This window comes from Microtus oregoni, unplaced genomic scaffold (assembly GCF_018167655.1).
Source record: "Microtus oregoni isolate MIOR12 unplaced genomic scaffold, Mior012 000006F_ref0000085, whole genome shotgun sequence".
NCBI lineage: Eukaryota > Metazoa > Chordata > Mammalia > Rodentia > Cricetidae > Microtus > Microtus oregoni.
In genome coordinates this window covers 20,385,480-20,441,236 of record NW_024543065.1, presented here as the reverse complement: position 1 = coordinate 20,441,236, position 55,757 = coordinate 20,385,480, and the positions used below count along the sequence as shown (strand labels likewise).

General features: G+C 38.6%; 1 protein-coding gene across 3 annotated transcripts; it reads right to left on the bottom strand.

The window, feature by feature from the left end:
* Nucleotides 1-9,008: 9,008 nt before the first annotated feature.
* On the bottom strand, nt 9,009-25,886 carry Gprc6a (G protein-coupled receptor class C group 6 member A). Of its 3 annotated transcripts, none has more exons than XM_041655019.1 (6): nt 25,693-25,886; nt 22,268-22,571; nt 21,059-21,895; nt 13,986-14,198; nt 11,043-11,166; nt 9,009-10,235 (listed from the first exon to the last, which is right to left on the bottom strand). In XM_041655019.1, the coding sequence occupies exons 1-6, from the start codon at nt 25,884-25,886 to the stop codon at nt 9,124-9,126; spliced, it is 2,784 nt and encodes a 927-aa protein (XP_041510953.1). In that variant the 3' UTR covers nt 9,009-9,123. The 3 variants fall into 3 exon arrangements, with proteins under 3 accessions (XP_041510953.1, XP_041510955.1, XP_041510954.1); XM_041655021.1 differs by having other exon boundaries at nt 21,584-21,895; XM_041655020.1 differs by lacking the exon at nt 13,986-14,198.
* Nucleotides 25,887-55,757: the final 29,871 nt, after the last annotated feature.

The following is a 55,757-nucleotide window of genomic DNA, read 5'->3' as shown; positions in this document are numbered from 1 at the left end:
ATCTATGTGAACAAGTACTTATATATCATATAAAAGGATTTATTTTGGTTTTATGGATGCTCATAGTCTCATCAACATCACATGCCCTCATCCCTGCTGCCGTGTCTGGAAAGATCAACTGTTCCTGAAACATCCCCAGCTTTCACCATTATTCTTATTTTAGAATATTCCATAGTGTTTGTTTTATTGTTGTTATTATTATTATTATTTAAGCATTTCTTTGATTTTCATTGTAACAAAAATGTAAAGAATAATAAAACATAGCAAGTGAAAATCTACATATATGAGATGTTTAGAGGGAAAATGTTATTATTAGATTGCGTTTTTATCTATCATCTATCTACCAATTATAGAAGAAATTCTAGTCAACAACTTACTCTTTCTTTATTTAATGCTTGGCGGGGAATTCATGTAAAATTGTCTCAGCTTTAAAAAGCTTTTTAAAACAGTCTTTCATTGAGAAATTGTACCATAATTTATTTAATTACAGATATTTAAATTCTTTAATTTTCAAAGCTTTCTTTTATCTTGAGGACTATTGTAAAGAAAATCTTATAAATGTATCTCTGTGTAGTGAAGAACTTGTTTGGGAGGTCCGGATTTGTAACTGTGGGTTTTCTAAATCAGAAGCTGCCTCCCACCAGGCTCAGTAAAAGGAATTGTTCCAGTGTGTCCTACCCTGGTATTCCTATGTCCATGCTTACACTGATCATGCTGAGCACACCCGTCTTGTTGTTCATGTGTGGGAGCAATGCAATGTGTTCTCTCCTCCTCGTCATGCCTTGCTTTGTCTTACTGGAGAAACAGGTTTGTCATGAGAACTGAACATATTCACTTGGCTGTGTGTAAGATGACTTATTATCTCTCTCTCTCCCTTCTTTCTCTTCAAGTTTAAATAGTGTATGCCGAGCATGTGTGTGTGTGTGTGGGGGGAATGCTCTAGTAAAATTCCAGAAATTTCGCTCAGTTTCCCTGTGTGTGAACTGGTATTCTAGCAGCTGGTCAATGTGTGTAAATTCGTTTCAACTCATGTGAGCCTAAGTGGGGCACTTAACACTGCTGTTCCTTAACTTCCTCCTCAGAGTGTCACCACGATTGCTGTGGAAACAAAGGCTAGTGTGGTGACAGTAATAATATTTTGAGGAGTGTCGTGCAGCTTCCAAAGTACTTGAATGTGCACTATCTTTTGAATTTTTAGGCTTATTTTTAATTTTATGTACACGCATGGTTTAGTTTCATGTATATATGTGCACTGTGTGCTTATCTGGTGTCCATGGAGGTCAGAAGAGGACACCAGACTTTCTAGAACTGGAGTTAGGGGCAATTGAGAGCCTATGCTGGGATGCTGAGACTGAAACCAGACCCTCTGGAAGAACAACAAGAGCTCGTAACCACTGAGCGTCTCTCTAGCCCTGTGCATTATGTTTTTATCTTTATAATCACCTTATATGATAGGCCAGATACCAATGCTTTAGTTTATAAAATTTCATTTATTTATCTTGGAGTGTGTTTGTGCACTCCAAGGTATGCATATATGTGGGTGTCATAGGACAATTAAAGGAGTCACCTCTGTCTTTCCACCATGTGGGGCTCAGGGATCAAACTCAGGTCACTGGTTTGGCTGCAAGCTCCTTTAATAGTGGAGCCATGAGATAGGTAGCCATTGTCAGTCTCTCTCTCTCCTTTCCTTTCCTTTCTTTCCTTTCCTTTCATTTCCTTTCCTTTCCTTCCTTCCTTCCTTCCTTCCTTTTTTTCTTTCTTTTTTTTTTTAAAGCTAATAAAAGTGTTATTGAAATTGGGTAGGAAAATCAAGAAGGATTTCTTCGAGATGTTGAAGGAGCAGCTTAAATATAATGCCAAGGAAAAGGAGTTCAAATGTTTTCCTGGCAAAGAACTGCCATGGACACATTGTTCCTTCTGACATGTCTAGGAAACTGACTGTGAGACAAAAGCAGGCCTGTGACCGAACCTTCTCCATCACGTTTCTCACCCAAGTTCCGTATATCTAATTTCAGAGAACAATTTAGCCATGAGGAAGTAGAAGAGTCTGTGTGACTTCTTGGTGTATATCTTGCATAGATCGTTAATCTATAGCAATTCAACTTACTCAGACCTGCTGAGAAGAGGACAGACTTTCCTCTCCCTCCTCTACCCAGCTCTTTATTGTAAACACAGAATTGGGACCTCACGGGAACCCACTCTGGGTGACTCAGACACTGGCATATTCATAATACCTCCAAACACAGCTCATTGCATTTTATAGGAAAACAAGAAAAGAGTATTCCACTGTCTCAGAACAGTCTTTTTACTTTCTCAACATCCTTGAGTGGTAAATGACAAGTGGGGTATCTGTAAATGTCAGTGAGTATGTGAGCATGTGTTTGTTTGAATGTGTGTTTAAGTGTTTTTTGTGTGTGACTTTGTATGTCTGTGTGTGAGTGTCTATGTTTTATGTGTGTTTAAGTATATATGAATGTGTGAGTGAGTTTGTGTGTGTGTTTAAGTATATGTGAGCGTGTATGTTTGTGTGTGTGTGTGTGTGTTTTGATTTTGGAAACTTGCTTGAAGAAAAAAAAAGTCCTAGCTTTCTAGGACTAAGTTCTAAAACTTAGGTTTCTTTTAGCTAATGACTTAAGTAGGGGAAGCTTTTGCATCATCTCCATTGTTTTAAAGTCTTGATACCTTTAAAATATATATGTTGACTTAGCTTAGCACCCTGTACAATGAAAGTCTCTCTGTACTTAGCTCATTCACAGTCAAAACATTCAATGAAAACACAGTACTATACATGATCCAGATGCTTTGTGTATATTCCATCTTTACATGTCTTACTTTCTTGCTCTATTACTTTTTCTACAAGTTTAATATTTATTTTATTATCTTTACTCCTTTAATCTGTGACTGTCTGTACTCTGTCTCTTTAAAGACTTTTATTTTTATTTTTTTAAAAAATCATTAACTTCTTTTCATAGATGTCTATAGTTTTTCTTCTTTCTCTCAAGCCTACATTTATTTATTTAACACTGTGACCCATTTAGAGGTTTTTTCCATCTGAATCTGTCTTTATTGTGTATCTGCAATCTTTTTCTGTCCAAAAATGCTTTTCTTTTTCTTTTCTTTTTTTAAATGCTAAGGGGGCATGGCTAGGACCAACTTCAGGGTCCTGCTTGTTGGCTCCACCCAGTCCAACATAGTGGAGTCATGTTTGCTGCCTCTGAGAGCTATGCACACTGTCCCAGCTCCAGGGTCACAGTGGGTCTGTGTCACCATAATGCAATTTGTAGCATGATACTCACAGATCCTACTTAAGTGCTTGGCCTCCTGAAAGAGCCAGAGCTGCTCGTGCAACTAGCATGAACCAGGAAGCCTTCTTAAAGGAGTTTGTCCTGCTTTTGCTGCTATCGCCTTCTCTTAGAGGAGCCAGTCTCTGTTCGTTGCTAGCAAATAGAGCCTATCTGAAAAAAAAATTGTGGCTACCAAGAAACTGTGCTTGAGTCCTGTTTTGTGGGTTTAGAAGTCCTCTTTTTTTTAAGGCTTTATGTGGATGTGCATTGTCTTATACTGGGTGTTATTTTGTTGGTGGAGACTGCTTGTTCGTTTCCCAGCCACCCAGACCTGAAATAACCACACAGAAACTGTATCAATTAAAACACTGCTTGGCCTATTAGCTTATGCATATTTCTAGCTAACTCTTATATCTTAAATTAACATTTCTCTATTAATCTGTGTATCGCCACATGGTTGTGGCCTACTGGTAAGATACTGTCCAGAGTCCAGCATCTGTCTCCTGTATTGGCAACATGGCTTCTGTTTGACTCTGCCTACTCTCTCCTACACTGCAATAGGACAAATCAGCTTCTTTATTAACCAATGGTATTCACAGCATACAGCAGGGAATTCCACATCAGTTTCTGCTTCAGGTCCTGCTTTAAGATGCCTGCCCCACAACTCACTTGTTAACAAACTGTGACCTGGAAATGTAAAGTGAAATAAGTTTTCTTTTCATAAAAGGGGGGGGGGTAGAGAGAATTGTAAAATAAATAGTTTGTGATGTCATGATAGAAGCTTCGTGTTTTAAAACTTCTTTACCTCTTTAGTCTCTATTTTATTTTTATTGGTAGTTTGAGCACTGTGCAAACAACTGCTTTATGCTCTAGCTGTTTGGAATTCTTATGAGGACACTGTAGCATGAGAAGATAAGTTTGGGAAGATGTCACTGAGTTACTGGGCAGATCAAAATTTTAAGACTGTATATGAGAATCTGGATGGCTCATTCAACATTTATTGAGCTCCAATCTGGGGATGGCTTGTACAAAATGTAAGACACGCTAGGGATAATTACACTGGACTTTGCTCTTCAGAGATTTATAAAACCTGAGCTGACTGACTTCTGATTTCCTAACAATAAAAACTGTGTATACAATGTGGATTATGCCCCACCCTATGTTAATAATAAAATATTTTACTGTGTATATCCCTGCGAACAGGATAAGAGGATAATTATGTGAGTTTTTCTGACTTTAGATTCTAAGTGCACTGAGTTATAAATCAGTTGGCTTTGACTAATGATAAAATATCTGTTTTAGTAATGATTTGGACTTTATGGTATGATCTGTAAAAAGCTGGCTGAATTCTGGCTGGTTGGAGATGTGGGCACTTTCTTGTGTGTTTTTCTTGCTTTTATTTTTGTATTAAAAAACACTTTGGTATTCCCTTTATAATTTAGAGGGAATAAACCCTTTATTTCAAAAGGAGATTTAAAAGCTTATTCATCTTACACTCACTTGAATCTAAGAGCTTCAACAGCTAAAAGAAAATTTTACAACACAGTAACCCTGTCTGACTTGCATGTTTCACATGGTGACAAGGGCATAGTTTCAGCTTCAAATAATTCAGAGCTTGGCTTCCTTCTCCACTGGAATAAAGAACTGTAACTAGAGTAAACCTCACACCTTATATGGAACAATGTTTCTTTTGTCTGTTCTGTTGGTGACCCACAGCTGGGACTTTTTATTTTGTGTGACCAACCCAGGAAATCTGGACCCAGACCTGCTGTTTTGGTCCCCTATCAACAGGAGAAACTATTTTCATGTCAACAGAGGTGAGGTATGAGCCAGTGAAACCACAAACAGGATAGTCATTTCTTAACATTTTTATGCCCATCAGCATACTTTATCTCTTTAACGCTATTTTAAGATGGCATCACCGTATTGGTTGCTAAGAAAATCTTATTTTATATGTCTATGGGTACTTTGCCTGCATGTATGTTTGTGCCCTACTTGCATGCCTGGTGTCTGAGGAGACCAGAAGTGGTATCGGACCCTCTAGAACTAGAGTTAGAGACCATTGTGAGCCACTATGTGGGTGCTAGGAACTTTACCCCAACTTTTGGAAGAATAGCCAGTGCTCTTTATTTATTTTTTTTTTTTCGAGACAGGGTTTCTCTGTGGCTTTGGAGCCTGTCCTGGAACCAGCTCTGTAGACCAGGCTGGTCTCGAACTCACAGAGATCCGCCTGCCTCTGCCTCCCGAGTGCTGGGATTAAAGGCATGCGCCACCATCGCCCGGCCTAGCCAGTGCTCTTAACCACTGAGCTATCTCTCCAGCCCAGGACTGCCACATTGTATATGAATATATTCAGGCTGAGCAATAAGCCACCACCCCCTACCACCATCTATTCTTCTAAAAGTGTCTATTATTTGGCAAGTAGGTGAAATTTAATTGTGATTGCAATCAGAGATTATTAAATATTCATGAATAGGAAAGTGCTACCATTGGAACTACTTGAGAAAGACTGATCTGTGATGGTGAATTCTAGGTACTATGAGAAAATCCTGAGCAGGGTCTCCCAGCAGCAGACTTGACATTATAAGAGGTCACTCTAGGGTCTTAGAGTTAGTGATGCTGGTCATGGCAGTGAAGGGACATACACAGAGGCTAGAACTTTTCTTCACTATGAAATGAGGCAAATGCTGGAATGTAAACGACCTGATAACATAGAACTTGCCAGTCATGTACTGCTTTTTATATTTCTTATCTTTAGATTGTGCTTGGCATTCTATAGGTGCTTAGAAGCCATTAGTTGAATAAGTTAAGACAAGCCAAGGGAGTGCAATGATGTGTACTAAATGCTATGACAAAGGCAGATATCAGTTTTATTAGAAGAGGAAACAGTTTCATTATGTCTTGTGGATTCAGCTGTTCCTCAGATAGTTACAGGTAAAGAAGACACCATGCAGAGACAAGCCCAGCCTCTGAGACATGAGGCCGCACGATGTGGAGCTATCTCCAACACTTTGCCTTTCTTAGGTTACTGCACCTTCAAGAACAGAGCCTAAGTTGGTACTGACCTTGGAGAACCTAGAGATCTGGATAAGTCCTTTGACTTCTTACAAGCTTTGGAATATATGAGTAACATGAAAAGCTCCTTGCACCCCTCTTCCTGTGGAAATGGAGCTAGTGCAAATAAACACAAGTACAGGAAGAGATCATCTTTGTTGACAGTAAAATGTTTGAGATCAGAGTCAAATCAGTAGCTTTTGCAACAGTTTATGAAAGAGGTGATGAAGGACATGATTAAGGAAGTGATGACAGTAGGGATGGGTTGTACAGCAGGTTGGTTTTGTGTGTGTGGGTGTGTGTGGTTGAGACTGGGTCACACTGTATAGCCCTAGCTGGCCTGTAATTTACTATGTAGACCCATCTAGCCTCAAATTCACATATATCCTCCTGCCTCCCTACTAAGTGCTGGAGTTAAAGTCTTGTAACACAATGTCTGGCAGGCAATAGCAAAGTGCTAAAAAAAAAAATTAGGAATAAGAAAATAAAAACTACAAGATGAGGTGTAAGAGGGTTAAATGGTCAATGTGGTCAAAGAATGAAACCCAGGTTTCCATTTAGTTCAGCAGTGGTGAAGCATGCTGAGAAAAGGAAACTAAGAAAGGGGAATAAAGGGAAGTCAGAAATAAATTTCATTGTGGGTATACTGACTTTAAGTCTAGAGTAATGAGTGGGTAGGTTAGCTAGGGACGGATCCTGTGCAGGGATGTGGTTTGGAGAGTTATCTAGGTCAAAGTACAGACTTGGAGATGATATTATGGGAGAGAGCGTGTTGAGGGTGCATAGGCTGCATAAAGGCAGAACTGCTCAGATGCAGCAGCCACAATAGGAAAGACACACCCACAAAAAAAGGCCAACACTGCTCAGGGCAGCACAACAAACAGAAAAGGCTCATGTCAGACTGTGGAGTCCTAAAGCCACCAGAGGATCTAGGAAGGGGGCATTGCAAAGACAGGAAAGTATAAATTAAATTTAAAAGATAAAGTGTTACTGTAACTTTTCTGTGAATTATTTCAACAAAGTGGCCTAACTAGCTGGCAGTTCAACTAATATGTCACCAATAAGTAACCAACATGACAACATTGACATTACCCCTTTGATTGTAAAGAGAGGGAAAAAGTCAATGGCAGCTAAAAAGAAAATCAGACCAGGGACAGTATTGTGTGTGTGGAAGACTTATTTTATGTATGTATATGTGTGTTTTATTGCCTCTGTGGGGGCAGAATAGATTGGATCCTGTAGGAATTGTAGGCGGTTATAAGCTGCCCAGTGTGGTTGCTGGGCATTGAACTCTGGTCCTTTGCAAGAGCAACAAGCTCTTAACTACTGAGCCATCTCTCCAGCCCTGGTTTTGTTTTGTTTGACACAAGGTCTCATATTTGTTCATCTGGGTATACATTTTTTTTGATTTATTTATTTTACGGCTTTTTTATGTGTCATGGTGTTTTGCCTGTATGTAGGTATGTGTGTCATGCCTAGTGTCCTCAGAGGCCAGAAGAGGGTATCAGATCCTCTGGAGCTAGAGTAAGAGCTGGTTCTGAGCTACCATATGGGTGCTGGAAATCAAACCCAGGTACTTTGAAAAAGCAACACACTCTTAACCTCAGAGCCAACACTCCAGCCCTGTTTAATAAACTCTTTAAAAGAAGAAATAATATGAATCTGGCATCTGAGTTCTTGCTGTCAGTCTTGATCGAGGTCTACCAAATTCAAAGTCTCTGTGAGAATGTTTGATACATCTTTAGACGGGTTTTACCATTTCAAGCTCAACATTTCCCTTCCCTTCTTCCTCTTGCATCCCATATCACCATCTGACCTTATAGAACCTTATAACTCATCTTTCACCAGTGGTTTCAAATAAATTGCTACTTCTTTCCCAGCTTGAGAACACATAGTGGCCTTCTTTCTAATTCCTGTTACAGATACTGGCTGCTCTTAACAAGATTACCTGCCATCTTGTATCAAAATTGTCTTTCTAATGAAGGATTTTGAGCGCGATTTTTACCCAGCCAGACACTGTGAGAGCCATCAAGCAGGATAAAGACTCAACTCTTTAGCAAGGAGTCACATACTGGGGCATTGACTCATTTCTGACCTGACTCCCCATGCTGGAGAAGATTCCTGTGCAGTGACGGAATGGATGTAGTCTGTGCATTCTTTGATTACCTAACTGACATTCATTTATATTTTAGGGTATTATATAATACCATATCCCTTACTTAGCCTTCTAAACCCTGCCTTCATCTAGGTGGGTGTTAATAAGTACTCTATATTGTCACAGTTCTCTGTAAACAATACAAAGGAAGAATCTTTATAGTGATTGGAGGTATCTGTCTTTCCATGGAATTTGAGAACCTGGAGACTAGAAATGATCCATTGAAACTTCTTGTGCCTTTGTATTTAGTGTATTTCTGGAAATATACTCACTACCCAAAGGCTTGTTGTACTTCAGTAGACTAAAAGTATCACAATGCTTGAAAAAGAGGCTTGAGAATAGTAGGGAATGGAAAAAGGCTGTTGTCTTATCCACTGGCTTCAAATTGCCTAAGAGGAAGACTGGTCAAGATAAAGGCTGAAGGGAGTAATAGAAAACAAAGGGAGATTAATACCAACAGCTTTATTTATTTATTATTTATTATGTTATAGGTAGTTATGCAGGGAGAGTATTCAAGGAAATGGTAGCAAAACTATACACGATATATTTGCTTGGAAAGTTAACACACAACTTACAGCAAAGACTAGAAACTTCTCCTTGGGGATCATGGCATACCCTAAGAACTCTCATTCATATACTTGAACTTCTTTTCTGACGCAAAGTTTTAGGCACATTCATAGCATTTTCTCTGCCTATGCCAAACACTTGTGCCAGACAATGGTTGCTGTTGGGACAGGCTGCAGCTTTGTCATTATGGCTTAGATTAGTTACTGCAGTATCATGGTTAGTGGTGTTCAGAGATACATGACTCAAGGCAAGATTGTTGGCACTGTGAGATGAATAATTGTAAACCATCTGGAGGAAGGCTGATTTGGTGTTAGTCTTTTGCTTGTAAAGAATAACGTAGCACTTGGGGAAGAACGTACAGCAGAGAATCCCATAGTTGGATATCAGAATAACTATAATCTCCACAGCAGGCAAATACTTGCCAAATGTGGTAGCATAGACAGGGATGAATATGATCCAAGCTATGAAGTAAATCAGCATGCCAAAAGTCAGGAACTTAGCTTCATTGTAATTCTCAGGAAGTTTCCTCCCTTTGAATGCAAACACGAAGCAAAGGAAGGCCAGGACTGCGATGTAGCCCAGCATGGTGCCAAAGGCCAGGACAGAGCCCTCCTCACATTCCAGGATAATGACTCTAGGCAAGGAGATGTTCTCCTCTACAACAGGAGCTGCCAAGACTAGCCAGAGAGTGCAAATGACCACTTGAATGCCTGTGCAGGTGAGGACAATGGGGACTGGCCTATAGAGGCACTTCAGGAAGGTCTTCAGCTTGGGATCAAAGCTGAACGCTAGCAAAATTTTCAGGGACTTCATCAAAATGCAGGAGACACAGAGAGTAAAACTCACACCAAACAGTGTCTGCCTGGTCTTACAGGCAAAATCTTGGGGTTCTCCAATAAAAAAGCCTGTGCTGGCAAAGTTCAGAGTATGGCAGGTGAGCATCACGTAGCAGACCGCTAATCCCCCAGATGATTTCACAACTGGTGTGTTCAGGTGTCTTGTAAATATTATGCCAATCGCCAGAACAAAGGCGATTCCTAGTAGGGAGAGGGCGATGAGGAGGAGAGCCAAGGAGTCATTCCAGTCCAGATACTCCACTTCCTTCTTGAAGCACACAGTGCTCCTTACTGGGGCCCAGTGGGTTTCATTGTTGCATAAAAGGCAATGATCCATATCTAGCAGGGAGAGGAGAACAATTACATCGCAAACATTTAAACTAGGTGGTTGTCTACACTACTATATATATATATATATACACATATATATATATGTATATATATGTGTATATATATATATCACAGGAGAGGTCAAATTGGTTCCTTATTCAAATAAAACCTACACAGAACCCAAAAAATAGAGGAAGGTAAATGGAAGCAAAGAGGAAGATGGGAAAGTAATAGAGAAGTCAAAAGGCCAACTGGGCTGTGCTTCTTCAGGAAATCTATATACTCCAGAGAGATGCGAATCTCTCATGAACTTGCTATTATTAGTGGCAGTTTAGAGACCTTGTTAAGAACGTGATTTAGGGATTAGACATAGTTCAAGCCACTTCCTCCCTCTACACCTGTGATTCTCATAATCCTGTCCAAGCTAACTGAATTGTGTAAGACTATTTTTCGAATCTTTCTGTCTCAAGGATAAGAATAGAAATAAAATAAATAAAAATAGAGGCTGGAGGTGTAGCTCAGTCATAGAGCATAGGCCTAAAGAGAGGTTAGGGATGTAGCTCAGAGGTGGAGCATGGGCCTAGAGAGAGGTTGGGGGTGTAGCTCAGAGGTGGAGCATGGACCTAGAGAGAGGTTGGGGGTGTAGCTCAGTGGTAGAGCGTGGGCCTAGAATACACAAAGCCCAATGTTTGATACCCAGAATGGAAAAGAAAGAACTGTAAAACAAAAGATAAAGCTAGGGCTGATATACAGAAAAGTCAGCCCAAGAGAACCAATTCAGAGGCGTCACTGTCAGTGGGAAGTGGCTGTGGTCACCTGTCTGGTTGCTATAGTGATTCTCAGGGCAGCTCACACAGTCATAGCAACACATGTGTTGGCTTCCTGTGGCTTTCTTCATTTGACCAGGGCTGCATTCCTTGGAGCATTTAGATAGAATTTGCTACAGTACAAGAAAGAAAGAAAAAAATCTAAATAATTAAAAAAAAATTACCCTAGCTATTCCTCATTTAAACATTTGCTAAGTAGCATTTTTGGTCTTTTTCATAGCATTCCCATCTTAAGGAACAGGAACAAACTTAAAATATTATAGGACATTTTGGATGAAAAAACTATGGATGTTTCATAATTTTTTTTTTGGAACAGGATCCCTGGCTGGGACAGAACTCACTCTGTAGAACAGGTTGGCTTTGAACTCAGAGAGATACCTCCAGAGTCCTGGGATTAGAAGCATGCACCCCCATGCCTATTGACATTTGTGGCTTCTATAAGAAAACCTTTCAAAGAACTCCCAGCAAAGGAAAAAGCACATATTTGTAAAGCTGAAAAATGAAATGAAGCTCAGGGAATTTCTGATTCTATGCTGAAGGAAGAATTCTGCAAGAAAAATAAGACTTCTGTCCTTTTTCAAAAAGATTTTGAAGTTTTATGTGCATGACTCTCCCCTCCCCCAATTTGTGTGTGTGTGTGTGTGTGTGTGTGTGTGTGTGTGTGAGAGAGAGAGAGAGAGAGAGAGAGAGAGAGAGAGAGAGAGAGAGATCTCCCTCATAGTTACAGGCAGTTGTAAGTCACTGATGTGGGTTTTAGAATGACAGCAAACAAGATAAAAAAAAAATAAGCAAAATAGAGAAAATGAGAGATGGTGACAACTGGGGAGAAAATAAAACAAAAACAGGGAAGTGAAGGGAGACAGAGCGCTGACAATGTTTCCACTCTCCTGACCACTCTCCCTCTTTTTTAAAATCTACTCCCCTCTTTTTTCTTAATCCTTCCTTTCTTTCTTCTTTCTTTTGTGGATTCAACACAGTGTTAAACACGTTCTTTTCATCTGTACTAGTTTATAAGCTTAGATGTGCTTTTTTCACTGTGAACCCAGGCTCATGATTCCCCTGTCTCTGCTTCTCAAGTGGTGGGATGATAGGCACTCCCCATCATGACTGATTCAGGTGTGACAATGTAATGTAGACTGGAGCTGGTGCACAGTCCTTCCATCAAGAAAAGGGAAGGCATATATAAGAGAGAAAGAGAACTGTGGAGTGGCAGGGGAATGGAAATTAAGGGGGAGATAGAAAGAGAGAAGGTATTGAGAAGAGCAAAATGCTAGATAAAGGAAGGAGAGGGAGCACTTAAAGACACCCACCAGCCTTTACCTGGAAGGAAATACAATGCTGTGGGAGAGCTCTGAGCAGACCACTGCATTTTCCAGGATGGTGCCTTAAGAACAGACTGAAGGGGTGTGAGTGTAGGTGGAGCAGTTACAAAGCTTGCACTCTGACCTCGGTGAGCAGTGGCTGTACCTTGCAGTGCAGTGGTACGACCAGGGGGTTAAAACAGTCATCACACTCATTTTGGAAGTTAGACTTTGAGTGGGTCTGCAGTATGACAAGTGTGTGATGTGGCAGACCAGGGACAAGCATCCCATCAAGGCGTCTCATGAGCAACAGACAAAGGAGGGTTGTCATTCTCTGAGATGTAGGAAAGAATAGCAAGAATTCTGTTTTGGAGACAGTCAGTGAAAAAAAAACAACTGTCAGATAGATATCCTTGTAGAAATTCCAGTTAGGCAGTCATGACTTATTTGACCTAAAAGATAAAAATCAAGAACCCACTAGAATCCTACAAAATGACATTGTTTAAAGACAGGAGCCTGATAAGGTCACTAAACAGACAACAAAGAGCAGGGTTGAGCCTGTGCACCCCAGTGCTTAGGGGTATTAGAAAGATAAGGGCATAACAAAGGAGACAGAAACAGTGGTTAGAGACACAGGGGGAAATCAAGGGAGTGTGGAGTCTAGGAAGCAAATAAGGCCAATGGTATGGAGAAAAGAATATTTGACTATTAAATAAATTATAATATTCAGATTTAGTATAAGTGAGCTAGACAAACAATTTTGGTAGCATTATAGGCAGCTTAAAAGAGAATGGAAGGAATTGGGGCTGCTGAAATAGTGATAATAGGTTCTGCTTCAAAGAGAAGTAGAGGCTTGGGCAACAAATGAAGGAAGATGTGGAAAATTGACACAGCTGCTGCCTTTTGAATACAGGAGAAATAAAACATTTATATCACCATGTGGACAGTGCAGAAGAGAGAATCGTAGAGGATGCAGGAGAATGTGCAGTTGGCAGAGCAAGTCCTTAGACAGGTGAAGAGACTGGGGTGCACAAGTCAAGTGGAGGTGCTGCCTTTGGGCACAGGCACAGCGGTCCATTCACGGGACCATATGGAATTTAGAAGCACAGGTACCAATGTGCTATGGGACCCAATGCAGTTCTTTTTTCCTAGTGTTTGGGTAGAACAGAAAGAAAGCACGATCAACTGAAAGTGACGGGGTAAAGTCAGAGAAGAGTACAAAGTGGCCAGCTAGCAAGAGGCAACGTCACCGGGAAATAGTCGGACTGATTGCCCAGCAGCGCAAGGTCAACTGGACACTGGGGCTCCTAAATTTAATGCGAATTCAATGAACAAGGTTTGTCTTCCCACCTCTCCCTCCCCAAGATCATTTACTTAGGGGATGCGTATATAGTTGACTACATATGGAGTTGAATTTGGACACTATTGAGAAATGGGAACACTGAAGAGAGAGGTGTGAGGAAACCGAGGACATGGGTAAGAGTGTTATGCTGGCTGGACATGGAATTTAGGGGTGGAAAGTGTTCCGTGAGCAGTGGGACAATCACTGGTAGCCCTGCTGGAGACCAGGACTTCTCCAGGTGATATGCTAGTTGACTTAAATTTGGCAAAGCACCCTACGACAAAATCACCTTAAGTTTCCTGAATTCGCGTTTTGCTTCTTGACTTGTGATGATGAAGACGTCGTGCTGCAGGTCATATTCTGCCATCTTCGTGATGGTCATGAGGCCACCTATCTCCTTCCAGAGAACCACGTCATAACCAGTATTTAAATCCCCATGGGCATCAAAATGAAACGAGTTCCTTCCGTCAGAGAATGTCACATTTTTCAACACATCAAGTAGCTGTGGAAGGTAAAAATGAATGAACATTGAACAGGTTTTTGGTACACCCTTTATCCCAGTGATGACATTGCATGCATCCTCAGGAATATTATTTAAACTGAGAAGAAAGGAAAGAAAAATTTCAACCACCGTTTAGGCATGCTTAACAAAGAATTTTCGTGTCATCACCGGGAGTTCTAGATTTGATCTCTGCAGAAGTTTTTCTTATGTGAAATTATAAAAGCAGGCTAGCTTTTTAAGAGCTGGTGACTTTTCTAGCCTATGAAACTGAAATCTGAGTACCTGCATGTGGCCATGTGGCAGACTTTCAGGATGGGTTCTTTGTAGCAGGTGGGGGCTTTTGACTCCTTCTGTGATTGCTAGTACAATGTTGATGGCAAAATACACCTTCTCATCTTGCCTCTGATGGTTCTTAAGTATACTTCAATGATCAGCACTCAACCAAGTGACCTCTAAATTCTATTTCCAACTTAAGTTACAAAGTGATTTCTTTTCATGCTGGAAGAAAGAAATGTAACTAAAAAATGACCTGCCTTGCTATCCAATTTGTGTGGTGAGAACAGTGAAACGCAAGAAGTATTTTGCTGACAATGGCAGCGACATTGAGCTTGTGCGGTACAGAAAGAGCATTGGAATTAGAACTAGGAGGGTGTAGTTTACTGTTTACTTGATGAGTAATCACAGTTTTCATTCCTCTTTCAATGGCCCACTGGTTGACTGAGTCCATGATTCTATGTGACTATGATGGGTTAAAAATATATGGGATGAGGCAGAAAGTTTTCTACCTGAAGAGAATTATTCTTCTCTGTTTTTTTTTTGTTAAGTTTAAATGTTTTAATTTTTTGCCAATAGACTAAAGAAATTAACTTTCATGTTAGGTAATATATTATCTATAATAGTCATGCAATGACCAAATATATTACCTTGGCAACATTTCAAAGTATGCACCAATGTTACTTGTCCCCATAGGTTTATCACGTCTTTTAGTGAAGGTAAATTAACTGCTTTAAAGAAGCAGAATACATCAGAGCTATCACAGTGGAATTAACAACAAAAATGCCAGCTTATTCTTGGGGCTATGGGCGTGATTCAGAGGGTAGAGGGCTTTCATAGCACGTGTAATGTCCTGGGCTCAATTCTCAACACCACACATACTGAGCACGGTGGTACACAGCTGTCCTCCCAAAGACGGGGTGTGTAGGTAGGGGTGGGGAGGGTGGGAGTTCAAGGCCAACCTTGGCGGCGTGAGACCTGGTGGCTACATTTTCTTAGAAGCATCTCATTATGATTGGTCCTGTCTTTCTAGTTTGCAAATAAAAAGCTTTTGTGGTGATAAACTAAAAAAAAAAAAAAAAAACATTTTTTAAAAAAATTTAACATTAACCAGAATTTTTTTTAAATGGAGGGAATGAAACTAAATGAATAAATAAGAGTGTCAATGATAAAGAGCTTCATTTGAATAATCAAAACAGCTTCAATGTACTCACTGCCGCCTGTGCACTGCTTTAAAGTGTGCTCCTTTCTTAAGCAGTGCTTCCGGGTCAGCCTCAGCCACTGGTTTAGGAAGCATATCCCTTTTTAGTCTTGTATTTAAATTGTTATTTCCACCTGCTCCCCCTCCTTGTATCTAATTTTATGCAAATATCTGATACAGGTATGTTCTATAAATAACAATAGCATTGCATAATAGCCATGCACAACTTATGCTTTCTCTAGCAGGAAAGAAGACAGAGGAAAGTAATGGTGCAACCCTTACTTAAGAAATATGGTAGAGCATTGACTTTGGGTTAAGGTAAATTTCGAACCTGAACCCTCAGTATTTAAATTATAAAGTGCTATTTTGCATCAGTTACTTTTTCCCCAATGGAGACTTAACTTGGAGTTCATACCACAAAATTTAGAGACTGAGAATTGCATTTCTGTACTAGGATTCACCCCTGTATGCTGAGATTCTCTTTTGAAGACCACAGGCCGGGGCCCACACTAGTTATCATTATGTAGTTCTCTTTAGCTTCATTTCCCTAAGTACCCTGATGCCTGTTCTGTCTCTCTCCATAAGTTTGTTTGTGGAAAGAGATATCCATGTGGCCAACCTAGAGTACAATAGAAAAAGTAGCCTCACATCTTTGTCCTAGAGCCCAAACCATACCTTTTTCTTTAGTCATATTTTCTGTGGCATAACAAAAACACACAGCCCACCAAGATAGACAGTTTAACTACCAGCCCTATGAGTAGCCATGGTGGATCCCTTAATTCCGAGTTCTCCTTCCCTGACCTCTACAACTTGGCTCCAAGTATACCCCCTCTTCCACTCCCTTAGGATAGAGCATACAACATAAGCTCTGTGGATCTCCTCAGATACTGTAAAGATAAAAAGAACTCCATCTCCAGCTTCAACTCTCAGAAGCACAGACTTGAGATCAGTAGCTACTATTAGCTGAAGGTCACTCTCATACTCTCCCAACTTTCAGACTATATGAAGCCACCATTGCATACTTCCATGTCTCCTAAGTTCTTGAAATACAGCATCTCCAAAATAGAAGGTTGATATTTTCCCCCACCAGAGCTCCGTATTTCTCCATGTTTCCATTTTTAACACACAGCATTAACTACCCTGATTGGGAATCGTTGGTAACATCTTTGTTGTGTTTTCTTTCTTTCTTTCTTTTTTAAACATCTGATCTATTCTAAATGCTCTCCAACCATTTTCTCTAATATTCATATCAGTCAAAATGCTATTTCTACAGCGGAAAATAGATCATCATGCTGCCACCTAAGAAGTATTTAATTGGCCCCCCTTTTGATATCTACAGTCCAAACTCTAGACATTCTTTGCCGATTCCCTGTATCAGCAGCTGGAGGGTCACCTGGTATGTTGCTAACAAGACAAGTTTTCCAGTTCCAAAGCAATTCAATTGCACGTCACATTTTTGAGATATCCTTTCCGGCAAAGTTTCTTGGTAAGTACCCCACATGAATCCCTTGTCTCATTTGTTCCCAGCTTCCCTTTGAGACTACAGTCCTGTGATGTTGTTCCTGCTCCCCAAAGAAGCCAGGCTTCGGAGAATGTTCTTGAAGTTGCTAACGCTGAAGTTGCTCTCAATTGTGTGCTGTGGTGCCATCTCATGTGTGTATGAGATATTGCGGTGTGTACTCCTGAGTAATGTTCAACTCCATAATCATCTGAGTGTATACCACACAGACTGCCATAGGAGAGGATTCTGTTTTTTTCCCCAGGGTGCCTTCAGCATTTAGCACAACGCCTGGAGCACGGAAGCAGCTAACAAATACTTCCTAAGCACATGTGAGGTGTAGCTGGTAGACATTTTCTCATCTCAGATGTACTACGCATTACTTTACATAGGATCAAATGGGAAAAACAGTCAAAACCAAACCATTAGCTTCAACTTGAAGAAGCTTTGCTCACATCCACCTGAAGAACATTAAAAATCCACTAAAGTAAAATAAAGGTGACTGTGTGCTGTCCCTGGACACTGCTCTCACCAAACACAGACCCAAAGCAGCGTCCTAACTGCATTGTAATCTAAGTTTAGTTGGATCTAAAACCACTCATGAGTATTAGGGCGTTTTGCTAGGGGGTGAAGAAATTAGGAATGGATCCTTGATTAAGGATCCTAAATGTTAATGTTTTGTTTTAAAATTTAATGTCTCTTTAAAGATTTTCTGCATAAAAAGGCCATTGATCGGAGGACTTGCTGTCCAAACCTGGCACTGATGATCATGTGACTTCCTTGCATCTCACCTTGTCTCCTCTTTTCCAGTCTGTTTCTCGATTAACAGGTTTTCAGGGGCGTGAAATACATACCACATGGTGACCTGGCTCAAGGGCTGAGAATGCCTCACGATGAGTGGCCTCAGACCCCTAGTGTTTAAATAAACTACAATGATTCTATTTACTTAAGTCGTCTCTTCGAAATGTGTGAGACATATTTCTAATTTAAAATACATTCCCAGATCTTTGACAGAAAAATAAATAGCTCTCTCAGTGTTAGTTTCTTTCCTCTTCCAAGCTCCTTTCTCATCTTCCTCTTGTATCCAATAGGTTCAGCTGCTCATCCCCATGCTCTCTTCCAGTCTCTCACTCCTAAAATTCAGCTCGGTCATGTCAGTATAACATTCTACTTCTTACAACAAAAAAGTGCATTTCCATAGTACACTAGGTGAAAGCATTGGAATGTTTAGAGAATGCCATATGGAATGTCATATTGGGAAGGAGAGTGATCTAAACAAAGACAAAGTTTGCTTTTCCCCAGTATTTTATGAGAGTTTTATAGTAGTAAGGAAGTACTTCAAGGAGATGTTCAAAAATTATTGGAAATATATTATTTAGAAGAATTTTAATGAAGACCCTTATCACTAATCATTTGCATCTTTATTAGAGATTTGGCTTTCTATTTATAAAGCAAAAAGTCCCTGAAAATGATCAATACCTGCCTCACAACATGTATAATGATTGATTATGCATATATTAAAAATAAATATAAATACAATTTAAAAAAGAGCAATTTCAACTATATAGTGCAAGGGTTGAGAAAGCAGTTCTGGGGTTCAGAACACTCACTGAACCCCACAGCAAAACAAAACAAAACTGACAACAACAAAGTAAGAACAAACAAGCAAAACACATGGAAATTACTCATCTAAACGAGGAAGCAGGTTACTTCAGTCTTTGGTGCTTATGTTGTAGGTGATTAAGACATAAGCAATAGTGACTGGGAGGGAGCTCCTGGCAGCACATGCTTAGCTTGCACAAGGCCACTGTTTGAATTCTAAGCAATAACAATAAAAGTTATGACAAAAATACAAATAACAGTCTATAAGGTGCTTACAACAACCCAACTGTCTTATTCTACTCTGCCTTCTGTTCACTTATAACTCTGAATGACATATATGTTGTATTATGGTACTGTATCTATACCTGTTCGAAGTCTAGCTTTGAATTCATATGATTGAGAGGTTTGATTCTCACAAGTTAATATTATTATTAAAAGAAGCATTGTACTTACATACTTTGCACAAGGTCATTAAAAAAACAACAATATGATTTGTCACTAACTACAGTCATAATAAACTTTAAGTCTTTCCAAAGTAATCCAAGAAAAGAAAGGAAAAAATTGCTGTATGCACACTTGGTGTCCCATTTAAACATAGATTTTCATATCTTAAATCTAACAACATTTCCATGTAGAAGACTCAGAAGACTGAAGAGATGGCTCAGTGGTTAAGAGCACTCTTTTAGATGACTTGGGTTCTTTTTTTTTTTTATTGAGAAAAAAAATTTCCGCCTCCTCCCAGCCTCCCACTCCTCCCCCCTCCCCCCACTCCTCTCCCCATCCCCCCACTCCTCTCCCCCCCCCACTCCTCTCCCCCTCCCTCTCAAGTCTGAAGAGCAGTCAGGGTTCCCTGCCCTGTGGAAAGTTCAAAGTCCTCCCCCCTCCATCCAGGTCTAGGAAGGTGAACATCCATACTGCCTAGGCTCCCACAAAGCCAGAACATGAAGTAGGATCAAAACCCCATGCCAGTGTCCTTGGATTCTCATCGGCCCTCATTGTCCGCTATGTTCAGAGAGTCTGGTTTTATCCCATGATTTTTCAGTCACAATCCAGCTGGCCTTGGTGAGCTCCCAATAGATCAGCCCCACTGTCTCCGTGGATGACTTGGGTTCTATTCTCAGCACCCTAATGGTGGCTCACAACTGTCTATAGCTCCAATTCCAGGGATTCAACTCTCTCTTATGACTTCAGCAGGCATGGCTTGCACACAGTGCACATATACACATACATGCAGGCAAAACACTCATACAAATAAAACAAAAATACAATTCTTAACACACACACACACACACAAAGCCCTACAGACAGCATACTTCTTATGATAGTAAGAGCATTTACTAGAGAGTGATTCTCAACTTTCCAAATGCTGCAGCCATTTAATACAGTTCCTCATGTTGTGGTGATCCACAACCATAAAATTATTTTTGTTACTTCTTTATAACTATAATTTTGCTACTATTATAAATCATATTGCAAATAACTGTGTTTTTTGATTGTCTTAGGCAACCCCTGTGAAAGAGTCATTGGACCCTACCCCCAGTAGATCACCACACACAGGTTGAGAACTGCTGAACTAGAGGATAGGATTATAAAGTACCTGCTGCACAATTAGGGGGATGTCATGTTTATTTATGATGCTTTTTGACTATAGTTTCCTCATGTACATAATGAGCATCCCTAATCCAAAATGCTGCAAATCTGAGTTTTTGGGCACCAACTTGATAGTATAAGTGAAAAATTCTACACTCGACTTCACTGGCACAATATAGCTATGCTAAAAATATTGTATAAGACCACCTTCAAGTTATATGAACAAGGCAAATATAGGCAAAGATTAATTTTATGTAAAGACTTTGTCCTATACCTAAGCTATTGAATCTCAACATGTATATTACTGAGCATAAAAGATGAGGGAAACACTATTATATTTAACAATAGCCAAATAATCTGCTAGTTCATGTAGTCTAATACTTATGGGCAAAAATAAGTAACATAATACATATGAAGTATTGAAAAAAATCATATATCTGAGGAGGAAGATAGTACTACTAACAGAATCTCTGCAGAAAATTAAACAGAACTTTGGGGCTTAGGGAAAGAAGTGACAATAAAATATAACTATCATCAAGAACAAAAAATTATATTAGCAATACACATTATAAAATGACAGTTTTTACTTTCAGAAGTTATAAGTTAAGAGGTTACTGTGGATCTTTGTAAAATAAATCAAGAGGGGAAACGGGGAAATGACAGTAGGCCAGTAGGCTAGGATTTGTGAATTAGTACCTCCCATGGTTGAAAGGCGTTGGGTTTCTGGCAGTCTCTAGCTTGGCACAGATCCCGGACGGCATGGCCAAGGGCAAACACTGCAAGCTCAATGCTGTGAATGAGTCCTGGCTCAGTATAACGCCACAGGAAGTCGTTTCTCATGAAGAACTGGTTTTCAAGGGTCTTGGTAGTGTCATGGGTCAAAGCAGTTTGAGAATAGTTGGAAATGCATTGACTCAAGTCACCATCTTTGACATGCTTACAGGCAGAAAAAAGCATGGCAAATTCATGTAGGGGTTTGTTATTGTCATTGGGATACCTATGCAGAGTCTGAAGAAAAGAATGGAAAGAAGACATATTGCCTCTTCTGAATGTAAACCCCACCACTTTACCAAGCTTCTTGATATTAGGAATGGTGATAATCTTGGTAGCGGTTGACCAGTTATCGCTAGCAATCCAGATCTTATTTATTTTCCTTTCAATGGCTTTAGTGAAGAGATTAAAAACATGGAATTTCCTCAGAAACACCACAATGACATTAACCCGGGCTTCTGCAATGATTTTCTCCAGCGTCTGATTGATCCTGACTTCAATGGTACTGTCTGAGAGGAAGGCCGGCAGCACCTCCTTGAAGGCAATGCACACGTTGTTTGCAGCAGCCTGAATTGCAAAAGTGTTCAGAGCTAGTCTTCCATAGTCATCATCTGTTGTGATGAGGCCAATCCAGTTCCATCCAGATTGCTGAATCAGGTGGGCCATTGCTTTAGTTTGGTAGAAGTCACTGGGTACTGTCCGTAAAAATGAAGGAAAGCGGATTTTGTCACTCAGAATTTCGGCAGTGGATTCATAACTCACCTGGAAGTGCACAGAATCTTTGAGTTATGGTGGTGGAGCACAGGAGCTGGTGGTAGTAAGCTCATTGCCCTTTGATTTCTATTATTCTTCCTAAATCCTCTCTCTATAAGAAGATCAACTTATGTCAGCACCCAAGGATATTTAGTTATATTGCTTTATTTGAACCTGGCTGAGGTTACTATGGAAACAGAGCAGGTGAAGCCCTCAGAGATAGGTGTCTTTTCTAAATCAACTTTTAAAAAAGTTGTCAGAAATTAGTTTTTGACTATTGCAAAAGTGACTCCCTAGCTAGTTCCTAGGTTTCCACGATCTTTTTATGGGAACAAATGTAATCAAAGCCAACATATGGAAGGAAGGAGAACAAAGATGTACCTGTGGCATGAGCTGTAAGTTCAGCATCCTTGAGACAGCCATGGATATTTCCGAATAGCCAGCACCTATGACAGCTTTCACCCTTGGCATGTAACTGGAATAGTCACACTGGAAGGTCACTGTTTCTCTAGAGCAGTTGAATTTAGAGAGGAACCTCAGAGTTGCTGCCACTGCTGCTGTGACTTCGGTACATGTGTCATAGATTTCATAGCCTAGTTTGACTCCGGATAACAGTGTCGAGTTATTGATCACCTCAATGCTGTGTATCATAGCCAGAGCTTGAAGAAACGCTGATATTTCAAAGCTGTGAAGAAACAAGCAGTTTCTGAAACAAACCATAACTATTCTATTGATATGGGGATAGCGTCCCTCATCCACACCTCTGTCCTCTGATGGATAGATTTTGGATGAATCCAACTGATTTCATGAAAAATGTGAACTTTATTTGAATCCAAATTTTCCCTTCCCCTCCCTTTTGATAATAATTTTAATAGAATGTCTTCTATTTATTTGTTAACAATTTTATAAATGTAATCAATGAATCTTTCAAAGATACATTTACCTTTTTTTATTGAGTTTTGTTGAGCTTTGCATTTTTCTCTGCTCCCCTCGCTGTCTCTCCTCTCCCCTTCAACCCTCTCCCAAGGTCCCGATGCTCCTAATTTACTCAGGAGATCTTGTCTTTTTCTACTACCCATGTAGATTAGATCTATGTATGTCTCTCTTAGGGTCCTCATTGTTGTCTAGGTTCTATGGGATTTTTAATTAAAATATAACGGCATCATTTCCTCCCTCCAATACCTACTAGCTACCTTCACTCAACCTATTTCCTCCCAATTCTAGCTGGCAGTCTCTTTTTCTTTGATTATTATCGTTACGTGCATACATGTGTATGCACACACACAAATATACATATAAAAGACATGATGAATTCATTTTTGTTGTGTGTATATGGTTTCAAAGCTGATCACTCTGTATTGGATAACCAATAAGGAGACTCATTCCTGGGAGAGGGTATTTCTCCTTCTCCCAGCAGCGGTTAGTTGCCTGTAGTGCTTTGAGTAATGCACCTCGATCATAGATAGCCACTTCCAACTCCTTCCTCCAACTCCCCCGATGAAAATAATTTCAAAGGAAACCTTTAAAAGGGACAATGTCAGAAACATAAGTTTTGTAAGTAGAGTCTACAACACAGTCTTTAGTATTTTCTTGATAAATATGATTGTGTTGAACATTTTAATATGCTGTGATATCTGGTGTGTTGTGTCTTGTTCCTGTTGGCAGTTACATGTCAGCATGTTATTGCTGTCAATGCATATGCTTCTTAGACTTAAATCCTATCTTTTAATGTTCTGGTTTTAATCTGTGGATAATGGAAATCAGATAAACAGACTTTTATGAATTTAAATTTTTCTTTTTAAAAATATTTCTTTTCTTGAGATTATAATATAATTATATAATTTCATCCTTCTCTTTCTTTTATCCAAACCCTCCCATATATGATATCTCCTTGTTCTCTTTCAAATATGTGACCTTCTATTCATTAATTGCTGTTGCATTCACATATATTTTTAAATACATGAATCAGACTTTTAAGAATTACTGGTGTCTGTCAAGAGACACATCTGTTTCAGAGAACATTTCTTGCACTCATGTTGCTTTGGGATTATTTCAGAGATCTCAGTAATTTAGTCCTGATTCACTGCTATCTCATTCCCTACTGTACACAAACACTGTAATTATAACCTCATATAAAATGAAAGGTTAATGGATGGTTTCTAAGTGGATGAAGGGAAACTTCCGGGTTTTGATTCCAAATTTTGCTTACAATTCATTAACTTATAATTACTTGAAAATTATCATTGTCACTGTAGGATAAAATATAGAAAATCATTGTTAAAATTTTTATTAAAAATGAGAGAAAGGATTAATATATTACTTCATAATTAAACCATACTGTATTTTCATAGTCCCTTACATGTAAACTCAATGACCTTTGTGTCCCCGGTGCTCAGAAAAGGGACCAGATAACACTAACCCCTGGCTCAGCATTGAGTAAGATGCATTTCCCTTGAGGAATGACAAGAAAGTCAAACACTAATTTATTTGTGGATTTTTTTTCTTCCAGAAGAAGTTTGTTAGATCAAATGTTTTATCTTTATCATTGGTTATTGACTTAAAACTTTGGACTTCAACTCGTTGGGTACCAATTCTGTGCACTGAACATCTTCACTTTTTATTTTGTACTGTTTCAGCTAATCACTGGTTAGAGTAATGGTAACTCAAACGGGGATGAAAGACCAAAGGGATCTTGGTATGATACAGGAAACACGTGTGATCCAAAAGCATGTTATAGGGTTTATAAATCATTATTTGATAAGGAAAAAAATTGGAGATTATATATGATGATACATTTTTCAAGGCACAACACTCTGGAAGTCAAGGCAAAAAGGATCAAGAGTTGAGGCTGGCCTAAGATATACAATGAGCTCTTGTCTCAAGGCAAAACAAAACAAAACAGAAAAGAAAAACAGAAGAGGAATTTAAGCTTACCTCAAATTGTGATCAGAATTTTCAGAGGCACAGGCAAGCTTCAGGGTCACAACGTCACACCATTTGAAGCTGATGCTGTCTGTGTCCTTAAAGGTGTCTGGCCTCACTTTTTCCAGACAGGAATTGCAAGTCAGTTTCTCAAAAACTGTGTTCTAAAACTGAAATTTAGCTAAAACATATTGTCTTCCTTCAAACAAAATCCATCTGTAAAATCCCCCCCCCCCTCCAGTTTTAGTTTCTTGTAGGACACCGTGCCAAGAATTAACACTGCATGTAGCAATGTGTTCAGTAAAAAGGAAAAAAAGCATTCTGATCCCAGGATGGTCATAACTTATTAGCAAAGGATTAGATTATCCTATTTTTGCTTGTGAGCCTAGCTTTTAACGGTGGAGCCATCTTGCCAGCCTAGGATTAGATTATTCTAGAGTGAAATGAATACAGCGCTGATGAAATGTGAGCATGAAAACCTGAAATGTGAACTTTGAAAAAAGACATAAAACCGTAAGCCTATGCTTATAATTCTGAAATACCTGCTGTGGGTGACAGACACATGAGCATGGTGTGCTTGCTGTAGTGCATGACAGATTACAACATCCTTACAAGTGGCTTCCGAGGTTTTTCAAAAGGCATAGTTAAAAAAAATACATTACTGTAAAGCATTCTCAACCCCCGTGTTTGGAAGTTGGTTACACAAACAGGGGTGGTGAATATATTTTAAGGACCACAAAACTAACCAGATGCAAATTCAAAAGAAACTCATGCTCTATTTAAAAAAAAAAGTTATCACAAGTAAACCATCTGCATGTCTTAGTCTTACAGCACAATCTTGAAATCTAACTCTTTAATTTTTTTTTTATTTAAGTTTTACTCACCCAACACATTTCTGGATTTGTGGTCGCCTGGGATGGTCATCTGAGGACAGCATTTTTTCATGAATGGCAAATAAACCCCCAATCATGATATGTCCAGGAGAAGTGATAGCCACAAAGTCATCCGGAGTGTGGCAAGACTGGGAGGTATCGAGAATAATCACGAAGCAGGTAATTACTATAATTAATAATGTCATTCTTTTGTCTCATTTGCTCAGCTCATGAGAATTATTAGGAACCATTCAGTTCACAGATAACAACGACAAGATTCTCATTTCCCCTAAATGCTTTGGAAGCATAGGACATCAAGGGCCAGAAATGCTCAGTATTCAGATTCTTGATGTTAGTGAAAACAGTTCACTCACTGACAAGAACACGTCAGACTCTAAGAGTCTCTGGTGTTGAGCCAAGTGACAGTGCACAGGTAAGAGCTAGGGACAGCTGATAGAATTATAAACACAGGGACATGCTAACAGAATTGCAAAAACAGATCTTTGGGGCATTGTATCCTTTTACTCCTAAGGGATGTCAAAGGCTTTGCATCCTGTAGGCCTTTCTTTTGAAACAGGTTGTAGAACCTTTTGGAAGAAGCAGAATAGGGACAATTCTGTTTATAAAATGTGCAGTTCTATATATATGTTCCAAACATGCTGCTTTTAATAAAAATAAATAAAAAGTGTAGTTGATTAGCTATTTAGAAAAAAAAAATCCAGCTTTTATTTCTCCTAGAAACCTCAACTTAAAAAAGGAAATTCAGTTGATTTGGGCTTTTATTACTTCTGTTTTACATGTAGTCGTAGGCATAAATGGATTTTGTTCTGCTGGGCAAAACTAAAAACAAGAGGGAACCCATCAGAAAGAAAGGAAAGATCTGTCACTGATAACTGTCATTTACCTCACTGTTAACTTATTATTTATAAGAACTTTTTTTTTTTTTTTTTTTTTTTTTTTGAGACAGGGTTTCTCTGTGGAACAGCCCTGACTGTCCTGGAACTAGCTCTGTAGACCAAACTTGCCTCAAACTCACAGAGATTTGCGTGCCTCTGCCTTGTAAGTGCTGGGATTAAAGGCATGTGCCACCACCGCCTGGTCAACATGTTTTTAAGTTCTTATACATCAGGAATAGCATAATGTTACAGATATTCTTTTTTAAATTTAATTTGCTTGCCTGTTCTGAGTCAGGGTCTCTCTACTTCACTCTGGATGACCTGGCTCACTATGTAGATCAGGCTGGCCTGAAACTCACAGAGGTCCACCTGGCTCTGTCTTCTGAGTGCTGGGATTAAAGGTGGGCACCACACCTGGCAATACATATCCTTTAAAAAAAAGAGAGAGAGAGATTTACTTTTATGCAATGCTTTGTCTACATGTATGTATGTGCACTAGGTGCATACCTGGTGCTGCAGAGGCTTGATGAGAGAGGAGGCCAAAGGAGACTGTTGAATCACCCGGAACTGTAGTTACAAATGATTGCAGGTGCCATGTGGATGCAGGGGACAGAACCTACATCCTCTGCAAGAGCAGAAAATGCTCTTAAATGTTGAGCCATGCTCTTGGAAGTTAAGTGGGTCCGGAAACTCCAGTAACTTCGGCACCATTGAGGATGACTTTAAAGTTTATTTTTCAAAGCCAATCTAAAAATTGCTTGGTCATATTTGTTTTGTTTTGGGATTTTTATCTATTGTTTATATTGATTTTCAATGTTTTGATTTTTTTGTTTTTATTTGAAAGAGAGAGAGAATAAAAATGATGTTGGGTGGCTAAAGAGGTGAGGAGAATCTGGGAGGAATTAGATAAGGAGAAATATGAATCTGACCAAGATATATTGCATGGAAAAATATTTTTAATTAAAAAATATTTGCAATAGGGCTGTCAAGATGGAGCAGCAGGTTAAAGCACTTGATGCACGAAACTGATGGGCTGAGTTTGGTTTCTGCGACCCCTGGTGAAAGGAGAGAACCTCCACCCATGCAGTGGCATGCATGCACACGCATTGGTACACATCATATACACCAACACGAAGAAATAAAGCCACATCCACTGTAAAAGGTGTGTCATGCGAAAGCAGTCCTCGGTCTAACATTTCTCTGCTGTTTGGAGGGCGGTAGATAAACCTCTAGAAGAATTTCCAAAGCACAAGAGAACAGTAGCAACTGTAGCATTTGCAGTGATCCAGATTAGTTATAGATTCATAGAAGCATGAAGTTAGGCAGAGTAGCGGAGTTACAGTTCATCACATGGTGTCAAGCGTTTACTTATTAAGTTAGTGTATATAATTGCATAAATACTGTTGTCATTATGACATGTTTACATATGTAAATCATTCACATTGATCATAATCACTCCCTCTATCCAAATGTTTTCTAAAATTTTCTACTTTCTAGTGACAACATTTCCTAATAGAATGCAAGGCAGTGATTTCAATTGTCAACAAACCTTAATAAATACACACAAGTTTGCAAACCTTTCAATTAATTAATAACTGCATTTACTCAACTCTCTTGTTATTTGCATATATTGTGTATGTGGAATTGAATGGCTTTATGACCTTATGAATGCAGTTGTTTTGCTCAGGTAATGTCAAGGTTCTCATAAAATTGTCAGTTTAAAGATGATTTTTGGTGAAACTATACTAAAAATAGAAAGCTCGTAATTTCTTGGCAAAGCAATTTTGATGGTTAGATTTGGTCAACTCGATACAAACTGGAATCATTCTTTCTGGGCAGAAGTATTCTCAGTCATAGACTGATAGAGTATGCTCTGTGGACATTTCCTTGATTGCAAATTTATGTAGGAGGTCTCAGCCCATTGTGAGTAATACCATCTCTAGGCAGGTAGACCTGAGCTGTATAAAAAAAGTAGCTGAACAAGTCAGAGAAAGCAAGCCAACAAACAGCATTCCTCCAGATCCTCAGCTTCTCAGCTTCGAGCTTCTGTCGTGGGTCCCCTCCATGATGGGACTAAGAAGCCCTTCCCTCCCCATACTGATTTAATCAGCATGATATATCATGGCTGCAGAGAACAGAAGGACGCTAACCACAATGGCATCTAAAATGCTTGGACTGATTCTGAAGATGAGTTGTTCAGATCACACATTCAAAAAACTTTCCTGATAAAGCTTGTACTAACAGCATCTCTTGACATGCAATCTCATCACTGTTTAGCATTCTTATAACCTGAAACAACATAAATGTTCATTTTGATAAATGACATATAGATTTGCCTCCAAAGTTAGGAAAACAAAAGCATTGAAAGACATTGTGCCCTGATATACACAGTGGGAAGGCCTCCAACCTTGAAAGCTGAGAGACGGAAGCAGATTTTCCCACCAGCCAGCTATGCAACAGGGAATGAGTTATGTTAACTCTCTAAGCACAAATTTTCTCATCTCTGAATATTAGGATGCTAAGAGATACGCAATGAGATAAGCTAATAGAGTTATAATGTTCCTTCATCATTATAGTAAACAATAATTATGTCCTTTCTTTTCCTTTAAAGCCAAAGTAAAAAAAATTAATTCCAAAGTTTGAATCCATAACTAGATAAGCAATTGTTCGGAAAAATTCCTCAAATGTGTTAAATTTATTCTCAGAGATTTTTTTGTTTTGTTTCTGGCAATAGGACACTATTTAGCTATTGTCTTCCCAGAATGAAAATTCATTATTGGGTTAAGTTTAAAGGGAGATTGAGATATATTAATTGTTCAGAAATTCATTGAGCTTGTTATTCTTATTTTTCTTTTTTTGGTGCTGGAAATTGAACCCAGTGCTTTTGCATGCTAAGCATACATACACTCTACCACTGAGCTATAACCCAGTCCTGTACACACTATCTTGAATTCCATAGTTTCCTTAATAAGATAGATCACTCTCAGATTAGAGTAAAAAATATTAGCCATTATTTAGATTCTATTATTACTACATAGAGGTTTTATTCGGTTCAAGAACACAGATGATAGAAATAACTCTTCCTTTTCCTAAAGATTGTGAGTTTTACCATAAGCAACTGTTTCTTGTGGATAAAAACTCTTCAAGGGAATTATGAAGTAGGTGTTAATAGTGACAGTAGCATGGAAATTCCTTTAATCTGAAGATGCTGTATTTCTGTAATAATTTTTTTTTGTGAAGAGACGACCTATTGATATTACTAAAAGAGAGCCGTATAGAAGGGACACATGGTATAATACATCCTTAAGGTACATATTTAAAGCTATAATATTTCCGTTATCTTCAAGAGTGGTTGGGAGAGGTAAGCATGGGAGGACTCAGGAGGAGCATTGGATTTGTTGACAGGGACCCATCTGCTCTACTACACATGGAGCCAGCCTGGCAGAACAGACTGCCACCTTAGAATGAAGGAAGTCAGTACCAGTGTCACTAATGTAGATGCCAGGATCTACAGCCTAAGGGAAGAATAAGCAGAACTAACGAGTAAGTTCTGACTCATTGTTTCACACTGTCAATCTACTTTACTCCCTCCTCTGCTTAGGGCTGTGCACACACAAAATATTTAGCCTAACCAAGTAGGTATTCAAAGCATAATATTACAACTACATTTTTTATTTGACCAACAATAAATGTGAACGCATGTTTTTTCTGCCGGCGATAGGCTTTCCTTCCATGATAATCCCTATAAAGAGAAAGCTGTTTCCTCCTAAGAACATAACCTTTAGTGGTAATCAATGAATGCTACAATTAGGCTCTATCAAACTGGATTTCTTGTGAAAATATGTTAAAATATAATTTTATTATATTATGTTTTAAATTTTTCATGTGTTCATTGTCTTTTTAAGTAAACAGAATATTTTGAAGGCAGAGGTTATTTTGTATATTTCACACTTCATTACATCTAAAAATAAAATTGTAAGTTTAGTGGTGAATTTTAGTATGTCAGAATAATATGTCTCAGTTTCTCATCGTATCAAATCATAAATAAACTATATATTTAGACAGAATAATCCTTGCAAGCTAACCCAAACTAAGGTTTTTTTTTTACTAGACATGGTTGCCTCCTGTTACTCTTACTGCTGTGATCACTCATAAAAATAAAATTCTCAGTTCATAACACATAATATTAGGCCTTGCAATGAAATCACTGCATCATAAATCACAAAGTTCAGGGCTGTCTCTACTGGAGATAAAATGACAAGGCAAAGACTTGAATACCTAGTGGATTCAGTTATGCATATAGTTTAATTTATTGCATTGTGTTAGATATCAAATATGCAAAAGATCAATAATAGTCCTTAACAAATTCATGAAATAATCCAGTCAGACTTCAGTCTTCTTGAATTGTTTCCTGATGAGTTTTATGTTTCACTGGCTTGGAGACCACTTAGTTCAATATCGCATCTCTGGACTGCACCACACTAGATCAACATATTTTTTGCTTACTTATGGCACTGTAGTAGGTCTCTGAGTGGCATTCATCAAAGTCAGTGAATTTCTTGCAATTATAAAATAGAAACATTCTGAGTAAACGAGCCCATGTGGAGAGCAGTCAGTGGTTTTGTCAGATTAGCCAAAGGGGTCTGCTAATCCACATGGAAAGGAACCCTGTCAGCTACAACAGGTTTGACAGCTCCATCCTTGTAAAGCAAAACATCCTCACTCATCTCCCACCAATGACTTCATGGTATGCTTGATAGAAGGAGCCATGTAGCATTAGTCAAAAGATTGTTAGCAAAGGTTTATAACCCACAAATTATTTCTCATCCCACTTAGAGTAAATGACAGTCAAAGCTCCCTATATTATCACCAAAGAAAAGAGTGTATAATGGTAACTTTTTGCTAAAGTTAATCAGTTGCAACAGTCTATAGTGTTTATTAGTTCTGAACAGTCCATATGCGTATTTTTCCAAGAAATTTCCATCATTTTTATTAATTTCTACCAGGAATACAAAATGTTAACTGTTATTGGCTGTAACTTGCATGCATATTGTGTAACACACATGAACACACATGCATATGCACATACTGTACACACATATACATATGATCACACATGGATGCATGCATACATGCACACACACCATAAATGTAGAGCTTTAGTATTCTTGATATTCATTTAACCCTATGCTTGACCTCACTTATCTTTTTTTTCTTTAACATGATTACAGCTTTAATCATAAAAATTATTTCACCAACTGGGCACTACTATAAAATAGAAAGTGGAACAAAAGTCTCAAAGCATCTAGCCATTTTCTATCTCAGCATCCAGTCTTTGTCTCACATTCTTTTTGATACTAAGTTTTCTTATATTGCAAAGTGTATTTTCAGTGGACTCAGTATCAAAGTAAAACTTTAGTTTTCGCATATAACCAATTGGGTAAGTTTGTAAGCTTTTTTTTTTTACCGAATTATTATTTTTTATGTGTGTGCCTCATGCATTCCATGTAGAGTCCAGAAGATGGCATTGGATCCCCTGGTGCTGGAGTTACAAACAGCTGTGAGGTGCCATATGGGTGTTGAATTATCTGGAACAATAGCAAGGGTTCTTAATCATTGAACCATCTCTCCAGTCCCTGGAAATGTCTTTTGATATTAAGCTAATTTATAAAGTGAATAAAAAACAAAACTATAAATAATTTCTTCACTGTTTGAAGAAAAGACTGAGTAAATGCTGCATTTTCCCATCAGTGTTTGATGTGTATATGTATAGTGCAAGCCCACTTCAATCTTTTTCAATATGATAAATAGTGTAGAATTCATAAAATAGAGTTACTTCAGGAGTCTCAACTTGTTCTATCTCTGTGTCTTCATGTTCCATTATAGAACATTCTGCACAAGGTACAGATGGGGAGAAACTTATTCCTTCTTACCCAGATATCTGTGTTAGGCCTAAAGTTGAAAAAGCGCCAAGTATTCTTTTTACCTGAAGATACTAATATTTGATTATTGTCAGCCATTCTAAAAAATTTTGGTTCAATCATGACTTCCTCAGTAAACTTGCTCATTTTTTTACGGCATTTATCAGAATACCCACTCTTCGGTGTCACTTATTGTCCCTCTCCCAATTTTGTGGTAAAGCTCTGTAAGGACAGAAGTCATGTTCATACATTTACTACAAGATGTTCAATGTCTCATGAACGGCATATGTATAGTGGATATTTACCAACTAGTACTGGGTGAGAGTAACATATGTGTAAGAAAAGTATAGAAGCTGGTGAATATAGTTCACAGGTGACCCTTCCTGGATGGGTGGAGAGACAGCATTAGGAAACCACAAAACCTGAAAAAACTGTGAAGGATGAGTAATAAGGAAGACAACTCACAAGCCCAAAGCAGAAATTCCAGGTTTGCATCGGCTACTTCCTGTTTGTGATGTCAGGACAGGGATTTGTTTGGGGAGCATCAGTAACACCTGCCTCCCTTTCTATTTGTTCTCTGTGTCCCTCTAAGAGGAAAGAAAGAAAGCCCACACCTGGCTGATGGATGCTGATGTGTTCCAAGTGTGCCATCTTTGTGTTTTAGGTATAAATAATCTTTTATATGTGCTGCATAAGCAGCTCTTTGTTCAGGTCAGTAGCAAAGAGTGGCCACATCTGATAACAAGTAACTAGACAGCAAATACAGAGACTGTTCTAGGAGAAGGCTGTAAGAATTTGTTCAGGTGCTGGGGATGTATCCCAGTTTTTAGAGGCTCTGCCTCCTGTGGTGTATGAAGCCCTAAGACTGATCTTCTCAACAAAAACACAGGGGAAGGCTGTGCCTGCCTGCAGTCCCAGCATTTAGGGGAAAGGGCAGGCAGGGGCTTCATAAGATTAAGACCCTCATTGACTACTCAGTATTTTTAAAGCTAGCCTGTCTCTGTCAATTTTTTTTTCAGAAATAAAGATCCTTATGTTCCTATATTAACACAAATCAAATAAGATCTTAGAGATTTTGAGTTGCGAGATAGTGTGTAGGAGAGAAAAAGCAGACTTTATCTTTGAGATTCTATACAATCATCAGCTTTACTCCTTTAAACAGCAGCAAACCATTATAGTTAAACAGACTGGTAAATTTGTGTAGCCCTGGCTGCTTTGGTTGGCAAGTCATCATTGAAAGTTTTCTTTTAAAACTCCCTAGGCCTGGATGTAGCGGGGAGGGCCTTGGACTTCCCACAGGGCAGGGTTCTCTGCCCTCTCTCAAGCAGGGAAGGAGAGGGAGGAGGGGTTGTGGGGAGAGAAGGGGGGGATTGGGAGGAGGGAAGGAAGTGTAAATATTTGAATGGAAAAATAAAATTAAAAAAAAAAAACGTAAAAGAAATATCTTCTCTTTAGGGGAAGTGGCACATTTAGTCACTGAGCCTGATGTCCCGAGTTCAGTCCCTAGAACCCACATGGAGGAGGAGAGAACTGATTCCCATGTTGTTACTGACCTCCATACAGGTGCACACACACACACACACACACACACACACACACACACACACAGAAAGTCAAAGTATATTTTTAATTTTCCTGTAGAGTCAATGGAGCAGTTGCTATTTGATTTGCTCTGTGTTGTGTAAAAATAAAATCCATAGTACAACAGATAATTAATTAGGGGGATAAATTTCCCTAGGATGTAGAGGTCTAATTGCCTAGATTCTTCAAGAGGTGAGTAGTGTAACTCATGAAATCCATCAGTTTGTCTTTACATTGTGTGTGTGTTCCTTTAAGCATACAACGTAAAACACTGAAATTAGGAACTGAGTGAGCTGGAGTTGTAACTATTCTCCTACTAAAGACTGTTGCCAAATTTATTGAGGCATTGAGAGAAGCTAATGATCATGCAGAGATTCAGTTCTCTGAGGAAGAGCAGAGAGGATTTAGGCCATTTATGCTGCTGACATCTGAAAATTGCTTCCTTCATTTAGTAGCAGTGGATAATTACCTGGTGATTAGTGCAACTACTCATTTTCCTGTAAATGTTTTCTTTAATTGCTGATGAGATATTACAAGCCATGCTTACAGCATATTCATTTGCTGAGCAAATACTTAGAGGTTTCTGTGTATCAGACCTTATCCTAGACACCAGAGAAACAGACAGAATACAACAGGGAAAAATATTCATTGTAACATTTGTATTTTAATGAGCAATTGCTATACATCTATACACACATCACATGCATACTATAATGTTTTAGAAGGTTTGAAGAAGAATAAATCAGTTAAAAAGAAAAGAAGTTCCCAGAGTCCCTTGACTTTTATTCTGGCAATTTAGACACTCTTTCCAGCAAGGTGACTTGTGAGCAAAGACTAAAGGAAGTGATGGTTATTCTTGGTTGTCAACTTGACTACATCTGAAATTAACTAAAACCCAAAAGGGCTGGCCACACCTGTGAGGGATTGATTGATTGATTGATTTTGCTTAGTTGGATCTTTTAAAGATTCACTTCTAATCTAGATCTTTGAAGAAGGAAGACATGCCTCTAACCTGACCCACACCTTCTGATGGAAACCTATATGATGTGGGAGTCCCCTCTGTGTGCTGTGATTACCATTAATGAATAAAGAAATAGCTTTGGCAAGGCAGAACTTAGGTAGGCAGGGAAAGCTAGGCTGAATGCTGGGAGAAAGAAAAGCAGAGTCAGAGAGAAGCCATGAAGCCGCCTGAGACAGACACTGGGAACTTTACCCAGTAAGCCACAGCCAAGTGGTGATAGAAAGATTAATAGAAATGAGTTAAATTAATATAAGAGTTAGCCAATAAGAAGCTAAAGCCAATGGGCTAAGCAGTGATTTAAAAAAAAAACAGTTTCTGTGTGATTATTTCAGGGCTGAGAAGCTGGGAACTAAAAAAGTGGCCTCCCTCCTTACAACACCTATACATATATAGGACATGGAAGAGGGAAGTACCTCTTGTTTACCTGCTTCCTTCTGTCTTCTAGTCCATTCCTTCATTAGCAATAAACCCATTTGTTTGGGATTCTGCCTTATTCTGAAGACAACCTGAGACATCCAACTTCACGAGCTGAACAACTACTGGATTCTTAGATCTTCTGTACACAGGTCGTCATTGTTGAATTAGCTGGACCACAGCCTGTAAGCCAATCTAATAAATCACACCACACTCATCACACATGCACACAGGCATGCACATGTGCACACATACAGAGACAAAGACAAAAAGAAAGATTGATTCTGTTAAATTTTGCTATTCTAGAGAACCCTGACTAAGGCAAAAATCACATGGACATGAGAGGGATGAGCGATTCAGGTAAGGACAAAGGTAAAGGCTTGAAAGAAAGAACACAAAAGAGCAGCAAGGAGGCAGGAAACTTGGAGAAAAGTGAACAAGGGATAGTGGTGAGAGATGATTAAGAAGAGGCATGAGTCTGGTGAGAAGCCTTTCAAGCCACTGTATAGACTTGGTTCTTTACGAAGTGGGGTACAACTGGATGTTTTGAGTAGTAGAAAGATATAGTCTAATATACATTTTGAAGGATAATTTTGTCTCTATGCTGAGGATAGTCAAAAACAGTTTGTTAACTCTCATAGTCACCCAGGCAAGATGATGTTGTCTCCTTGGAGACTGGTAGTAGCAAAGAAAGTGACAGGCAATAATTCTGAATTTATGAATATTTTAGAGTTGGTATATTTTGATGATATAGTGAATCTGAGGTAAAGGAAAAAGAGAAGATTCAAAGATGACTACAAATTTTTATTTTGGGCAACTAGTAGCTTCAGCTGGTCATTTACTTGAGATGAACAATAAGGCAGGAGAAACAGGATTGGAGTAAGAAATACCAGGATTTCAACTTCTTATTTTTCAGATTGAAATATTTGTGGTTTCATACTTAAATGAAGATATTAAGTAAGCAACAGTTATTTAAACATGAGATTTGGAAGTTATGCTCAAACTAGAAATATAAATACAAAAATCATCATTAAAGTTACAATATTAGAAGTGTTAAAGTTAATGAATTAGAAGAAATATCTTCATTAAATATAAATGCAGATGTTAAAGAGATGAGGTCTGAGGGCTGACACCAAAGACATCTAATGTCAGAGGATGAAGAATTTATAAGAGTAAGAAAAAGCAACTAATGAGTTAGAGGAGACTCTGGAGATGAAGAAATGCTTGTAGGGATGGTCAATCTGGTCAAATTCTGCTTAGGTGAAATAAGAGCAGGACTAAGAATTGACCACTGTCTTTAGCAAAGTTCAGGACATCAATAACCCTGACAAGGGTATGTTATTGGATAGGTGAGGAGTCAACTAGATGTTTGTTAGTCATAAAAATGGTTACCTCTGGAATTATGACTGGCCCACTAAATGTTCACCAGGTTAGTATAACATTCAAAAAATTAGAACATTCCAACGGTTAGCCTATTGATCCAGGTATCTAGGCAGGGGGATGGGTGAGTCCACATACAGTGGTTTGCTGTGCATCTGGGGATGAAAATGGGGATTGGATTTTATATGAAGACTCCAGAAATACATACTGCAAAATATATAACATTCCAATAATACTGGCCAAACTGAATGGCTGCATGCAGGGAAATCAAACTAGAACTGTATTTATTATCCTGAACAACACTCAACTCCAAATAAATCAAAGACCTCAATATAAAACCAGAGACACTAAACCTGATATAAGAAAAGTAAGAAATAGCTTTGAATTCATTGGCACAGGAAAAGACTTTCTGAACACAGTACCTTTAGTACAGGCACTATGATCTACAATTAAAAAATGGAGCCTCATGAGACAAAGACGCTCCTGTAAGCAAAGGGTACTGTCATCCAGACAAAAGGGCAGCTTACAGAATGGGAAAAGATTTTTATCAACTACATAACTAATATATAGCTAATAAGCAAAATATATAAAGAAATCTTGTTGAGAATATTGTTTTAAGATGTGTTACATTTGCTGATGGAACATTTGTTTTTAGTTATGCAAAGATGTGTTGTATTCTTTAATGTTGAATTTGTTTAACTCTATGAAGGTGTGATTCTTTGCCTGTCTAATACAATTAATGGTGTAATAAAGAGCTAAATGGTCAATATTGAGGCAGGAGAAAAGATAGGCAGGGCTGTCAGAAAGAGAGAATAATCACGAGGAGAAATCTGGGAAGAAGAAGGGGAAGACTTGAAAGGCCAGTCACATAGCTACACAGCAAGACACGGAATAAGAAGTAAAGAAAGGTATACAGAGATAGAGACAGCTAAAAGCCCAGAGGCAAAAGATAGATGGGATAATTTAAGTTAAGGAAAGCTTGCTAGAAAGAAACCAAGATAAGGCCAGGCATTTAAAAGTAATAATAGTTCTGTCTTTGTGTATGATTTATTTGGGAGCTGGGTTGTAAGCACTCCAAAAGGCCGAAGAGCAAAAGAGTAAAGAACAACCAATAACATTTTGGCATACCAACATGGGACTGAATTTCCATGTTGGGCCTAAGAAAGCTGGAAGAAGAAAGGAAGGAAGGAAGGAAGGAAGGAAGGAAGGAAGGAAGGAAGGAAGGACACAGCTCCTTTAAGAGGCACTGCTGTTCGGCCAGCAGTTATAAGTAAAAACTAGAAATGGTAGACCAAGTAAAAACTGTGGCAATTCAGGTACCAGCTTCCATGGCTAGAAAGGTTTAATGCAGTTCTCAATCAAGTGGGCAGAGCCAGGTACCAAAGCTGCTAGGAGGATCCAGGTGTGGCTGAGCAGTCTAACATTTGCTCACACAGTCAAAAAAGGCTAAAAAAAAAAATGCAGTAAAAGAAGTCCAGGTTTCTGTATGTTTAACAATGTGTGTAGAATTAAGAAAGAAAAGAAAATGGGTTATCGGTAGTCACAGGAAAAAAAGAGTTAAAAAATAGAGTCTTTAAAGAGTAATATAAAAGAATATAAAAAATAAAAAGCCATGTAAGATGGGAAATTCACAGGGGGTCTGGATCCTCCATATTATTGTGTTGATTTTTGACTTTGTTGTTTGTTGATAAGCAAATGACAGCTGCTAAGAGACATGGGATTGAAAGAAGGGCTGGAATAAACCAGCCTAGATATTGTAAGAATGGAAGTCAAAACATGTATTTGTCAAATAGAAGTTAAAAATGCTTTGGAGAAGAGGTTTTGCCTTTGTTTCCACAAGAAACAAGAGACTGTGGATTTGTTCCAGGTTAATAATCCTGGTTTGATCAGGGGAGACCTCCTGAAACTTGATCTATCAACAAAGGTTATAGCTGGTCTTCCCAGGACTTGGCATTATATCAAATTTTCTTAGGGACCCTAAAGATGCCTTCATCCATATTCAGCAGGAAACAATATAAAGAACACAACATCCATATTCCCAAGAAAAATTTAAGACTAGACATCAAGAAATCAGAAAACCCAACTAAAAATGGGGTACAGATCGGAGAAATCTCAACAGAGGAAACTCAAATGGTTGAGAAAAACTTAAAGAAATGTTCATAATCCTTATCTCTCAGAGAAATGCAAGTCAAAACAATACCAAGATTTCTTCTTACACCTGTCAAATGGTTAAGATCAATAGAACAGGTGACAGCTCATGCTGGAGAGGATGTGGAGTAAACAGAACACTCATCCATGATTGGTGAGAGTGGATACTGGTACAGCCACTTTGGAAGTCAGTGTGGCAGTTTCTCAGAAAACTGGGAATCAGTCTACCATAAGACTCATCTATTCCGCTCTTGGACATACCTAAAGGAAGTTTCACCCTACTACAGAGATACTTGCTTAGTCATGTTCATTGCTACTATATTCATAATGGCCAGAAATTGGAAACAATCTAGATATTCCTCAGCAGAAGAATGGATAAAGAAAATACAGTACATTTACATAATATTTACATAATAGAGAATTACTCAGCCATTTAAAAATTACATTATGAAATTTGTAGGCAAATGGATGGAGCTGGAAAAAAAAAACAACATGAATTAGGTATCCCAGAGTCAGAAAAGACAAATATGATATATATTTATTTACATGTTAGTACTAGTTAAGTCAGTGACAACCAAGCTAGAATCTGTAGCACCAAGGGTTATGTATAGAGTAAAGAACTAGAGGGTAGAAATAGTTCTTGTTAGTAAAGGGAAATATACTAGATAGTTAAAGACGGATAGTGATGGGGCTGGAACAGGAGGATCAAATGGGGAAGGGATAAGGGTTAGGGAGGAAAGATGGAGAGAGACAGCTACAATTCAGGATGATTTGAGGAGCAGTATAAAAACCTAATACAAAAAAAGCTCCCTAATATGTATACACATATGAAGGTGATAAAAATGAAATGGCTAAATAATGGAGAAGACAGAATCCCAATTGTCCGTCTCTTCTCATCAAATAAAGCTTTCAGCACTGGGGTTGCGTTACAACCAATTGAGTTGTTCGCCTAAGGGGTCCTATAGGAATCACCAAAGAGCTCACTTACTGTCAAACTTCTTTGGTAAAGGAAGGTACTCTGCAAACTACCAAAAGTAAAATGTAAACACCTAGCCAGCCACAAATATTTGGTGTCCTGGCTGCAAAATATGCTAGGCCATATGGTAACATAAAGCTTGTGGAAATAACCGATCTATCAATATCCGATTTGACTTAAGTCCCACTCAATGAGATGGAACCCATTTTTGACACTGCTTGGCTGACAACGTACCAGAGACTACATAGTCAGGCAGGGACATGGGGTAGAACAAAATACTACTGTTCTAAAAACAGTAATAATGAGCCGGGCGATGGTGGCGCACGCCTTTAATCCCAGCACTCGGGAGGCAGAGGCAGGCGGATCTCTGTGAGTTCGAGACCAGCCTGGTCTACAGAGCTAGTTCCAGGACAGGCTCCAAAGCCACAGAGAAACCCTGTCTCGAAAAACAAAACAAAACAAAACAAAAAAAAAAAAAACAGTAATAATGAAATCATTCCTAGTGACGTTCTGCCGTACTCATAGATCAGTGCCTTGCTCAACCATTATCAGGGAAGCTTCCTCCTGCAGCAGATGAGAACAAAGCAGAGATGCACACACATTATGCAGAGTGAGAGACCTTGGAACACTCAGCCCTAAAAGGGATGTCTTCAATAAGTCCCTCCCCTCAGGGCTCAGAGAACCCCAAGGAAGAAGAAAAGGAAAGAGAATAAGGGCCAGACGTTATGGACGACACCAAGAAAACAGGACCCTCTAAATCAACATGATCACAGCTCATATAAACTCATAGAGTTTATATACAGCATGCACAGGCTCTATACGGATCTACACAAGGTCCTCGGCATATATAGTATGGCTTTCAGCTTCGTGCTTTTATGGGATATCTGAGTGTGTGATCAAGTGGGTCTCTGATTCCTGTGTCTTCTCTTGGTCTCTTTTCCTTCTGCTTGTTTGTCTTGTCCAACTCGGCTGTAATAGTTTTTGTTTTATCTTACTATTTTTATTTGGTTATATATTTTTATTATCTCTTAAAAGCCTGTTTGTTTTCTAATGAGAAACAGAAAGATAGTGGAACTGGAAAGCAGGGGAGTAGTGGAGGGAATGGGAGGAGTTGAGTGAGAGAAAACTGTAATCAGGATATATTATGTGAGAGGAAAAAACTGTCTTCGATAAAAGGAAAACAAACAAGTGAAAAGAATGTCCTATAATTCCCCATTTTATTTCTGCTGGAGATAAATTCCCTGTATTTTCATTCAACTATCCACATCTTGATTTTCTTTTCCTTCCTTGTAAATATTTTCATTGATAATTGTATTCTGTTTTATAGTTGGTTCCTTTCAGCACTTGAAAAATACTGTGTTACATCTATTTCTGTTTAAGTATTTGTTTCTAATATTGTAACAATTTCCTGTCTGTATTTTTTCACACATCTCCATCCTTGAAGTTTGTATTCAAGAACAGCTCCCATATGTCAGATTCGCTGGGCAACACTTGGTGTGCTATACACACTTGCAGAACAGATTCTTTCTGAACATATAATGTTCTGATGCTTAAAGCCCTTTTCCAGAGAATTTCAAGTCAGATCCCTAGAAATAACTACTTTCATTTCTAAATAACTATTTCTAGTAATAAAACAAATTCCATGAGATAAATAGAATTTGCAATTTACCAAGGGATAGGAGGGGCAAATTTTTAGTTGTGGTTTATATAGGTTAAGTGTCCATCTGTTCAAAATTACTAGAAAAAAAATGCCATCTCTAAAATTCAAACATTTTCCCTTATAAATTTTTGCCATAAAGTCACTGAAGATTCCAAGACAAATTGAGGTTCTCAGACTACGTGGCTGCGTGGTTTGTAATTGGCAGTAGATAAACTATCAAGAAAGCTACATCATGCGATATATCTCAGTATTTAGTACTGTTTTATCTATCTTAAGATATTCAGAAATGTGGGGTAAAAGATAAAATGTGAGCTATTTGTCTTCTACTAAGTATATAAATATTTTAATGAGGTGTGGCTGAGGCATTTGATTTGAGTTTTATGGTTCTGTCCTTCTGTTTACCGAAATCTAACAGTGCACATATTTCTTGGAAAACACAGAAGATCAAAAGTTCCTCCCAATTTTCTTCAAAGCCAGTGATGAGAAAGACAGGAACATCATAATAATTAATGTTTTCCAATATTAAACCCATTACTGTCTCCTACTTAGTATTTTTTTATATCTTATTTTCGTGATTAGTTTAAAGCTACCATAATTTTCCTCAGTAAATAAGAGATGATAAAAGCATTTTCTCAGGACCACAAAATAAATAAAAACACTTAGCTCCATCACAAAAATAAGATCTCTTCCAGGGGATAGAAGATAAACAAAACATGAAGAAGAGAAGAAGATATGATTTGGGTGAATGATAGAATGCTAGCCATAGAGGTGTTTGATAATTTGTTAGATTGGACGCCAGGAAGATCTGGTAACATTTCATGTGAGCTTCTGGAGACATAGGAAAATAATTCAAATTTTTAGATTAGTATTTTCTGAACTATTTCTTAAGATGATAATAGTTTACCTTAATAAAAAGGATTTTTGTGTGTAAATAAAAGAAAAAGCATTCATTTGAAGTAATTAGTGAATTAGTCAGGATATTATTATGCGTGCCAAGTCTCTCACCTCTGAAATTTCTGGAGGTCAGATGGTTTGGAGGCTTGAGTGGCAAACATAAGTAATCAAACAGAAGCTCGTTCCCCAGTTGGTGGAATTGTTTGAGAAACATTTAGAGGTGTAGCCTTTTTGGAAGAAGTGTGTCACTGGGAGCAGACTTTGAGGTTTCAAAATGCTGGAGACATTCTCAGTTAGCTTTCTTGGCCTTGCGCTTGTGGACGAAGACTTGACTTCTGAGCAGCTGCTGGGGCGCTCTGCCTGCTTGCTGTTATACCCCCCTCTTTGAGGGTCCTGTATTTTAGCTGCCGGCCATAGTGCCTGCCTGCTTGCTTTTATACTTCCTGCTGTGAGGGTCATGGATTCTGACCCTTTGAAACTGGAATTCCATTTTCCTATGACTTTAAACTCTTTCTTTTGTAAGTTATCTTGGTCATGATGTCTTTTCACAAAAATAGAAAAGTAGCTTAGACAGACGGATATAGCCAGTGTTTCTGTACCTTCAAGCTGTATCAGTAGGTATGCATATGTGTGCTATTAGGATTATTCATATATGTGTGTAGCTCTATTTTTGATGGATTTTTCATTTTATCCTTTTAAATATATTTTCTCTTACCCAGGGATGGTACCATACTAGACTGTGCCCTTCTCTGTCAATCCCTGATCAAGAACACCCCACCCCCACCCGGCATCCTTCCCTACAGGTGTCTGATGGAGGCATTTTCTCATTTGAGGCTTTTCTTCCTTGGTGATTGCAGCTTTTGTCAAGTTAATTACAACAACAACAACAACAACAACAAGGACAACTAACCCAGATAAGTAGGGAGGAGTCAGGGAGGGTAGAGAGTGTAGTGGAAATGATATAAATACAGTACTTATGTGTGGAATTTTCAAAATAAAATCAAATAAACATTGAAAAACAATTTCCAAGTTTTCTATCTTTAACCAGTACATCAATTCATTTGCATACAGGGCGCTATTTATTGTAATTTGAAATTATTTCAGTATCCTGACTTGCTGTCTATTCAGCTCACTATTCTCTCTATTTTTTCCCTACCACTCCAGCATGCCACATATTAAAATAACCCCATCTCTTCTCTTCTCTTCCCTTCTCTTCTCTTCTCTTCTCCTCTCCTCTCCTCTCCTCTCCTCTCTTCTCTCCTCCCCTCCCCTCTCCTTCCCTCTCCTCTCCTCTTGTCTCTCCTCTCCTCCCCTCCCCTCTCCTCCCCTCCCCTCTCCTCCCCTCCCTTCTCCTTCCCTCTCCTCTCCTCTCCTCTCCTCTCCTCTCCTCTCCTCTCCTTTAGTAGAGTGTTCTACTAAAGTTTTCTATTCTCTATTCCTGGCATTTCTCCCTGCTCTTCCTTTCATATTTCCCTTTCTTATTTTCTGTTTTTCCTATATTATACCAAGTCAAACATTTTTATTAACAGTTTTATTGAAATATATAAGAGCACAAATTTAAAGATGTTAAGTTTTAAAAATTCAATGTATAATTACATTTATAGCAAATTAGAATACATTGATAACAGCCTAGGAACTGCCTTTCTACCTCTCAAGAGCTGTTATCTGCCTGGGCAACATCTGCTCTTCTGATCTTTATCCCATACAGCTTTGTCTAGTTTCTAACTTTTATACAAATGGTACTTGCAGAATGTCTGCTGTTTTTATTTTGAGTTGTAACTGTGGGATTGATCCATTTTTTTTGTAAAAACTATAGTTAGTTTTTCAGTACTGTATGGAATTACACTGTAAAATTGCAATTTAGTTTCCATTGGGATGTTTATTGACATTGGGTATTTTCTAATTGAAACCATCAAAATAATTTTGTGAATGTTCTTTCAATGTGTTTAGTGAACATTTGTGTACACTAGTTTGGATCTATTCCCGAGACAGGAACTGATGCATTGTAAGCTTCAATAGGGTGTGCTAATTGAAATGGTGAAAATAAATGATTTTTACTGTACCTGTGTAGATCTAAACACCCTCCATCAATGCATAAGGGTTCCAACAGTTTTTAATCCCTTCTCAGTGATGTAAACAGTGATATCATAAAACTAGGTTCATTTTCCAGTGAATAAGTTATATGGCAACTTTTAGTAATACCTGTTTTGATTTCTTATTTAAAGCGGAAGTTCAACCAGAAATAATGAAGCTTGCCTTTAATCCCAAATAATTGGAAGGCAGATCTGTGAGTTCAAGTCTAGCCTAAACTACGTAGTGAGTTCTAGGTCAGCAAGACTACCTAGAGAGACTTTGTTAAACAAAATATACACACAAGAAGACGGACTTTGGACTGGAGTAATAGCTCAGTAGTTGAAAGCACTTGCCATTCTTGTAGAGGAACTTGGGTTCAGCTCCAACCCCTCTCTGTCATTTCCCAACAGTTTGTAACTCCAGTTTTAAGGGATCCCACACATTCTTCTGATCACAGCCTCTTGTGGGCAATAGGAACACACACTGCTTACATATATGTACATGCAGAAAAAACATTCACACATCTAAAAATAAATGAATTAATTAAAAAGAACAGAGTTTATCTATTTTTTGTTGATTTGGGTTGGCTTTCCTTGGACCATCACCTTCTCCCAACCCCACTCCCTCTCTTTGGGACTCCTCAGATGCCAGCCTGCTCTTCACATTCCACAGATGACCTGAAAACTTAGAACCTTGTTAGCTTCCATACAGTTGCCCTATCTGGTCTTAAGACCCAGCACCACACTGTCAGAGCAAAGTTGATTCAGGCCTCTTGATTTAGTCCCTGAAGGCAAACAAGCAGAAGACCAGGGATAATGATACCAGAGGAAATTGAAATTCCAACTCTGCTATGAACTAGCCCCCTCCTCAACATTTTAAATACCTCTGGTAAAAGAAGAAAGGTGACATGAACAAAAAAGAAAAACTCCATCAACAAATTAACTCCACATGAGCAAATAAAAACAAGATGAAAAGCCAAAATAATATTTCTTCTCCCCCAAATACAAACCCTGTAGTAATGGCCCCTAATGAACAATGACATGGATGAACTTACGAAGAATTCAATAGAATGTTTATAATTATGGCCAAATAATTCAAATAAGATAAGGAGACAGTCAAGCAAGACATGGAAATGGAGCTTGAATTGTTGTATAAAACCCAAACTGAAATGATGCTGGAAGTCAAAAACTTACACAGATAAAAGTGCCAGTGAGAGCATCACTGATGTCTTCATGTTGAAGACAGACTTGGGCATGAAAACCTAAGGAGAGGAACTGCATCACTCATTAAAGGTCAGTGAGATGAAAAACATGAATATAACATGGGAGAGCTTTGGCACAGTATGAAAAGACCTAACCTCCAAATTATGGTCCTAGAAAAAAAGGAATGCTTTAGTAAAGGAAGGGGTGATATTTTTATTAAAACTATGAAGAGAGCTTCTCAAACTTTGAGAAAGAGATACCTATCCAGGCAAAAGAGACCTACCAAACACCAAATAGAAAAACCAGAAAAGAAATTCTCAAAGATATATTATAGTTGCAACATTACAAACACAGAATAAATAAAGGGTGTTGAAAATGTAGGAGAGAAAAGTCGAGTCATGTATGAAAAAAGGCCTTTTATAAAAACAGCTGATTATTCAGCAGAAACCTTGAAAGTCAGAAGGGCCTGGAAAGATGTAATCCAAAGCCTGAAAGATCACAACACTCAACCTAGATCATCATACACAGCAGAAATAGCTTTTAAAACTGAGAGAAAAATGAAAACTTTCTAGGATAAAAACAGAGTAAAGAATTTATGACTAGAAAACCAGCTCTACAGAGGAAATTGGAAAGAATACTTTATCTTGAAGAGAAGGATAAACACACCTGAGAGGTCAAAGGGAACAAACCAACAAATAAATACAAGGATAGGTAATCAAAAGAGTTCTGAGAAAATATCACAAAATGGCAGGAGTTAGCACACACCTTTCAGTACTTCTGATATTAATGACCTAAACTGTCCCCCACCCCCCAAAAAAGATACAGACTAACAGATTGGATTCCTTTTTCCTGTCTCCAAAAAACATACTTTACCATCAATGGTAAATACCATCTCAGAATAAAGGATGGAAAAGTGTTTCAAGAAAAGGCAGCTAAGATGATGTGGAATTTCCCTCTGTATGCTATGATTACCATTGATAAATAAAGGAACTGCTTTTGGCCTATAGCAGAGCTATAGGGGAACAGAGCTAGGTGGGGAAAACTAAACTGAATGCTGGGAGAAAGAAGTGCAGAGTCAAGGAGAACCATGTATCCCTGCTGGACACTGATGCCGGAACTTTACCCGGTTAGCCACAGCCTTGTAGCAATACACAGATTACTAAAAATGAGTTAAATTAAGATATAAGAGTTAGCCAATAAGAAGCTGGAGCTAATGAGACAAACAGTGATTTAAATAATATTGTTTTTGTGTGATTATTTTGGGTACGAGCTACTGAGCTGCCAGGAACCAACAAGCGGCCTCCCTCCAACACTAAGAAACAAACAAGCATAGCTAATCAAAGATCTGACAAAACAGACTTCAAATCAACATTAGTCAGAAGAGATAGGAGGGACTCTTTATACTAATTAAATAAAAAAATTTTCAACAGGATATTACTATCCTAAACATATATCTACCAAACACAATGGCACCCGATTTCATAAAAGAAATACCATTAGAACTAAAACCACAGACTGACCCCAACACAGTGGTAGTGGGTGACTTCAATACCCTCCAGTCACCAATATACAGGTCATCTAGAAAAAAAAATATTGAAGAGAGGAACTCTGTAGTTAAATGACATGATAAAACAAATTGATCTAGCATGTATCTACATAACATTCCATCTAAACACTAAGGAATATTTATTTTTCCCAGCAGCCCAAATCTCAACATATAGAGTAAGATTAAAATAACATTCTGACTTTTATCTGAGCACAATAAAATAAAGTTGGTTATCAACCATAAAAATAATGGAAAGAACACAAACTCATGAAAGCTAGATGGTACAATAGAACCATAATTGGTTTAAGGAAGAAATAAAGAAAGAAATTTTAAAAATTCTTAGAACTGAATGAAAATGAAAACTCAACACACAAAAATCTATGGGGGTACAAAAAGACAATCCTAAGAGAAGAATTTATAGAACTAAGTGCCTGCATAAACTTTGTTAGAAATTTGAAGGACGTTTTTAAAATATAAAATTTAGATCCAAGTATTTTGTTGAATGTAGGTACAAAAAACATTTCCTGATAGCCTGTACCTAATCATCTCAGACTATCATCTCTGTTTTCTTCCAAAGCTCCGGGAAAATTGTTTTCCTTTTAAGATTTAGATGGCTTTTTGCAAAGAGAACTTCCTAGGCAAGTCAGCAAAGCACTGCCCTTGTGTCGTTATACAGGCAACTTCCACATGTGTTAAGACAGCTCCACAGTGAGCCTGATGCAGCAGGGCAAGATGGGTAAGTGCTGTAGGCGTGTTACTGAAGGAGAAGTTATTAACATCCATGTGCTCTGGAGTAACTCTAACTGCAAAATACACTCTGGCTATCACTTATTTTAAATTGTGTTAGGACAAGCGAACATCCTATTATCTTTATTAATCACACATGAATGGAATTCCATGTGCCTTTTTAAACACAAGCATACATTGTGCACCTGGGCACTGATAAAACCCACCTCCCTTTATCTACTAATCATCCCTCCATCTTCAGGTCAACTTTTGTTAGCTTCCACATGTGTGGCAAATAGATAGCCTCTGTCTCTCTGTATCTCTATTTAATTTCTCACAATGTCCTTTTGTTGAAAATGATAAACTTTCCTTCTTCTTTGTGGCTAATGAGATTAGCTAAGGTGGCTAACAAGAGTCAATGATGTAAGCACACCACATTTTCTGTATATTGGTAAGTATTTCTTATAAGGCACTAAGGCTGATTCCTTGGCTTAGCTGTTGTGTTCAGTGCCTTGATGTAAATATGGGTTATTATATATTTAACTTAGGAGTTTCTCTTTGAAAATTCAGCAAACATTTGGGATACTTATTAGGCAAATGAAAAACAAAGCATGACATTATGATGTGGGATTCCCTTCTGTATGCTGTGATTACCATCGATTAATAAAGAAACTGTTTTGGGCTTATAGCAGGACAGAACAGAGGTAGGTGGGGAAATCTACGCTGAATGCTGGGAGAAAGGAAGCGGAGTCGGAAGAGGTCATGTAGCCCAGCCAGAGACAGACTCTGGGTTCTGGTAAGCCACAACCATGTGACGATACACGGATTAATAGAAATGGGTTAAATTAAGAGGTAAGCACTAGCCAATAAAAAGTTAGAGCTAATAGGTCAAGCAGTGATTTAAATAATATAGTTTCAGGAGTCTGTGCTGCCGGGAAACTAACAAGCAACCTCCTACTACAATATCAGTCAATGGTGGGCTCAAATTCTGATTCCATCATTTACAAGTTGGGTGAACTGAGCTAAGCAATACAGTTTTCAGCTCCCTTAACTGTAGACTCCATCTAATAATACTGGCCTTCTGGAACCTTTATTAAGATAACAAGAGTGGAAATCACCTAAGTGACCTTGTGCCCTAAGCAGCAGTTGCTCCGTAACTATTATTAAGAAGAAGAAGAACTGCTAAGGTTTTATATCACTACATTTTGACACACGGGCACTTTACTAGCAATGCACTTTGCCGTAAGTGAGGAGGAGACACTGCTTTAGAGTGCACCATGAAGCCAAAAGGCAAAGGCCAAATTAGTAACCGTGTACACTGAGAGCACCAGAGTTCACATTCTAGGCTGAATCAATCATTATGCATACTTTTAAAAACTCTAGAAAGCTATATATATATATATTTTTTTTAAATTCCCTATTATTATGAGGTACAATAATAGGGCACATGTGTTTTCACAAACTTGCTTTCTAGAAAGGCTTTTGATAATCTTGAAAATATTGGTCAACACCTCCACCTACTGGTTACTCCACACCAGCATTTTTCAATTCAATTCATTCTTCAATTCAAAGAGCAGCAGACACCAATTAATGTTAGTATTTTATAATAATGTTTTTTATTCATAAATTTCTGGTAATATTGACAATAATTTATGCTTGTTAAACTCTATTTTGGGTTGGAGACCTTTTCAATGGATGTATGCTACAGAAAGATATCACAAAATAACAGAATCACAAAAAAATCACAAAATTTATAGACTCACAAATTATATTTTGACTGAGTCTATATAACCTAGTGACAAAATAGTTTCCAGCATTATTCTCAGGAGGAATTCATTCATGAACAAACAGCAGAATCTTGAATGTGCAATATCTTATGTCTAGAAGATGACAGCATTCTCTGATGAGGCCTTTCTGCCTTCATTTTCTCCCAATAGTATTCATTCTTTTTTTTTTTAACAATCCTGAGAACACATTTTCTTAACCCAATCTAATCATCATCATCATTAATGATTGTGCATGGTCTCATAATATAAATGCAGTCATTAAACTTGCATGCTCTCTCTCAACTGTTTGATTTGGTTTCTGTTCCCTGTTTGCGCAGAGGACAGTGATCTTTGAGTGTGGGATTATGTTGGGGTGAGCTGCTTTTTTGTCCCAGCTGCCCAGAACCAAAATAATCACACAGAAACTGTATCAATTAAAACACTTCTTGGCCCCTTAGCTCTAGCTTTTTATTGGCTAACTCTTACATATTAATTTAAGCTATTTTTATTAATCTATATATTGCCACGTGGCTGTGGCTTACTGGGCAGAGTTCCCCGTGTCTGTCTCCAGTGGCTCCATGGTGTCACTCTCTGCCTTCTTCCAGCATTTTGTTTAGTTTTTCCCGCCTAGCTCTGTCCCCTATAGCTCTGCTGTAGGTCCAAAGCATTAACCAATTAGAGCAACACATAGACAGAAGGATCGCCCATACCAGGATTACTTTATAGCATCCATTTTCAACCACCTGCTTCCTGAGCATCTTTAGGGACACATGAAAATCAGTCTGCCAGAATGATGTATAAACTGTCTTTTGCTAATTGCAGCCTCCAGTGAAATGGTAGGGTTGATAATGCTATTTGATGTAGACAGAAGGCACTTACTTGTTAAATCTCATGATAGTCTCTTTTGATACAAGCAATAAAATCCTCTTGTATTAATGACAATATCCTGCTCTAGAAATAAGAACAGACCAATCCTCTTTCCTGCTGCTCTTCTGGAGATGCAGGCTGGTCCTGGCCTCTTTTTCCCCTTCCTCTTCTTCTTTATATTTCTCTTTCTCTCTTCCTTCCACTTTACTCTTCTCTCAATAAACTCACTTAAGCTCTGTCTGCTTCAAGTATTTGTCTCCCACCAACTATGAGGCCTCTGGTGCTCACCCACCAAGGTTCCCCTAGCACTGTTTTACAATATTTGATACAGTGAAAGTCGGCAAGCTCTCCTGGCAGTTCCTCCTGCTGGCCAGGAGTTTAAGGCCCATAAGTACCCAGTAACTTTCAACCTGGCCACTTTTCACAAGTAAGGATCACTGGAATTCTACACCCAACACCGGCAGAATCGGCAGTAATGGTGGGCCCCTTCCCTTTCCATGACTGAGAATTTTTCTCAGCCATGTTTTCTCACATTATGGCATCACTCGGAAGAATTTGAAAGACCTAGTACTGAGCACCCACAGTCTTGGGCTCAGAGCTCTGGCCTCTGTCTTTGTGCTCGATGGACCACAAAGGTAGTCTGTGCCAATCATATCTGTTCTTCCCTTAGTCTCTGGACTCTGGAGGATACAGGTTCGGGATCTTCCCTACCTCACTTGTGGAAACTGTCTGCCAGTCATCCAGTAGTTGGTAGTGCTGCCTCTGCTCTTTCTGTTTCTTTGCTTACCTGTCTGCCACCTCTTGTTCCCAGTGTGCTAAATCTCTCTCTCCCACCTGCCACAGCAGTCTCCCACTGCCTCCCACCGTGGCTAAGTCCGTCTGGGTTGGGGTCTTCCCTCCACCTGAAAATGTTCCATTTTGCTACGTATCTCCTGCTCCTCTTCAAAACATCTTGTTCTTCCATTTATCCTGTCTCTGCCACTGCTGATGCACCATCAAGCCAAGGGTGATGGGTTCTTATTTCTTACCCAGTTGTGCTGCTGCTCTGTTCCCATCCTTTCTGCAGCAACCAGGAGTGGTGGGACCCTCCTTCCTGCCTGGTTGTGGGCTGATAGCATATGCTAGGATGTATGTGTAAATATCATGGCCACATGTACATGATTATGAATTCCTGTATCCTTTATGTGTGTCTTACTAAGGGTATGGTTTAAAAATCAATACAATGTCTTACAAGACGTGGACAGGCACCATCTTTGCTAAGGGTGACCATAAACCACCACCATTTTTTTAAGGTTAAAGGAGATACTTCACTGCCATCTTGGCACCATCTTTGCTAAGGGTGACCATAAACCACCACCATTTTGTTTAAGATTAAAGGAGATGCTTCACTGCCATCTTGACTAAAGGCAAGAAGGGCAGGTCAAGTGTTCTAGTCACCAATTTTGCTAAGGGTATATAGGAGGAGGGCCTGCTTGTTTGTCCTGGCCACCCAACTTGTTTAGCCAGGAAATAATCATACAGAAAATGTATTAATGAAATCACTGCTTGGCCCATTAGCTCTAACTTCTTATTGACTAACTCTTACATCTTAGTTTAACCCATTCCTAGTGATCTGTCTATCACCACGAAGTCAGGGCCTACCAGCAAAGTCTCAGCATATCTATATCAGGCGGTGGCTCCATAGCTTCTCCCTGACTTGGCCCTTCTTCCTCCCAGCATTTAGTTCTGTCTTCCCTGCCTACCTAAGTTCTGTCCTATCATCAGGCCAAGGTAGTTTCTTTATTCATTAACCAATAAAAGCAACACATAGAAAAAAGGACCTCCCACACCAATTCCCCTTTTCTGTTTAAACAAAAAGGAAGGCTTTAGCTTTAACATAGTAAGGATACATTTAACAAAACAGGTATCAAGCAAGAATTAGTTATAATATTTATATCTACTTTATCTTTTATCGTAACTAAGGAAAACTATAACTATCTATTCTTCAGCTCCATCAAAGACTCCAAAAGAATATACTATTACCTTAGTAAACAGGAAGTACATTGTAAGCAACTTCCAAAACACTAAAATTGACAGAGACATCTCACTGCAAGGGTGTGCTTTGCCTTGTCTCATCTTACTGACTCTGTTGTGTGTAACATGTTTGCTCAGTGGCATGTTTTTGGCAGGGCCCATGCAAGGACCCTACTTATCTGTAACAGATCTGCAATCTTCTACCTGCAATGAATCTTCTTTCTTGTTCACTGACTGCTTTGATTCTTCACATTTTTATTTGCTCCAAAGACCTGCACATGTCTGTCTACTCTCTTTCTTTAAATGCCCTGTCTACTTGTTACAAAGTGTGAGTCAGAGTTGGGCAGTGGTGGCGCACACCTTTAATCCCAGCTCTTGGGAGGCAGAGGCAGGTGGATCTACGTGAGTTCAAGGCCAGCCTGGTCTACTGAGTGAGTTCCAGGACAGATTCCAAAGCTACAGAGAAACCCTCTCTTGAAAAACAAAAACAAACAAACAAAAACAAATGTGAGTCAGAGATGGAAAAGTCAGTTTCCTCTCATTCAGTATTCATGTGACTTTTGATTTAACTTTATCTGTGAAAATCAGTTAACATGAACTCTATATGTGTGTGTATGTGAGCAGAGAGAGAGAGAGAGAGAGAGAGAGAGAGAGAGAGAGAGCACATCTGGGTCCTCCCAGTTTCTCTCCCTGGGGTCCAGGTTGCCACACCTTAGTTAGATGTGATTGGTTGATAGAGTTTCCCCATCATCTCCCTCTTTTGTCTAAACAAGATAGATCCAAACCTAATACAACTATATATAATAGGAACAGGTACCAAATATAAAATTGCAAACAATAAACAATATTAAGCAAGGAAGGCATAACAAAAGTTTTACTAAACATTCTATTTTAAGGAATCTAAACATTGCATTAAAAATAAGCTTGTCTAAATAATGAGGAAGGTAACTACAATTATCTAATCTTTAACTCCATTGAAGATCTGAGAAGGGAAACAATATTACTTGAGTAAACAGGAAGTGCAATTGAGAAATTTTCAAAATGTGCAACAAATGACAGAGACAACTGACTACCTGAGCAATCACCCAAAGTCTCATTTGTAATGTTGAAGCAACCAACTTTGGCTAAGGCCTAACGTAACTGACATGCCATTTTCAAAGGCATGGTCCAAGGGTCCTAGCTAATATTCATGCAGATAGTAGGCTGGCTTTGTCCATGCATGCTGGATAGGGAGCTTCAGGATTACTGTTTGGTTGATGTGACCTCATTCCTCCTTTTTATGCACAAATTCTTCCCTTTGGAGATGAAAATATTTACTCCATGACATTGTATATTGGAAGTTTTTAACTCCATTTCTTTTTTATTGATTTTTGAATAGCTCAACATATATTTAGTTTAGAAGATAATTATTTTACATGCAAACACAGAGGAATGTGGTATTCTATCGTGGTGACATGTTACAGGGGACTAATAATGGTGGAGACATTTGAGGACTGTTGTGGTTATCCTGTCATTTTTGAGAAATTTACAGTTCCTCAAAACTTAATTGAAGAGTTCGGAGGCTTTCACCAATCATTACTCCCATTTACACCAAATTCTGCTTCTTTATGTTTGTATTGGTTATTCTCTCCAGGCCTAGAATTTGCTTTCAGACATATGAGGTACTTTTTTTCAATCTCCTTTTCTCTCAGTGTCCATAAATGCATCCACATTTATTGTGTTCCTGCTACATCTCAGGACTACGAAGAGATGGCTGGCAGCTCTGTGAACTATTGGTGGTCAGGAATCTCCTGTGTAGAGTGGGCCACTGGGCTGGGAAAATGATGCAGCCTTCATCCTCAGCGAGCACAGAGGGCTTGTCTCGGTGTAAGCATTAAAGGCTACCTCTGACAGGGAGATTTACTTCCTTCAGGGCACTGTGTCTACGCAGGTCACATTCCATGTTTGCTGTCCAGTGAATGAAACCATGGAGACATTATACTCTTCCAGTCGCTGATACAACGAGTCTTAACAAAATAAAAATAGACCATGAACTTGAAAGGGTCCTTTTATGATCACAGTTTTTAGGTGAAAATTCAGACTTTTATTACCTGTGCCAAGCCTTCATATTTACGCAAGACTTCATGATTCTGATTGCTATAGCTTCGACTCTTAGATTCAGTCACCTCACAGTAGATGATGAAAGGATTGGAATTCTAAAATATGCCTACTGTTGGCACTATAAAATTACCTTTTCTTTCCATAGGCTTGTAATTATCATTATACCGGAACAGGGTCAACACAGAAATCACCCTGACTTGACCCCCATTCTATTAAAATCCTTCTTTTACTTCATCACTTCCTGTATCAGTGATTGCAATTTCCTTTACTTTATGGTCTTCCTCAGTCCTCTCATTTTTAACACTAAGTGAGTACTGAAGGCAATTGGCAATCCATCAACTTTTAATGGAAGCTCGTATAGGATAATTTTCCATTAGTTTAATTTTCCTTATATGATCAACCAGTAAGTCAGATGATGACCTTGATGAGTTTGCCTACTATCTCAAAAGGGAAGAGTTAGCTGTCAGATCTCTCCTGTGCCCCTTCAAATTTAATTCATAGTTATAAACAGATAACTGCATTTCTAGTGTGATTAAGTTATAAATTAATACTTCTGATGGCTAAGCTTTGCAAATAAAGGTCTCGTTTATTCACTTTTTAACGCTAAAGCTGAACTCACAATGATTTCAAGTTCATGAATAGGCTTGTATTTATTGTGGCTTTCCATCTGCTTTTCTGTTGTCCTGCTTGTCGGTGATTTGTTTCTGGAAATCTGCACAGAGAAATCAGTAAATCAACCTAAAGGGTGCAATCCTATGTAACTATTTGCTTTCTGTGTTAGTGTGAATGCTATCATAGTTTATTTTGTATTCTGAATGCCATTTGCTTTGTTTAAAAGGTCAAATGTGATAGTCAATGTTATACATTTTCTGATTTATCCTGCAACTTTTTAA

Coding starts and splice junctions, on each gene's coding strand:
- Gprc6a (XM_041655019.1), bottom strand. CDS start 25,886: ATGACATTATTAATTATAGTAATTACCTGCTTCGTGATTATTCTCGAT. Junction 22,572..25,692: donor CAAATCCAGAAATGTGTTGG/GTGAGTAAAACT, acceptor GTTTCTTCACAG/CTTTGAAATATCAGCGTTTC. Junction 14,199..21,058: donor ACGCCTTTCAACCATGGGAG/GTACTAATTCAC, acceptor TACCTTCCACAG/CTACTTGATGTGTTGAAAAA.